This window comes from Ambystoma mexicanum, chromosome 10, assembly GCF_040938575.1.
Source record: "Ambystoma mexicanum isolate Mex_15411 chromosome 10, UKY_AmexF1_1, whole genome shotgun sequence".
Lineage (NCBI taxonomy): Eukaryota > Metazoa > Chordata > Amphibia > Caudata > Ambystomatidae > Ambystoma > Ambystoma mexicanum.
In genome coordinates this window covers 873,759,406-873,831,494 of record NC_090932.1, presented here as the reverse complement: position 1 = coordinate 873,831,494, position 72,089 = coordinate 873,759,406, and positions in this window count along the sequence as shown.

Genomic DNA, 72,089 nt, shown 5'->3' with positions numbered 1-72,089 from the left:
ATAAAGATTTGATGAACAGGAGCTACCTATGAGCAGCTCCAAGGTAGCTGGTAATACCTAGTATACAGGAACTGTGGCTGGATAACTAGCAGCTAGTACATGGCATGCCACAAATGTTCATTTGACATCCAAACGAAAGTCCATTATGTATGCCTTGCTGTAATTTTATTATGGTGTGATTGTTTTGTGGAAAGTTTATTTTAAGCACGATATACACAGTGTTTTAATATTAATATGCTGCATGTCTTATATGTGCCACAATGCTCCTTTATACACATTCCCAAAAGAGGTTATTTTCACATACTTATATTTGCATGGCACCAGTTTGACTAGGGAGTCAAATGTAGCTCCTGGTATTGCTTGGTATCAAACTAACTGGGCTATTTCAATATACAAGCATGAGATAAATAGCTCCCCGCATTTTCACTTCCTGCATTCCTTTGAGGAGGACAAAAGATAACAAAATGATCTGTCTTGCACATGGTGCCAACATATATGGGCCAAAGCTTTGCACTTTCCACAATGCACAATAGTTAATCTACTGCTAACACTGTATGGCGGGCATTCGCTGCACCACTCTTTTTACATTACATGTAAACCAGGCACATATACAACATCAACATTTGCCAAGATTAACTCTGTGCAAGCCTCAAGCCACACATTTCTCGGTTGTCCTCACACTGCTTTGTTCCTGGTGCCACACCAACTGCAGCTTCATTGGCAGAGCCTGACACAAATACCAAGCAAGCACCATTATTACCAATGATGGCAGCAAATAATCATTTGAATGAGGTAATGGAGACGTACACACACTGCCTGATAGCAATGCATTCTTGGACTAATAATGGCACACACAAACAAATAATTAACACACCACAGAGCGCACATGCAGACACAAAAACAGCCCCATGGCACCAATCTGCTTATCCTGCCCCAGCATGGGTGAATGTGTGGATGAGTGACTGTTTATCCATGAACAGAACAGTGGTCGAATTAAATGGGGCTGTATGGATGGAAGACAAAATCATGCATGTATATGAACAGGACAGTATGTGATAGGGGATGATAGGATTCAGGTTTAATTCCAATACCTTTGGTATTGGCATGGGGAAAAGATACATTATTTTAAACATACCAAAGATGTGAGGGTCAACACGCGTGTCCTGTTGGCTGGTCTTCTGTTTAACCTATAGGAAACACAAATAAAGAAAAGTTTTTCACTGTGCAGCTGCATGGTACATTCAAAAGTATTAATTTAAGTGAGGAAGTGTTAGAAGGACATTTTACTTATCTGATGGGATCTTGGATTTGCAACACTGCCCTCTCTTTAATGGTCAATACATGCATGGGATTTGGAACCTGTGAGGTACAAATGAATGCATCAGTTTGGATTCCATGATACACTTAACATACTTCCATATTCTCACAAAGATCAACGGACAATGGCACTGCTACCCGGTTCTGGCCTGGCTGTGGGGTTCATTATGGCAGAGCACAGCGGCTAGTGTCCACAGTTACTGTTTGGGGGCCATAGGGATTACTGAAGAAGAGCTAATAGGATGATTGAAATATCAGTGTACCAGAGCATCTATGGTGGCCACAGACCTCAATTGCCATGTGCTGAAGGTTCAAATTCAGCGCTGCAAGGGAGGTGCACGCATCAACTGTGTAAGTAATGGGATGACGCAACCAGTGACGTAGGTGGCGACAACCAGGGGTTGAGGCATCCTTGATCACAGCACCATATAGCGTACATGCAGCTGCAGTGTGAGAAGTCCAATGGGGTGCTTAATAGGAGAAGGGGGGACAGAGTACAAGGGCAAAGGGCTATCGGGAACTAGGGGAATGGGGTAGTGGTAGACAGAAGGGATGCTTTAACAATATGTGAACAAGACAGAAACCATATTTAGTGTAAGCCCAAGGTAAGTAAAGCTTTATAGCAGACAGCTCAGAGCTGCAGGCCCCATGTAGCTGGTGACATGAATGTCTTGCTCTTTCAGCAGAAAACAGTGTGCTGAATTGTTGCAAAGCTGGCGGTTCCCAAGAGAACGCAGCCACAATGGAATGAGACAAGCAGATACTTCTCAAGGCCAGGGAGCCAGGTACCTGGGTGAACGCTAGGAATTGGCAGGTAAGAAGGAATTAAATGCAAATAAATAAAATTAGACCCCGTTGTGCAGCTTTTTTCAAACTACTGTTGACAGCTGGGTGTGAGAAGAGGGTTGAGGGATAGGGAGCGCGCAATGCGGAATCAATCAACAGAGATGCTTTGGTGTCCCTAAGATGGAGCAGTGCTCAGTGTTCTTGCTGAGGTCCGCGAGGCATACGACTGGTTGGATGCAATGTGAATGTCTTGCCAAGGATATTTTTTGTAGTGCCAACCAATGGCAGAAGAGTAAAGGTTTCAACTGGTCAGCACAATCACGTAATTGCGGGCCGGTGTGGGGGGGTTTGTGATGTCACAAGCGGTGGTAATGTAAATGGGGTCCGAAAATGTCTTATCCAATCAGGACAATACAGCATATGCTCGGATATAGGGGACTGTTGTGCCTGCACCAAACCACTCTTGGGATATGCCTACAAAATGTGACTCACTCGTATTATGTTGATTCTATGGTATAAAAGGTTTGCCCACAGTGGGCATTGTTGACTGCGCCTTTCATTCAGTTCAGTTCCACAGGACTGTCTGAAATGTGTTTCCCAGCTGTATTTTGGGCCTAATTATTTCTGTCACTTCTTGCCAGGTCTATGCTCCTTTTGGAGTACTTTTTGTTCCGGTCATTCATTTCGACAGAGGACCCATTAGACAGCAATGAGCCATGTGTGCTGTACTTTAGCTCCCCCCACTGTATTCAGTGGTCTCTGCTGCCACACTGCTCTAGAAAACCTCTAAAAATCTCCTGCTTTTTTATGTCACCAAACATTGAGGCTCACTCTCGAGCTGGAATAACAGCAAAACAGACTGAGAAATCTGGGGGTATTCTCCCATGTAGACCATGATAATCTCTCTAATCAGGTGGCATGGGGTGGGCAATTGCTCTTGGATCCCAACCGTGGGGGTGGACAAGTGAGAGAGGAGCACCTGGGTAGCGGAGCCCAGTGTTGTTCTCGTGGGAGGATCCCAGGTGAGATGCGATATTCCAACGGGATGCCAGGCGAGGAAGTCCCATGAAGCCTTTGTGGGATATTCAGGTCCCAGGGTCCCTAATCCAAGAAGGAGGTGAAGTATCGTTTAGAACAAAAACAGACTAGGGGGAGGGCCAGATAAGACAAACACATCGTTTTAACCACAACACCTATTTGTCTTCCCCTGGGTTAGGCCAGAGAGAAAGGAAATCACCCCAGGTATATACAGACGGGGCATGGGGACTCCCCTCATTCCTCTATCAATCACCTTATAATGATTTAGCCCCTAAATATCAATTTCCATCTTGCCGTCTCCCCCTCACTATTTCCAACATGTACCAGGAAGAGGCAACCGAGAGCAATGAAGATAACCCATAGGAACAACAAGGAGATGCAAAGAGAGGCCTACTTTATACCACCATTAGACTGTCCCAATAATAGAGTCAGGCATGGTCAGGCACTTTACTTCAACTCTGCAAGACTCCAATTGACTCTCCCGTACACTATAAAAAGGTGTGGTCCTGCCAAAAGCAGTGAGTGAGCTGGGAATGCTGGTTGGAACATGGAAGCCTGGAAGAGCAGAAGGAGAATGTAACAGAGACACTGACCCGGTGTGTCAGGGGGGTTGCAGAATGGCTAGGGAGCTGGACTGAGTCCCAGGGGTGCTTGAGGGGAAGGCTGTCTACAGATCTCGGGTGGCTAGAGCGGGAGGTAAAAGGAATGAAAGATGCAAACATCATTAATTGGAAAGGCGAAAGAAAGCAATGAAAACAGAAGAAACATTGTTAATAGGAAGGCTGAAAGGAAGTAAGAAAAGCCAGAAACATTGATAAGAGGAAAGCAGAAGCAGTAAAGAGGGCGCTTGAGAACCACAAGCCAGAAAAGGGGGGCAAGCAACCCACAAGCAGGAAAAGGGTGCGAGCAACACGAAACAGAAAAAGGAGTATGAACGACCCAAATGAAAGAAATTAGGTGCATGTGTGCACAGGTAAAGCATAAAGATTGAAGAACGGTGCAAGGATGTACAAGCAAAAGTTAAAGAGCACAGTGGAAGAGGCACCGGAGGAGAAAGGTGCCAGAAGAGAGATTCAAGGTATAAAGAGAGGGGCCTTAAGACAGAGCGGTCAAGCAGGGGAGGAGCAGAAAGCCCAGTGTTTTCGAAAGTCTCAGACACTGCCCCATGAAAAAAAGAAAAGTGTTGAAAGGTACATTCTGACAAAGTGAACATTTGTTTGAGACCAGAGGGGCCTAGGCTTGGGTAAGGACACCCTGAGAGGCCCACAAAGGCGTTCTCAACTTTGAACAAGGTGAACCTTGGGTTGAGAATAGAGGGGCATAAGCTTGGGGGAAGGGAACCCCGAGAGGCCCACAAAGACCTGAAGTCTTAAGAATAGGCCTAAACTTGGGAAAGGGAACCCCGAGAGGCCTAAAAAGGAACTGGAAGGATTGAAGCTTGGGGAAGGGTATCCCAAGACACCCAGAGATATTTGGAACGTTGTTGAGTTGCTGCAAGAGCCCTATTTGGAAGGTTCCGAGGGCAGCCCTTTTAAGTTGAACTAATTCTTGAAACTGGCAGAACTACACCTGAGGGCAAGATTACCTGAAACCAGTCTTGGTTTACATTTTCTTTTGAGCCACCATTTTTCCTTTAAGATGCCAATCACATTTTATGAAAGAGTGACGGCAAGCATAGGTTATGAGACTGACGTTTTGGTTTTAGACTCACAGACATAGACAGCCCTTACCAGTTGAGGGAACAAAGCCCTTAGAGATGGGGCCAGTTAGGCATTATACCAACCCCACAACATTCTTTAATAAAGGTTTTCAAACTGTTGCTTTTGAGTAGGTGTCTTTCTTTGATACCATGCATGTCTCACAAGACATACCTATAGTAATCAGCACTGTGCAGGCAGAAAATGACACCATTCAGTTTCATTCGTGTTTGGCTCTGCTGTGCAATTACCATTTTGCGACTCACATTTATGCATCACTCATCCACCTTGCAGTTTCCCCACTTTTCCTGTGCCTCACCCTCTTCCCCCAATATCCTGTAGAATTCACATTTTTCTATGAGATCCCACCCCACTTGTTTCTTTAAACTGCATCCTTCCCTCTAACCTTCTCTGAAGCTCTGTTCTCAGTCTCCTAGCGTACACTCTTGCTCTTCCCTACATTAGAGTCCCTCTCTCATCTACTTTTCCCCCAATTTGTCCAAGTTCTGCCACCTATGCTACGTGAATAAAGGGGGAGTGTGGGGATAAGGTGTCATATCCGCACCCATTGCCAGTCAAGACTCAATGGAAGCAAACAAATCCACATGTATGCACCAAGTAATGGATTTGTTTCAAGCCAATGTTGACTTAAAACTGGAAAATCTGGTCAACAGTATGACCCTCCTTGCCACAGCCTAAATTCAGAGGTCGAAGTGGGCGGGAGCGGTGCTCCTATACTTTTTTTTCCAGTTTCACTGTTCCTATACTTTTATTTTAAAAAGAAACCGTTCCGGAACGGTTTAGTTTTAAAATAAAAAAAAAAGTGTTGGAAGAAGTTGAAGCTTGCACTTCAGTGCACTGCACTGAACGTTCCCTTAAATAACAGGCGAGTTTGTTTGGGCGTTTGGACTGTGTGTGGGAGGGGCGCAGCGATGGGGTTTGTGGAGTGTGGAACATAGCTCCACTACTTATTTTCATATACTTCGACCACTGCCTAAATTCCTATTACACAGTTTGGTCTACACCCTTCGGCTCCTGCAATAGCAAGTGTGCCAATGCTCCATTACCAAAGGCCATCTCAGAGAAAAACAGGATGTTATGGGAAGAGGGCAGGGTTTCATATCTAACAAGGGTGTGGGAAATGATTCTTATGTTGGCTGCTCCGAAGGAGCAGTTTGTCTCAAGAGGTAATTGTCTCACATAATAAGAAAAGTAATCAGGAGGTAAGATAGATTGCACAGCCAGATGAATTCAAAATTCACTTAAAAAACCTACAAATATGAAAAGTGTTCTGTGACTCAGAGTAACTAAACCCTAAACAGGGACATTCCAACCCAAATGAGGATGTTCTCTAGTCATCACTGTGCACTTTAAAGTGTAATTATATATCTGTCTAGAATTGCACTGTAGTAAATTCAATATCCATTGCACTACTTACATAAACTCTCAATGACAATCAGAATGTTGTGACTAATATTCATGTAACCCCTGGTCAAATTAGGACCTGTCTATTATGTGCTTACACTCTTATAACACCTGCATGGGGTAATAAACAATGCTTATTGTGTATGTTGCGGTAATGTGTATTGGTGCTTTCATGCTACACTTCAAAAGGGTGCACTTTGAGTCTCCAGGAAAGACAAAGGGCAGGGCTGCGCTGTTAATAGGGAGTGGACTGTCCCTCTATGTAAAGAGCAAGGAGAGCACTGAAAAAAAGCGTTAATGTGTTTGAAAAAATAAAAAATAAAAACAAACAAAATAAGACTAAGAGAGAAGCTGACGGATATGGTTTCCTGGGGTACCATGGCATAGAGAGGCCTCACAGGGCATGACAGCGGTGTCAGCGAAGCGTGAAGAGATGAGCCCAGTAAATTGAACAAATGGGCCACATCAGTGGTGCGGGTGAAGGTTTTAAAACGGCCCAGTAGAAGAAGGGTGCCAGAAAGAGGCAGGGACAATGGTGCACAAGTCCGAGGTGGCTGGGGTGAAGAAGGTCTTCACCCGCCCAGGTGAGCCAGAGACCGAGCAGGAGCTGGAAGGAGCAATAACAGGTCAGTTCACCTCAGCACTGCCACAGAACAAAGCCATGGGAGAGTAGGACTTGGTGATTGCCCTGTAGGCTGTCACTCCTCAGAAGTCCAGTCCATGGTAGCAACCTGGGGAAGAGAGGTGGCAATCAGTGGAAGAGCAAGATATGGAACAGGCTTCCAGCATTAGAACTACAGAAGGGTGGGTTTGCCCACCAAGGCACTGTCAATGGGCAGGTGGGAACCACCCTCTGACATAAAGCCAAGACACCACTGTTGAGGCTGGTGTGCACCCATCAGGATTGAGTCAAGGAGTGGGTAGTGCCTGTCGACTGGAGGAGGCAATTCGTCAGTCAGATTTGATGTGAGGAGCTAAGATCAGCCCCGTCAGTGGGTGGCTTTCTAGCACTAGCACAGATACGGGTTTAGGAAACAACAATGAGCACAAACTGTATTGGCTGTCTTCAGCTGCCCTTAGTTAGGTTTACTTATGCACATGTTATGCAAAAGTGATCAGCTTTTTGCAAGTTACGGTGGGGGGGCAAAAAGGTAAAGTGAGGTGGCCATGATATGGGAGGTGAACTTCTTTAGGCCCCACTGGTTGATTAGGTCCCCAGAGATGCAACTCGTAGGTCAAGGATCTGGGTCAATCCAAAGAGCGAGTGATAGACATGGAATGGGTACGCCATCTAGGGAATCGCCCATGTATCTTCCTTGAGGAAGGGGTAGGCAAATCAGAACTGGCAGGTCTGATTAGTGCGAGAGAGCCCTAAGGTACATGCACAATATAGGCCCACATGCACATTTCTAACCATTCAGTTTCTGTAAGTCCTCAAATCTCATTTAAACTGCTTTAGCTCTTGTTTTAGTAAATTATATGACACCTATGATATTTCAGCTGGGTGCACATTTTTTCTGCGACACAGTATGCTCTGGCTGCTGCCACTCCCATCACACCTGACAACACTACTCACCATAAGCACCTGCAACTGGCAAAACCGTAGAGACCAACACTTACCACTACATCCCCTACCATCATTTCTTACTGCCATCAACGCTACCAACATAGAGTTGGCTTCTCTTAACTAACCACCTATCTAGAAAGCAAAAATAGCGCAGCCAAAGATCCTGTAATAATAGGCTAGATAAGCAAGTACATTCACTTTATTTTTTGCCTTTCAAATCATGACTCTGGCCCTATCCACTTCTGCTTGGCACTGAGCCCCCTCCACTCGCCGCTATGGAATCCCAGAGTAGGTTTTCTTTTCCATTTCCAGCACTGATTTGAAGTGTAATGGCACACAGCATTGGCAATGCCAAAAGTGTTGCCTTGTGTGTAGTCATGGGAAATGCATATTGCCAGACACTGCCGTAGTGGGATTAACTGGCTATTAATGGTGTGAAAACCTGAGCATATAACAGCAGTGCATTGCAAACGTCCAATACTTCTACACAAGGCAAAACATTTGGCTTTGCCAATGCTAGTTACAGAACTTCAGCGAAGGACATGTATAAGCTTAAAAACGGAGTTACGGAAGGCAGGCCTTGTTAAGAAATGTTTATTACATAGTAAGGCATATACTGCCCCAAGTAAGTCATTACCTCGCTGAAAATGGCTTTTAAAAAAATAAATAAATGCTGGCAGGCCCTTCCCGTGCCGGGTTTTATGGCAAAGCTTGATGAAGATAGCTCAAAGGGAACTCAGACAGATGTGTTTTGTGGGCGGGGAGGGTCAGGAAGTGGGTTGCATTTTGATGTCGGAGTTGCAGCGTAAACAAACATTGCGTGGTGCTGGGCAGCCAGTCGCACTGTGCCAAAATGGATGATGCTTGGAGAAAAACCCACTAATCGTCCTTTTTCCTGAAGGTTGAATTGTTCAAAGTGCCACATCATTGGATCACACAGACATATGCCTGCTATTAGGGAGTATTGCAGCTGGGGTGTAAGTCCATTGTAAAAAGTGTCGATGTTTCCACCCCAAAAAAGTCAATAGAGTAGTAGAAAGACGGAAGTGAAAGCAAACAGAAGTCAGCTCGTTTTTAAATTACACACTGCATAATGTTGTAAGGAGTTAGTGTTCGGCCTCCCTTGACTCAGGAATCTTTCTTTCCCTTCCCTCTTTCACATGTGTACAAAAATGTAACACAAGTTGAAGAAATGCACTGTGAAAGAGAGAGTGCATTACAATGCTTAACTAGATGAGACCACCTCACACCCACCGGTTTGGAGCTCTATCACAGGACTCCATGCACTTGGTTTCATTTAACAAAGTAATGCATCCTGAGGGCAGTAGTTCTAGTTTACTGCATTTTCTCATACTATATTCCAACACTTGGTACCAATGATTCTGGTAAAACGTAAAGAGGTCCAGTATACCACCTTTAATTCTGCCGTGGCCTCACTGCAAACTCTTCAACTTCCTTGTGTGCCTCTGATGGAGTGGTGGACCTAAGAAAAGCCATTAATGTCTTTGTCCAGACCGTAACTTAGCAGATTGTTGTTCCCTGCACGCAATGTCCGCAGCTCTTCATTCAAATGCGAGAGCGCACTCGATCACTGCTGTGTATCCGCCACCCCAAACAAAACGCTCCCGAGTTGGATTTGGCGCAATTACAAACAAACGTTGCCAGGAAATACAAATCCGGCTCAAGGCGTTCTGGGAACTGGAAACCAGGAGGCATTATGGGAGTTGCAGTCAGTGGGTGACAAATGCTGGTAGATGATTCAGCCATGTTAAAGTGTGAGAGCATTGAGCAATACCTGAGACTGTTTATTTAGCAGGCACTCTGAAAAGCTAGATGTGCTTTAAACACAGTTGGAGAAATTACTTCTGTGAAACTTGTAGCTATGAACCTACAAGCTCACCTCTCCAAGCTGTCTGTAAAACAAGCATTGGCAAAGCCACTGAAGCCCTGTTTGAAACAGGCATTGGTAAAGTCACTGACATCCTGTTTAAAACAAGCACTGGCAAAGCCACTGACACCATTTAAAACAAGCACTGGCAAAGCCACTGACACCCTGTTTAAAACAAAAATTTACAAAGCCACTGAAGTCCTGTTTAAAACAAGCATTGGCAAAGCCAATGACATCCTGTTTAAAGTAAGCATTGGTAAAGCCAATGACGTCCTGTTTAAAACAAGCACTGGCAAAGTCACTGACACCCTGTTTAAAACAAAAATAACTAATGTATGGGTGTGGACCCTGGAGTATGTGCTAATGCCACTGAGAAATTGGTGTCTGGCGGCTGTGTTGCCTCAATAAGATGGGTGCACCCAACAGCACCTACAAAAAGTAGAGTTGTAATGACGTTTGACTGGCATGTCGCGCTCCGCCAGTGATTATAAATCCTAGAAAATTGCAAGCAAAAATTGTCTCAATCAACAATTGAAGAACAAATAAAGTCCAAATAAGTGTTGAGTAACTTTAATGAACAATCATGTCAGCCGACATGTGTTTTGACAAGCATCGTTTTCAAGGCTGGCATTATCACCCAAAAATCGACAATGATAGCATATTTGAAGTTTGTGAAAGGTGTAGCAAACAGGCCATATAGCATCAACATATTTGATTGAGACAATAATTCCAAGATTTGCATGTAGAATGATACCAACAATAAAAATACAATATATGTATTAGGATGTGTACATACCCAAGAGGTTGTTACAGTCATGTAGCGGAGCATTAAGGGTTGTTAGAAGAGCAAAACGACAAAAGCACATGCCCTAACAAGTTACTCATTCTTTGTAAAAAATTAAATAAAATGTACACATATTGCATGATGACAGCGCAGTGTGATGCACCAAACGAAGTGGCCCACGCTAACCCTTTAAGATGAGTGCTGTGTATTTTCAAGTGACGTGAAAAAAAGGAGTTTAAAGCCTAATTAGTTTTAGTCAATAAAATATAAAATATAATATATGTGTTTATTTGAAGATGCAATGTTATGTCACTAAGGTGGTGTCACCTTATAAAAGCCCAAAGCCCTCTGATAAGTGTGGTTAGGAGGTATTGTCATTGATGTTGGAAAAGTAATAGCTCACCAATCGTCCTAAGCTGAAAATTCGGTGTGTAAAGCTCACTCGCGTACCCTGAAATACAAGTACCCCGCTCCTGCCAGCATAATCGTGTGGACAGCTCACTCGCGTACCCCGGAATATTCGTACCCCGCTCCCGCCAGCAAAATCACATGGACAGCTCACTCGCGTACCCCAGAATACACGCACCCCGCTCGCGCCAGCGAAATCTCATGGACAGCTCACTCGCGTGCCCCCAGATTCGTTCACCACTGTGGTGTGGAGCCACATTCACCCCCTGCAGGCAGCCCACACCACAGGCCCCTCCACTACACTCCTGGCCAATCCCCGCAGGCAGCCCATCCATCCTGACCATGCCCTACAGGCAGTCCACACCACAGGGGACCACCATACACTCCTGGCTATGCCCCACAAGCAGCTCATCTACCCTGATCATGACCCACAGGCAGCCCATCACCTCTGACCATGCCCTGCAGGCAGCCCACACCATGGGGGACCACCATACTCCCCTGCGCATGCCCAGCAGGCAGCCCATCCACACTGACCGTGACCTGCAGGCAGCCCATCACAACTGACCATGCCCTGTAGGCAGCCCACACCACGGAGGCCCACCATACACCCCTGGGCATGCCCCGCAGGCAGGCCATCACCCCTGACGATGACCAGCAGGCATCCCACACCACAGGGGGGACATTTTCCATGCAATTTGCCTGGGGCAGGCAAAGTATGCATATTCAAGGCGGTACAGGAGTTGATTTTCATGCATTTTGGCTCGCGCAAGTGGGGTACGCATATTGAAGGGGGTCTGCTGGGAGATTTTCATGCCTTTTGGCTGCCGTGTGTGTGGGGTACGCATATTCAAGGGGGTGCGCAAGAACATTTTCACTTGTTTTGTCTGCCGCGAGCACGGTACGCATAGTTTTTCACGTGATTACAGTGTAGGGGACCTGTAAACTGGTCCAGGGTTAGCGCAGCCCTTTGCGCCGTATTGGGGATTTCTATGGCTTTTCCTTGCGCAAAGGGCATGCTTGGGGGCGTAACTGGCGCTACGGGATGTTCGCTGCACCACGGCTGCAAATGGCTTGGGAAATCCATGAATACGCGGTGCGCCAGTATGCTGTTTAGCGCACTCAGCTTGCGCATGCTGGCGCACGCTCCCTCTCTGCGCTGCCCACGTGCGCTACTTTTGCGCTGAATTCTATGAATTACCCCCAAAGTGTTTTGTCTCTGCATGCGCCACCTCACCCGACGTTTTGTAAATAAACAAAAGTAAAGTGAAAATCAATATTAATCGTTGCTGTGTACAGTGCAGTTTGCACATGAACCATATGAGCCTTGAAGCCTTTCATTAGTGACACCAAAATTGGCATTGCACAGATTCATTTACAAGTAAGAATGAACAATTGGACAATTATATAATGAACGTAGTTACTGTTATTGGATTACATTATGATAGTTTAAATAACATATAAGCAAATAATCCACGTTATTGCAGAAAATGTATTAGAGTGTGCATGGAGAATGGCAAAAACTCAAAAATCAGCTGAAAGTGATATCTTAAGATGTATGACTGAAGTTATTGCCATGTGCACCACGATTAAAATTTGATGACTAAAAATTCATGCTATGAAAATAAACACAGAAGTCCTGTTTAAAAAAAGCATTGGCAAAGCCACCAATGTCCCGCTTAAAACAAGCACTGGCAAAGCCTCTGAAGTCCTGTTTAAAACAATCATTGGAAAAGCCACTGCTGCCTGTTTATAACAAGCATCAGCAAAGCCACTGAAACGATTGACGTCCTGTTTAAAACAAGTATTGGCAAAGCCACTGAAGCCCTGTTTAAAACAAGCATTTGCAAAAAGGTGACTGATGCTCTGTTTAAAACAAGCATTGGCAATGCCACTGAAGCCACGGAAATCCTGTTTACGCTCCCCACCCACCTGCTGAATGGTTGTGATACCTGTAGGCCCACCTGTTGTACTTCGCCCCCCCGCTGTATGCCTGTGATGTCTGTTTGCCTGCCTGTTGTACTACGCCCCCCCCCTGCTGTATGCTTGTGATGTCTGTTTGCCTGCCTGTTGTACTATGCTCCCCCCGCTGTATATGATGTGATATGATATGGCATTTATAACACACCTATACACAAGTGTTTCAAGGCGCAACGAGGCAAGGGAGGAAAGCAGAGGGAAGACAGAGATAACGATCTTACTAGGCCAGGTGACATTGAGATAGCTCAAGTGCAGGGGAGGTGGGGAAGGGGAAAAGTGCGAGGGGGAAGGGGGAGGGGAAGTGCAGTACATAGGATAAGCAGTAAATAAATAGAAACAATAAATAGGAACAATAAATAAGAAGTGCGGCCAGCTGGTGGCAGGTGAAGGGTAAGTGCAGCCATCAGGTGTCAAGTGCTAATAGGGGGATGGAGGGATACAGAACCAGCCCCAGAGTGCAAGGGTTGAAAGGGGGGCAGAGCAGGTGCGCAACTGGTGGGGAGGGGACTTGCGCCCGGGAACAGAGGGTAGCCAGGTGACCAGTGCAGTTTCAGTTGCAGCCAGGAGTTCAGCAGGGGAGAGGAGGAGAGAAAGCAGAGGCAAAGAGGAAGGTCTTGAGGTCCTTCTGTAACCAGAGATATTTCTCCTCTATTTTCAGAAAGGCAGGGAGGCTGTTCCAGAGGGAGGACCCAGCCGAAGAAAGAGAACTACCACCAACTCGTTGCTTGGAGAAGCGACTGACCCTGAGGGAGTTGGAAGCGGATGAGCGAAAAGCTTGAGAAGGAAGATATTTAGGAAGAGAGAGTTGAAGGTATTGAGGCCCCAGTCCCCAGAAGGCCTTGTGGACAATGCAGAGGATTTCGAACTTAATCTTTGTAGCCACTGGGAGCCAGTGCAGAGATTTCAGTCCTGGAGAGATATGATCCCTGGGCTTGAGGCTTGTGATGTCTGTTTGCCTGCCTGTGGTACTATGCTCCCCCCTGCTGTATGGTTGTGATGTCTGTTTGCCTGCCTTTTGTACTACGCCCCCCCCCCGCTGTATGCTTGTGATGCCTGCTTGTGATGATTTTTTTCCTGCCTCTTGTACTTCGCCCCCCTGCTTGCCTCTTCTTCTCTTTCACCAAACTCTGTCTTCTCTTCCTTTCCCTATCTTTTTCCCTCTCCCCTCTCCCCCTCCCCTTACTATATTCTTTGTACTTACTCTATCCAAAATGTCATCAGACCTAGTATGACAGTAGCTTGTTTGTTTTCCTCCCCCTTCCTCCTTGTTTGCTCTTCATCCTCCAGCACTACCTGTAATGTCATCAGGCCTTGTACGATAGTTGCTTGTTTTGTTCCTCTCCTCCAACCTCCTCCCCCCGCCTGTTCCTCTTGTCAATTATTTGGCTTAACCAGAAATATCGTCAGGCCTAGTATGATAGTCGCTTGTCTGTTCTCATTTCCTACCCCCTGCCTTCTCTTTGTCATAGCTCTTGCACTATCTGAAATATCATCAGGCCTAATACGGAAGTAATTTCACATTCTTCATGTCTCAAGGCCTTGTAAGAATGAAATTGGGCCTCATTACAAGTCGGCAGTAGCCATGCCGGTAAAACCAGCAGGTTGCCGCCGGACTCGTGGCCATTTACCGGCTCCAGACTTGCCGGAATCACTGGGGCATTACAGCCCTGGTGGTCTGGAAATTCTGGAGCTGTCATTCCGTAACTCCCCATTCCCGTGGAGTCCAGTAGGACTCCACGGGAATGGGGCAGTGGAAACACTGGCACCGGGCAGTGATGGTGGCAGTGTTTCCACATCAATGTGCGGCCGATGGCGTTACGCCTGCCAGGTCAGACCTGGCGGGTGTAACACCACACGGCCAGATAACTCAGAGTTCGCCAGTCCAGAAAACGGTGCTGGTACGGTTTTATCAGCACTGTTAAATCTGGACCGGCTAACTCATAATGAGGCCCAGTGTTTTCCATTGCTCCCTTCCTTGCCTTGAAGCACTTTGAAACACATTGTATATAGGCGCTATACAAATAAACTATCGATCAATGAATCAATCAATAGGGGTTCCCTCCTGAAAGGAGGATTTAGAATACTGAATCTTACCTAAGGGTATCTCACCTCTAATCCCCGAGGACCCACTCCAGGGTGTCCTCTCTAACTTATCCAACCCCAGGGGCAGGATCCAAAAGCGATGGCCATTCCCTGGCCACCTACAGTGAGGATTCCAGAGGAGTAAATGTGAGAAGGTCCTCACGTTTCTCACACTTGGTTGTCAATGTTTTACAAAAATGTAAAGTACATGCAATAACTTGCATTTACAATGTTTGCTTGTTTGTAAACCTAACCAAAATTATGGTTTGAAAGGTTTACACATGTTTTTGAACCATTAAAACAAAAGATATGCAACATTGTTGTAAACTGCTGTACATCTTTTGTTAATGGATTCCTAAATATTTGTAAATCTTTCAAACCATAGGTTGGGTATGGTTTACAAACATGCAAACCACTGTAAACACAGGCTTTTGCATGTAGTTTACATTGTTGTAAAATGTTTGAAACATAGTGCACACTCATTCACATGTTGTGTAAACTCCAAATAGACATTATGTTTGCAATAGCTGTGTAAACTGTTGCAAAGTTGAGGTTACGCAGTGGTTTACCAATCTGAGAACATTGGTAAACTATCGTTTTCATGCATTGTGTGGCATGAAAAGCTGTTTGAATATTTTGCAATCTACTCACATAGGAGGGCAAGAAGCCTGTATGTGTAGACAGACATTGTGCAAGGATTCGGTCTACATCATGATACTGAGGTCAGATTCAGGTATTTCCACGAGGATTTGGGTGAGTTCTTAAGCAGAAAATGTTTTCAGGAGCCTAGTTAAATAAGCCGAAAAAGTGGCGAAAGAGATTTTGAGGGGTGTGACAGGATTTCTTTTTTATATGGGGTCTGTGTCTGTTGTTTGTGATTTGATTTTTTTTTCTTTTTAGCTGGGAACCATTTATTTGTGTGTTCTTACTTTGTGCGCCAGGCCCTCAGGAAGTTAATTTGGAAGCCGTACCTTGTATTTCTTAGGGAACTATTTTCTTTTGTGCTATAATTTGAATTTGAAAATGTTATTATTTACGTTGGGGAAACAATATTTTTTTCAAACGTTTGAAGGCAGTTTATTTCACAAGCCAGTTTTCTGTTAGGGTAACCAAGTATGTTTTGTTTGTTTAGGAGAAACGTTTTTTTAATTCGAAAAATGGCTGGGATGCATGAGGAGTAGAGTGACTTAGTTTTTTCAATGGATACGGATCTTTTTTCCTTCTACTTGAAATCAGAAGAGGAGGAGACAGTTTATGAGGATTCTCTGGATGAGGTGCACAGACAATCTGCCTCCTGCAGCAGATGTTGCTGCTGCAGAGGTTGTTCTTTGGTTAAGTGGTGATAAGGATGTTTATCGGGAAGATGGTGGGTATGGTGGTGACACTGACACAGAGGCGGGGAAAGAACCAGAGTTGGTGGCACAGCCAGTAATGCAAGGGTCAGGAGGAGAGGTAGTACAGCTGGGGTTGTTAGGAAGAGAGCCTGTACTGAAGGGGTTCAGAGGAAAGTTAGTATTGCAGGCATCAGAAGGATGCATGAAGCCCATCTAAAAGTGCATGGAAGGCAGGAAGGCAGCTCCACCTTAGCCACCATCCTCTTGTGCAAGGGACTACGCTAAGGTACCTGATGGGCTTTGAGCATCTGAGCCTGAATCCGTTGAGTGGACCTTGTGCCTAGGATCAAAGACTGCTAGAAAGAGGAAGATTTCCGCTATCCATTTACTGGGTATATTGACCCTCCTGAACCACCAGCGCCACTGGCATTGGGATGTGTTCAATAAGTTCCAATGGCCCCAGCCCCACACCAGTGATGTTGAGACTGCAGCAGAGATCTCCCAGGACAGCACAGCGGAACTGCAACAGTGTTGCCGGAAGCAGAGACTTAATCCAGCATTGAGGGTCTTGCTCACCCAATAAGACATGTTGAACTTTGTTCAGTTTAGCTGGTTATAATCTTTTGCGTGTTGAAGAATACATATTTACGTGAGGGTAAAAATGTGAAAGGAAGCCACCCTACTTCAGAATTAAGGATGGAATTCCTTTGGCTTGGATTGGAATCATATGCCACTCACTGAGGCTTTAGTCTCTTTATCCTCTATTTGATAGGCAGTGCACATTCCCTTTTTTAGGATGAGACCCTGTAAATACTTATCAGTTATCTTTCCTAACACAAAAAAAGAATAATTCTACCCTGTGTAACAGTATAGTGTGCCTTGCTGAGATTTGATAATGAGGTTGTGCATTGCGTCACACCATGTGAAGGTACTCAGCTCAGACTTTAGAGTGTTTCATCAAGCAACTCCCCTCTGTTTGGGCTCATATCTCCTGAGACATGACAGCGTAGACCGTGACCCCACCCCTGTTAAACAATATATTTATAGGGTTATACATTGAGTGAGTGCTCTCACCCACGTGAGAAAGGAGAGAAATAAAACTTCAGGCTGCACCCCCACATCTGAGAGACAGGAGAGATGTAAAAATTCAGGCTGAGCCCCAACCCTTGTGAGACAGCAGAAATTCAGACACTGCCCTAATCCTGTTGAGACAGGAGAGACATAAACATCCAGGCTATGTCCCCTCTCCTACAAGATAGGAGTGCCCACAAACCTGCGATACAGGAGTGACAAAAAGATCTAGTGTGTGCCTTCACCCCTGTAAAACAGGAGAGATGTAAACATTAAGTATGTGAGTGACTCTCTTCAATTATTGAAACTTCTCCATTAAATTGGAGCCTGTGTTATGCTCTGAAAGTAAACACACAAAATGCCCCATACTTGTATTGTTCCACATTGGGCATGTATGTCATCAAAAGTGTTGTTCATCATCGCCTCACTCCCCACCATCCATCGTCACCACAATACAATATAATCTCCCGAGCCTAAACTGGTATTATCAATGGAAACAAGAGTAGCACCAATCCACCCACCCCCTTTATCACTAACGGTCATCCTCTGACTTAAATGTGATCTGCTGCAGACTTTGAGGATCCTGTTGCTGTGCTTGCGAAACATTTTCTTGACATAATCGACAGTAATATGGTCCACATTAATGTTAATGAACAACAGTTCTACATGAGCTACAGAAGGGCTTCTGCTGTGGTTTGAGACAATAGTGCCAGTAGCACAAGCAATGCACTCCCTGTACACTAGTTGGGGGCAGCTTCAGATGTCAATTGTTAAATGAAAAGGTTGTGCTGGCCACACAGACTTCTTGGAGAACCAACACTGCAATGCGTTATTGTCCTTACCAATCTGAGTGTGTTGCTGAAATATTCATCCACCATCTGTGTACCTGTAGGCCTACTACCACTACCTGTTGCCCTCCCCGTCCCAGAAACTTTGAAGGTTGCTCACCCTACATCCAGTTCCCTTGCACCAGACACAGTTTTAGTAAAGAGGTTGCTACCAGATGAAGACATACTTCTTACTGACTGTTGAAGATGCTCAGTTGCTTTAGCCTGTCCTTTGAGCCTCTGTTCTGTAAGTAGGTGATCTTGCATTTGTGTCTTAGTTGCAGTCTTGCACATTTTGACAATTTTGGCAGCATTTGGTCTACTACCACAATCTCAAATGCAGACACTTTAACTATACATCTGGAGTCAATAAATGATTTAAAAAGATACTCAATCTCAATACTCAATACTCAATCTCAGCGGTATTTGATCTGGTTGATCATAAAAGACTATGTCATCATCTGTCCTCCACGGCCAACTTCTCCCTGAAGGCCTGTGAGCGGATATCATCTTTCCTCAAAGAAAGAGTGATGAAGGTGTTCTCTGTTACCTCTAGTGCCAACCCCAGTCCAATCAAATGTGGGTTTCCACAAGGATCCTGCATAGCCCCGACTCTTTACAACCTCTTTACCAGGCCCTTGTTCCAAATCCTCAACGCCATGGGCATCTCATTTACCAATAATGCAGATGACACCCAGGTGCTCATCCCACTGACGAGTGACTATCCTACTGATAAGAACACCCTCAACCTCATCTACTCCACAATTCAATCTTGGATGGCTGAAAACTGGCTTTGTCTCAACAGTGAGAAAACTGAACTCCTGCTAATTGGATCCACAGCCACATTGGGTAAATTGGACAAGCAGTAACATTCATTCACAATAGATAAAATACCCATCACTGTGTCTCAAGTAATCAAAACATTGGGCGTGTATCTTGAACCTAGCCTGACCATGGAGAGGCAAGTTAATGCCATCATGTCCTCAGCAGCCTATCTTTCCAAACTGATCAATGCAGTTAGGCCATTCTTATCACAAGAGAACTGCATCACCATTGCAAGGTCCATCATTGAGTCCAGGCTTGACCATTGCAATGCCCTCTTTGTTGGAACGTCCCCAAAGAATCTGACTAAATTCCAACTAGCTCAGAATAATGCCCTAAGGGCCGCAACTGGTATCTCACCTACGGATCAAATTTCTGGGGTCAGAAGGCAGGTGCACTGGCTACCTGTCAAAGAAAGGATTGTATTTAAAATGCTGGCTCTCACACATAAATGTCTCCATGGATTAGCACCCCTCTACCTAGCTCAAAGGATCATCAAACAAACATCTTCTAGACCGTGCAGGACTGTGTATGCCAATCGCATCACTGTCCCTCCTACACAGAGAGTGCGGGCCGGTGGTTCCAGCTTCCCAACCATGGCAGCGACATACTGGAATACCCTCCCAGCCCAAAACAGACTGATCAAATCTCATGCAGCCGTCTGTAAGGCTTTAAAAACTAGGCACTTTGTATGATTGGCCTCCCCCTTCAACCTTGCACTGTGTATTCTGCCTTCTATTGTTCTCATACTAGGTATTCTATCTTGCAGTGCAACCTGTGAACATGTCCACTAACTCACTGTAACTAAGCAAATTGTATCAACTCAGGGCCACTCTCCTGTAACCCTGAAGCAAGCCTGCATACATTTTCTTACAGCGCCTCGATGCTCGTGGGCTGTAGTACGCTATACAAATCCAAAAAATAAATAAATAAATATAAATGTTTTCTTTCATGTGTTTTATACCTCGGTCACTCTGAATGAATTCCAGCTGTTCTCTCTCCAGATGTACAATGGCTGACTCACCCATGCTGTCATTTTCTGTTGGTCTTCTTGACAGTTTCATGTAGAGTGTTCGTCGCAAGTCGCAGCCTAACATTTCATCTAATCCTCTGTGCTTAGGCCTAAATTGTGGACATCTCAAGCCATGACCTAGCATTTCCCCTCAGCTTCGATACTTGAGCCCTGTGGAGTGTTCAGGCAAGTTGCTGCCTAGCATCTCCACTTATCCGACACTTAGGCCCGTGGAGAGTTTGTCACAAGTTGCAGCCTAGCGTCTTATCTCTTCCTCGGCGCTCAATCCTCTTAGCTCAACACAGAGGTTCCCGACGATGCCACTCTCCATTGCAGCGCAGGCCCAGCCACCTGATCCACACTTTGCAGGTCCTCTTGCTTTCCTGGATCTCCACTGCATGATGGGGCTCGATGCTGCCTATCTGAAATTATGACTCTTTTGAGCCTCTTTCTCTGCTGACTCTGGCCATCATCTCCACTACTTTTCTTCTGCTGCCTTATTCCACTGACTTTTGCTGAAGCCGTCCTCTGAAACGGCCTTCTCCTACCTTAGACTGTCTTGGTGTCATCTATCCCACCGGAACTGCATGCTCCTGCCAAGACTTTCTTGTTGGACACCTATTCGCTACGTTTGGCTGCTAGGCAACCTGGTGAGTCATGTCATGCCTGTGCAGTCTCTCCTTCTATCCTTCTACTCCCCTCACCACCATCACTTTGGCACTCAGCATCTCTCCCATCTACTCTAACAGCTATTCTAGCACCTCTATTCTCCCTCTCTAATGAGGTCTGTATGAAAGAAATTCAAAAAAGATCTCCTGTCCTCTAATCCTGGCTTACCTATCGCAGACACCTATGCCAGTGCCTCTTTTCTGCCCCATCATCAGACTATGGACTCCTCATCTGATCTCCACTCTCTTCCCTTTTTCTTCCTCACCCATTAATGGTGGCACTAGATGGGAAGTACTCTTGGCTCACTTCCCATCCTCTACATCCATCATTAATATCTATCACAATGGCACTATCATGGCTCAGGATCCTCAACCCAATATCCTCCTCTTTGACGAGCACCTGCCATCTCTCATCAATTTCCTTCCCACTCCTGATGTCACTCCTTCCTCTCTCTCTGCACCTACCTCTCCTCCTCCGACAGATGTACCACCCCCTCAACCCCACCTCGGAAAACCTTCAAAGGTGGTGACCAGCTTCTCTTAGCCACAGTTAATACTCACTCTGCTATCAAACATTCTTCTGACATCTGCCTCCTTCTTCAAGACTTTGATCTTGAAGTCCTCGATCTCACTGGGACGTGGTTCAATTCCAGCTTAGTCACTGCTTTTGACTCCATCCTCCCTGATGGCTACAAGATCATCTCCATGCCTCATCCCAAACAATCTGGTGGTCTAGTAGCCCTGATATTTCCAGAGTGGGTCCCTTCCTCCGTCATACCCACCCAGCCCTACTCCTCCCTTGATAGCCCGGTCTGCAAGCTTGGCGTTTCTCTTACTTCTTCTCTTATCCTTGACACCACCTACAGGCCCCCTGGCCCTATCTCTCCTTTATTAACTGAATGGGCTAATTTCTCATCCTCTCTCCTGACTTTGTCCTCTAAACATCTCCTACTGGGTGACTTTAACATCCACCTCGACTCCACAGTCACTGCCTCCACTCTTTTCCATGAGTCTACACCTCTTTCTCCCTCACTATTCTCCCTTCTGGCCCTACCAACTCTGCTGGACACACTCTCGATGCCTTCATCCATGCAGATCTTCTGCTCTCCAACCTTCTTTCTGCCCGCTTTCTTAGTCTGACAACTCCCTCCTCTCCTCTCACCTGGGACCTCTCGGCCCCCTGACCAAGCCTTCTGAAGCACTGCCAACCTCCTTGATGAAACAAGAGTCAGTTTCTGCATTTGCCTCTACCTTCATCCCTCCACCTCCCCCCCACTGACTCACCTACTGACTCTGTTCTCCACAATCTTCATCTCGCTATCACTAACACGCTCGACATTCTTGCCCTGTCCTGATGAACCGCCTAAAACCTGTCAGCAAGTCTAACAGTTGATACGAATCCGATTTAGCTAAGCTGAAATGCAAGTGCAGAGGCAATATTGTCTCTCTATCTGCTCCAAGAAGTGGGCTCACATTCAGGCCTGCATCTCTGGAGCCTCTACCAAAACAGCTGAACTGTTAAAAATCTGCAAGGAACTAGCCAATCCATCTGCAGTCTTTACCTCTACTCTTCCTTCCCAATCACTGTGCACTGCACTGGCCACCCACTTCACTGCTAAAATGTAGGATATCTTGATTTCTCTCTCTTCCTCCCTTCCCACACTATTCCCCCTACACACTGTCTCACTTGGCCTCGCCCCCATCCACTTTCTCCTCCCTCTCTCCTATCACATCGGACGAGGTCACTAGAGTAGTCCGCTCTATGAAGGTATCATCCTAACAGGTCTCTCACTGTTCTTCCAGAACTATCAAGAACAATATCTGTTCCATCACTCCAGCTCTCGCTGATATCTACAACTTCTCTCTTGCATCTAGTTCTTTCGCTTCCTCTCTCAAGCACTCCCTTGTACACCCCCTCCTAAAAAAGCCTTCTGCCTACCCCTCTTATCCACCAAACTATCTTCCTATCTCTACCACCCCCTTCCTTGGAAACTCCTCTAGAAGTTAGGCTTCCCGCAAGTGACCCAACACACTAAGCTCATTGATTGCTTGCATGACCATCAATCTGGATTCCAAGCATCCAGAGGCACAGAAACTGCTCTCCTGTGAAGAACTGCTTGCTAATCTTGATTCTAACTTTCCTGCTGTTCTTATTCTCCTTGATCTCTCTTCTGCCTTCGGCACGGTCAACCGCTGCATACTTATGAAGTGGTTCCATGATATTCTTAGTATCTCAGGTCGGGCACTAGATTGGTTGGGCTGCTTCCTCACTGATAGCCCCTCCCAGGTGATCTTGGGTTTCTTCTTCTCCTACCCAACCTCTATCTCCACTTGCGGTGTTGCCCAGGGTTCTATGCTCTCGCCTTCTCACACTTCTAGAGTTGTGCAGATGGCACACAACACTTCTTCAAACTCCCTACTTCCTCTCTTCCCACTTTCTTTGTCATCCTTGACTTCCTGTCCGCTATTCACTCCTGGTGCACTTCTAATGACCTCTGTCTCAATGCCAGCAAGACTGAGATCCTTCCCATCGGGACTCCTCTCCCCTGTTCCTCCCTTCATTCTGGCCTCCCTCTATGGGCTCTCCCCCCTCTACTTCCTCTAAAGCTAGAAACCTTGGAGACATCTTTGATTCCTCTCTCTCCTTCATTCCTCACATCTTGGACCCATTTTCAACTTAACCTCCTCAGAGGCATTCTTCCTTTCCTCACCTTCCCCCAGACGTTCATTGTCTCCAGAGCTCTGTTCCTCTCCAGGCTGGACCACTACAACAGCCACTTCCTTCATCTACCTTCTTCTTCTGGGTGCTCCCTCCAAGTAATCCAAAACAGGGCTACACGACTTATCCTTGGACTCAAACCCAGTGACTGTATCTCTCCAGCCCTTTAATCCATCCACTAGCTCCCTATTTCTGCAAGGATCGAATTTAAATCCCTCTGCATCATTCATAAGGCTGTGTGGTGCCTGGAGCTATGATATCTGCAACTTGCTCTCACTAAATACTGTCCTCCTAGATCCCTCCGATCCTCTGGCTCCAACTCTGTTCTGGTCAAACACTTCTCTAAGCAGAGAGCTGGTGGCAGATCTCTTACCTCGGCTGGCTCCCTCCTTTGGGCCAGCCTCCCTCTCTCGCTCCTTCTTGAGCCGGATCTCCTCAAGCTCAGCAGGCATCTCAAGACGTTCCTCCGCTCCTCCTCCTTCCCTTTTTCCCTCCTGTGCTCATTCCCCACAGTCACTGAGATTGGCAGCCAGGACCCGTACGAGTCCAAGTGGGTCCTGGCTTTTTGCCAAATCACCAACAGCATCTGCTCCCCCTTGCACTTGCCTTTGGTCCCACACTGGTCTGTGGTGTTGTCTCAGCTCTGCACTTACTGGTTTGGCAGCAGACCTCCCTCTCACATGGGTGTCACTGCCTCCGCACTTACCTGTTGCCACCACAATTTGGCACTCTGGCACTTCCCACCCTGGGTTACCTTCCAGCACTTACCATCGCCCCCTGTCCCTACTCTTTCTCTGCACTTGAATTCTCCGAATGTCACATGGCCTAGTAGGACCGCTGTTGTCTTTTGTTCTTTCATTGTCATTTCATTCATTGTCTTGTTATGTTCCCTTGCACTCTTCCCTTTTGCATTGCAGCACTTGGAAACACTATTCTAGCTGTAAAAGCACCTTATAAATGCCCAATAAAATAAAAAAAGAACAAGACATCAATGGAAGTACCCCACTTAATGACACCAATCTTTGGCTCACACCTTGTGTGGCTTCCTAAGCAGGCCATAGCAAATAGCAGACATTGAGCATCAGCTGACAGTGAGTTGGGGTGGAGAAGGCTCCATCCAGTGCTTGACTGTGACTATAGCTGTAGTCCCCCACAGCACTGCTTTCCTCACACATCCGGTCAAGTATTTACAATGGTAGATTCCAACAGGCTTGAGCAGACATTTGTATTTGGTGTTGAATGAGATTGCACCTGCAACACAATCAAAGCATGTTTATTCCAGTAGGACTAGCTGAAATGAAAGCAGGTATTATGTGTCACAGCAGTGGTTCTCAAAGGGAGCATATGTGACACTGAAAAGCAGGGTGTCGAACAACTGGGAAAAGTGGTATCAGTGAAAGTGCAGGGAGGGGATATGTGTTAAAAAGTAGGATGATTTTGCATGAGAAAAGCTGATCAATGGCTTTATATAAAACGTTTCTAAACTGCAAACGAGTTTCTTGATTCACAATTACCTCGAATGGCAGACTTAAAAGTGCCTATTGGCTCTCATTTGACAGATGAGGTGGGTGGACAAAAGTTCAGGATCAGGTATGGGGAGCTGTAATAACAAAGGTGTTTGAGACAGTGAGTACCACCAAAGGCTGATGTGAGGTTGCTTGAGAATGAGTCTGGGCATTCTGCAATGGACAGGTCAGGCAAGGGGGGAGAGCAGAGAGAGACCGGCAAACATTTTCTATGTATTAAACGATGGGCCAGGGGAATTAATTGCATGTAGAGTTTGCAGTGACTTTGTGGAAAACAAGATGAGTGATGCGGCAGAGATACTCATTTTTTAATTGTTTTAATCTGAAACTGTTGATGACTTCAGAGAGCTTGTAGGGCAAACACATAAACACACAACTGGGAATTATAGAAAAATCGTCCCGCTTATTCTGTGAGGAATTTATGAGGAGCCATGTCAGCATGCTTGATGGAAGAGATACTTGTACAGAACTTTCCAGTACTTTACAAAGTCAGATTTAAAGTCCAATGCTAGCCGGAGAGATTGCCTTATGGATAGGCCTTAAGAATGGTCCTTTCCTGGGGTTTCCTTCTTTGTGTCCCAACATACTATTTCCTGCCTCACCACCACTGCCCCTTCCACACTCCCACTCCACACACCACTGCACAAGCTGACCCTCCCTATTTGTTACACTACCACTAACTATTATAGTGTTTTCTCGATTTTCTACCTTTTCTTGGGTGCGTCTTACATTTTGGGGTTATTATTAAATGTCATTAAAATTAGTCTTCACGTGTTTCATTTATTGTGTAAAGATACCGGATTGCTATTGTTTGGTTTTTTAACCTATTTGCTGCTTCTTGCTTAATTATTAGTCACCTTGCATGGCCACCATTTGTAACTAAACATGTCAGACTGACATCAATATTTAGGTTCCAAACCATATTGCATTACTGCCGACAGCAGGTGGAGATCTCGTCACGTCAGTCTACTCGACTCTTTAGTAGAATTCGGAATGACTTATACACTGTTGTCGGCTTCAATATACTACATTTCCCAAGCACCCGTTGACTACAATTTCGCGTCATCAAGTGTTCCGACGTGATGACGTAGTATTTTTAACTCCAACTCGCGGTGCGCAGCGTTCTGTTGTCAGGGGAAACTGCTGTTGCCCCGGACACCACAACGCTGCGGACCTTCGAGATGACCACGTTAGCTGGTGAGAACAGGTAAGCGTGCACATAATGCTTGCATGAGGACATGTATTTTTAGAACTACCCGTTAGCCTACTAATTTATACACGTGTCCTTCGTTCAGAGGGGACCAGCCACATGCAACATACCGCCTCGTGATGTCTTTATAGGATTAGACATAGAGCATTCATCACCGGCGGCCGGATGAGATAAGACAGTACAGTTATTGATGCTTGTGGTCTCCCACAATATACTGTTAAATAGCATGCACGCAATCTCTTTGGGATTAGGGTACATAATTCAAGTTCATATAAAGCATAGCACTGTTGATTTTTTGCAGACTTTCTGGAAGTGTACCAATACCATGTAGTTCTAAACATGAATCGCCCGTAGACATCACAGATTGTGAGTTGAAGATATTGAACTAAAGAGAAAAGCATACATTAAATTGACAGGTATGTGTTATTTCAGTGGCATGTATAATTGCAAAAGTATACAAATGGATGTGGATAAAATACGAATTGCTTTGTTTGGTTTAAGTTGATTGTATCTGGGGTGTAGTTAACCCCAAGTTGTTAATGTTTTTTAGAAACTCGCCCTGACGAAGGACACAGTCCGAAATGCATCGGCAAGGGCTTCTGCCATTTTGATGACAATAAAGAGAAACTTGAAAATAACGATGGATAAATGATTGAAATATAACCAAACAACACGTGTCAATCTATGGTAGATTGACTACTAACAAAGTGCCACTAAACAAAGTTTGAAAGCTTAACTGCAAAACAATTGAAGTAGTATTTACTACACCAACAGGCATCTCCGAAGCTCAGTGGAAGTTCCACTGAGCTGTTCTTTCCTGACAGCAGGTGGAGAGGTCATTGGTCTGAACTATCCTTTTATGTTAAAGTGGCAAGTGAGTAGGTCATTGGAAAGCATTGCTTTTTTTTCTAGTGGAGGTCATTTAAAGGTGTTTTTCAGTAGCTGTAGAATCGTCCCGGATGAGTTCAGCAAGAGTTCCGGAAATGCCTGACTTCGGCTGCTTGGAGGACAAATGGCCTTATTTGATAACTTAGATATTGGAGATGTCGGTAGATTGTGTGAAAGGACTAGGTTGTCCAATTTTCTTGGCAGTTGCTTATTTTGAGATCTCCACCAGGTCACATAAGGTGGGGCAACAAGTGAGCCTTAGTGATGCACATTATTGTTTGAAAAACTGGATCCAAGAGAGCTATCTGAGAAAAGGCTGTGAGGTCATTAGAACGTTGTTTGGAATGAGGTGTGACTGGAAGATCCATAGAGATCAGTTGGATGTTTTGAGAAATATCCCTCCTCCTTCTTTAAAGGGTGGCACTCTGCAAAGTGTGTGATTCTATTGGAACTAGAGAAGAAGATAGATGAATGTCTGGTGAGGCAGGAAGTGGTTTATTGTCATGGGCACTATTCATCTTCTGCCCCTTAACAGCTTAGTGTTGATAGTAAGTGAAAATGGCCTTGGTCTGAACTCCACTGTTACTGTCAATGTTGAGCACTGCATTGTCTTCGTTGTCGAGGAAGCATGCAACTGACTCCCCTGAGAGAGTTTTATCATGTATAATATTGCTTATGCCGACAACCATAATTTTTCAGGGGAAGGTTAAGGTTGTTTGTTGGCTGGCTTGGGGAAGGTATGATGAGCAGAAAGTGCATAAGAAATAGTGTTGTGTGTAGGAAGAGGAACATCACAGGAAAGGTTTCTGCTCAACTTCTGCAACCTTGTAAACTATTTGTTCACACTCTACACTTGTTTCATAAGCTCGTCAGGGTGTGTGTTGATCTGCACTCTCATTTACTCTCTGAGCATTTATATTCATGGTATGATTTAAGTTGAAGGGTAAACATTATGAATCATGGGAAGTTATGTAAATATTGTACATTAATAGGGAGATTAGACAGTACATGGCTGTCCAGTACTGATTAATGCTAGATACATGCAGACGGTTAATGTGTTTTAGTCTCTAAGATCAACGTTGGGGAGTAGATAGATCACAAACATAGGTACTTAAGTTCAGTTTTATATCTACACTGCGTTCCACCTCAAAACGACACAAGGATAAATACATGTAGGACTTAGCTTTGGCAGATGCAGATCCTAGAGAGATTTTGTGTGCCAAAGCACTACTGGGACCTGTAGTTTGCATTGCCCCTCTAGCCACCCATGTCCCTTCTAAATGTTGGCCCATAAAGGCACAAGGAGGTGGCCCTGTTGGTTGTTGCCAAATGTTCACTTTGCATAATACGCTCATGATACCTAAGCATCATTATCAAAGTAAGCTTCAAGCTTTGATGTCCAGTGATGTTTGGAGTAAGATACCTTGGCTGAAGTTTATTCATGGCTGTGTGATTCAGTTAAATGCTCCAGGTCTTCTTCGTCCAGTCAGGGAGGGAGGACTGCTTATAAAAGGAATTGTTCTATTCTAAGTAAGGAGAGACGTGAATCAATGGGATTCCCATTGGACTAAACCAGAAACACGACATTGTGACTAAATAGGACTCTCTGCAACCCAACCTGACTCATAGTAATAACCCAGAGATGGCTGGATTTGAACAAGAGCCTGATTTGATCTTTTGTTGCTGCAAGCCAATAGAGCAAATTGGCAGGTTTATGTGCAATACCCAGAATGCCCTTCTTTTAAGTTAGCAGCAGAAAATCTTTTGCATTTTGTTTTGCTCTGTCCATATTATATGGAATTGAGAAAGCAGACGATCACTCAGATAATGAAACAAGAGAAATGTATTTAATGTCGTCCGGCACTAACCTTTTTATTACAGCAGAGCCACCTCTCGTTGCTTGGGCATTTCTTTCTTTCTTGAGGAGGACCTGGAGTGTTCGGAAACGCTTTATGGACAGTGCCACCTGAACTAATTGTATGCACGGGAACATTTTAGTGTGGGAGTAATCGATAGTCTATATGATCCAGTAATATATTATTTATTGCATGAACTGTATTTTAATGTTGGCACATTGCTGTTATTTGTATTTTATTGTGTACAATGTTAAATGGATTTTATCCGAATAAACTTATTCTGATGATGATGATATGTATGTCCTTTCTTGGTTTTCTGGGGAGGTTCTGAGGTTTTTCTTACTGTGTGCCAACAGTTACGTAGAAATGGACAATGGCATGGTCCAATTACGAAATAGGTGACTGTGTCCTAGGTGTGGCCATAATTGATTTCTGTAGCATAGACCTGGGTGGAGAATACAGTCAATGTGGAAGAGTGCATACTAAACAGGGATTGTTGGCTCATGTGTGGGAAGTGGCACTGATGAGTTATTGTGTTTAATTATTGTGTTGCTATCTTGATAGATTACATTGTAAACACCCTTAGGGTGATACATGAATAACTATATAAAAACTATGGAAAGAGGCTGTTGTTTGATGCAGTGGAGTTTGGGTGTGTGATATGTTATGTTGCGTTATGCTATATTATGTTATGTAACAAGGCGTTTTATTGCTCCAAAGGACCACGGTAGTGCTTGCAGAGGGATTGATTTGTCCAATTGTTGGGCTATTGTGAAGCACCCGGGGTATCCATTCCTCAGTCTACATATGAACATAGATAGGGAGAAGGTAAAAGGGTGTAAAGGCAGGGTGGAATGCCACAGATATAGGGAGGGGGTGATGTAGAAAGGGAAAATAATGTTCTGTGATAGCTTATGTGCTTGTGGAGCCATCAAGTTGAACCCTAGATCGGCATTGTAGGGAGAATGCAGGGATGTCATTTAGGGGTCGACAGGGGCCGGAATTGCAACCCGTGAGGTCTCCGTTGCTACCCCTTGTGGTCTCTCTTGCTACCCCTAAAAAAAAGAAAATAAACGATTTTTTATTTTTAATTTTTAACTTTTTTTTATAAATTGAAGCTCCTGCGCTGTGACCAATGTCATGTGACTCTTTTTTTTTCAGGCTTCTTTACAAAAACAGGGGGATCCACAAGTATAAAACTTTAAGCAGTGACCCTAAATAAGAAAGAACAGGAATAACAAATAATTTGTATTTCTGGAATTCTTTACAATAATTGCTAGACTCATTAAAGGTTTATTTCAGACACACTTTAAGGGGTGAGTCAATGATTTAGTCTGTTCCTAAACACCTCAAATTCACAAAGCAGACAAAATCCTCCAAAAAGCATTTATAGTAGAATAAGCATCCATTTTGGACTATGTATTGTGCTTTTCACAAGTTACAGTTATAGCATGTTATTTTCTGCCAATACATGTGGTGATCCATTCTTATATGAAATGTTTATCACGTTACAGTGATATTGTAACCATATTTTACATATTGTACTTAGAAACAATGCTATGTGATGCCACTTCCTGTTTTGTCAAGGGGTAAACGGTTGTGTTCCATCGCTTTCCGTGACGTCACTTCGGCGTGGGGTCAAATGACATCACTTCCTGTGATGTTGTCAGGGGTCAAGGGTCATGTGATGTCACGTCTGCTACCCCTGGCATTTTGGTGAAATTAGGTCCCTGGGAGAATGGGGTATTCTACGTGTGTTTGGCATCAAACAGATTGTCTACATGAGGCAATATGTAGTTAATAGTACATGTTGTTTTTGCTGCATGACAGACTCTGGGTCTGCTCCAGCTGTTTAGTTAAATCATGTCATGGGTTACCTTTTACATTTTTCAAGGGGGCAAACTCCAGAATAGTAATTAGGCACTGCCAACTCAGGAAGTCCAATATGGCCAGGTGTGACATAAAATATGTGAAAGGTGAATGTAGATGGAAAACAAAAGGGAAGTTTGTTCTGATATGGACCTGTGGATACATTCTACTTTATTTTAGACTATTATTCTGAAGGGGTTTAGTGTGATACGCTGATAAAATATTGTGCAGTCACTGCAAAGATCAGGGTTCCTTTACTGGGGGCTGCATGTGTCACATGACTGTACCACCTAAGGCTTTGGCACACCTGTTGCTTATGTAGCAGCCAAATGCACACTCTTTTGCCTACCACTTGCCCCTTCTCTTCCTTTCATGCCTTCATGTTCACCTTTTTCCTTTACCTTTGCTGTAGCTTTCACTCACCGCCTGGTGGGGGGGCATGGCATTTAACGGCCCGTTAATCTGAGCTTTAATAGGCTCAAGTGACGCGAGAGCCTCAGCTCGGGATGCTGGATGTTAAACACCATGTCCGACCACCAGCCAGGGCGTAAAAGCTATTTGCACCCCAGGATTTCCCTGGGGGGAAGAAGTTTTCATTATTTTTCTTCTGATGGGAAATGAGCTCATCACAAGCACATCTCTCGTCTGAGAAAAAAAATCTTAACAAAAATGGCTTCCGTATTCCGAAACGATGCCTAGTCCCTTTTCTACTTCTATGGCAGCAGCCTTTTTTTAACTTTTGTTTATCTGCAGCGGTGCAGGTGGCGAATGCACAATCGCGCCTGGGAAAGGCAGATTGAAATTAGTCAATCTCCCTTTCCCAGGTGCGAATTTCTTTTCTATACCAACCATGGATTTATATGGTCAGTATGAAAATCCATCAGAGTGGGGTCAAGCAATTAGGTTATCATTCTTTTTTCAAATGTATGACTTTACGCCCGTGAGAATTCATTAAAACATGTCAAAACACAAATGGCTTTTTTCCAAAGTAAACTCCCAGACATAGGTAGTTGACCAGCATTTAGCTAGATGAGGATTTTGGCAGAAGCTAGGCAGATACTTTCTATTTTAAATTTAAGGCAGGATTATATTAAAGCCTATGGAACCCCACATTGATTTCCACCACAGTGCATGTGGGAGAGTAGACACTCAAGGCTCAGCTGAATCATCAGTGGCTATCCATCAGGTGGATGAATTTATGGTTATTATTTTTCTTGACCATCTTTGGGAAAATGTGAGCGCTACGAGTGGCCATCCCAGACATTAAAGTTACGAAGAGTATCTGAGTATGTCGATGTGCATAGCAAGTTCTGTGCCAAATGCAGGGCATCTCTCTGGGAAGAATCAAGGCATTTCTTGAGGAGGATGGCATGCAATGGCGAGCCTCAGCAAAGATGGTGGGTCCATACAAATATATGTGTGTATGTATTTTAAGGATTTGTTCTTTACAGGTAGATTTGCAAAAAATCTCTGGTACCCAGCCCCTGATTCCTGTGTCTATGTCCTTAAGGAAGATGTTGTATCAGTCTGTCAGGTGGTCATGGTGTAGAGACGTTAAAGAGACAGAGAGGTAAGATTCAGTTATTGGGAGTATATAAAGGACACTGGGCATCATAAGCTCGGCTGTGCTGGAAACATTTCATGGCAATTCCATTACCACCAGTTTTTTGACAGTTACTGAATTATCGCCATTTTTCCTGCAGAATTATAAATTTGGAGGTAAAGCCTCTGTGCCTTAATGCTCACAGTCTCATCCTGCGCAATATGCTCCTGTGAATATATCTGCTCTACTTCATTTGCATAGTACCTATGTTAATAAGGTTGCACATGTAAATATTACTGATTAAGTACTGGCAGTAAAATACATATGTAAATATCTTATGTCTGTAAATATGCGTAATATGATGTATGCCATTGTTTTCTTTGGTTGCCTGTGGTAACCCTGTGCATCACCTGCTTCCAGCGCCAAGATACCTTCGGGTTTGGCGCGCAATGCTAAATAAATAAATAAATAAAGTGAACGATTTACCTCAAACAACAAGCTGGAAGTAAATCTGTCACTTTACATCCCAAAATCAGTGGATTTAGCACATGGTAAACCCCTGGCAGCGAATCTGCCAACAATCCCCCTGGAATCCTATATACGCCAATAAATTGGAAATTGCCACTGCTTGTTACCCCGTGGTAAACCTATGGACCAAGTGGTGGCAACAGTAATTGAGTTTGGTGGTAATCTGGTGGATTTACTGCCAAATACCGACAAACTTGTAATGAGACCCATTGTCGCTGCAATGCAGTGGATGTTGTCTACATGATTGACTGCCATTGTGGCACTGGTGAGTGTGTCCCTGTGACTGGTTGGGGGAAGGTACATCATAGGGCAGGCTAAGGGTAAGGGATAGAATATGGTGTCGATGAAGAGACAGAAAAAAGGAGGTGAAAGTGGGCTGGAAACTGTTGTTGTGTTTAGGGGTGGGTAGAAGAGTTGTTTGTGCCTGTGGAGTTAATAGTAAGACAAGTCTCAGAAGTCATTTATGGATCAATGTTGCCTGACCTTGGAATTTTGGTGGATTAAGTGCTGCAACACTTTTATAAACGGCAGATGCAACATGATAATTATGCAGCCAGCATGGCCATAATAGCCAACTTGATTGTGCTACACTATTGAGTTAAAGAGAAGTAGAGCTGAATACAACATTCAAGTGTGCCTAGATGATCATTGGGAGTACAGAATGGACGAGGTGCATAGAAGGGCTGCTGAAAGACCAGTTGTGTTAGGTCTAATATTGTGGAGAAGTATGAAACACAGCAGAGGTCACTATAGAACGTAGGCATTCAGAAGAGAGTCACCCTACCAAAGAGGGCTCTGGTGACTAACTTGCTGCCATGAACAATGGATGGACACTGTCATTGACTATCTGGAACAACCTTGGCTACCTGTGAACAATAGAAGGTATTGTTGCAGGAGGAGTTGGATATTTGTTGGTAAACATTCGGAGTTGGGAGTAGGAAGGAGGATGAGAGGGAAAGGGGTAAGCAATGCAGGAAGGGGCGAAATGAGGATGTCCTGAACTGAGATTTGAAGTTATGGATAGTGTGAGTGCTTGCCCTACATCAGGTGTCTGCTACTATAGGATCTTTTAAAGTTTTGCAGTATGACTCCCATGATCCCTCACCATTTACTATGCTAGCTATGGCTGATGGAAGTTGTAGTCTACAACATCTGGAGAGCCAATGGTTGTAGATCCCAGTCCTAGGGAGACCACATGAAATCTTTAGCCTGTCTGAAGAAATTTGAGTATACTGCCAAGTTATTGTTACAATACACCAATGTCATGGGGTGCTTATTGCGTCTATTAATAAGGGAATATTTAAAGAAATTCATTTTCAAGGTTAGCACTCACAAGCAACAAGTCTAATTTTTCTCTGTTTTTGAAGCATCTCACTGCAATGGCCCCTATCGAATCACCCCTCTACCAGTTTAATTCAGTGTCAGAATGCACCAAAGTATCGACCGAAAAGGATACAATATTCAAAAGGATACAGGAGGTAGGGTCTTCCGGATCCCTGTTCACCCGACTTGATAGTCGTGAAGTCAACAAAGACCTTCCAAATGATACAACCCTCTGGCTGATAAAACAGGCAGAGCGATGGATCACTGGAAAGGGCGTGGGTAAGGTATAGTAATCCAGCCTAGGACAAATTAAAGTATCATGAATAACTGCTCCAACCTGAGTATGATGAGTTAGATAATGGCAGGAATGATCACACTGACCTGTATCTCTGGGTAGAACAATCCAGAAGTCTCTTGATGGATTTGAAATGAAGAACAAAACGACAGGGAAGGGAAAATTAGTAAGGGAGACTTATCCCGGACGGAACGAGGCTCACGCTAGATACGGGTTGAATTCACCACAGGATAGCGTCCAAAGTTCAGTTCAAAGTCACTTCCAATAATCCTTGAAAGGCTTCCTTCCCACTTAGGGATCAATCCTTCTGTTAGTTCCACAGATGCAGGAGTTAGAAGAAAATAGTGTTTGAAGACAACGTGAGCGTGTGGATTTACACGCGGGCAGGAATCGCGCAGCCTGGGCCAGCCGCGTGTGAAGACAACGTGCGCGTGTGGATTTACACGCGGGCAGGGTTCGCGCAGCCTTGGCCAGCCGCACTTGAAGACGAAGAGCGCGTGTGGATTTTACACGCGGGCAGGATTCACGCAGCCTTGGCCAGCCGCGTATGAAGACAAAGAGCGCGTGTGGATTTACACGCGGGCAGGAATCGCGCAGCCTGGGCCAGCCGCGTGTGAAGACAACGTGCGCGTGTGGATTTACACGCGGGCAGGGTTCGCGCAGCCTTGGCCAGCCGCACTTGAAGACGAAGAGCGCGTGTGGATTTTACACGCGGGCAGGATTCACGCAGCCTGGGCCAGCCGCACTTGAAGACGAAGAGCGCGTGTGGATGTTACACGCGGCCAGGATTTACGCAGCCTTGGCCAGCCGCGTATGAAGACAAAGAGCGCGTGTGGATTTTTACACGTGGGCAGGATTCACGCAGCCTGGGCCGGCCGCACTTGAAGACGAAGAGCGCGTGTGGATTTTACACGCGGGCAGGATTCACACAGCCTTGGCCAGCCGCGTATGAAGACAAAGAGCGCGTGTGGATTTTACACGCGGGCAGGATTCACGCAGCCTTGGCCAGCCGCGTATGAAGACAAAGAGCGCGTGTGGATTATCACGCGAAGGGATAGCTCCAGGAATCAGCGTGTGGCGGAACACACGCTATCGAAGGCCCAAAAGTAGCTGTAGGAATATACCAGGATGTAGATCAGAGGTTCAGCTACACGACGCCAATAGAGACGATCAGAAGCAGCGAGTGAAGTTTCTACGCTGCTTAAATACGTGATACCGTAGTTCACGTGACGAAGCAAAAGTCACGTGAAGTTAGCGACGTGAAAAGTGTAAACGTCGTTTTCCCGGTAACGTATCGAATAGCCTCCATTTGGAGTAGAACGGTCTAGCTGTTCTACGAGCGTAGCGTCCAGCATGCATGACAGTGCCATCCCCCAAAGGGACAACCTCTCCCCTTCTTGTGTGGAAGCGCTTCAATAAAGCAGGAGCATGAATGTTGGAAAGAGGTTCCCAGGACCTATCTTCGGGTCCATAGCCCTTCCAGTCCACCAGATAATACGGTCTACCAGAACGGAGTTTCATATCCAGTATGTCTTGTACCTCGTATTCATCAGACCCCCGCACAGAAATAGCAACAGGCCGTACCGGCAGTCTAGTAGTGTCAGAGAAAGGCTTGATGAGCGAGACGTGGAATACAGGATGCACCCGCCATCGTTGTGGCAAAGCCAGACGTACAGCAGCAGGATTAAGAACATGGAGCACAACATACGGACCGATGAATCTAGGCAACAATTTCTTTTTGCCCGGAATTCTTAAGTTCTTAGTGGATAGCCAGACTTTCATCCCAGCCTTATAGACAGGTGCGGACACCCTATGAGCGTCGGCATAGAACTTGTCACGTCGTTTGGCCTGCTCCAATTGCTGCTTCACCTTTCTTTGTAATCTCTTCAGATCACGAAGCGTACGGCCTGCGGCAGGCGTGTCCAGGGATAGACCGGAATCTAGAGGTATTGATCGGGGGTGTTGTCCATAGAGAGCATAGAACGGCGAAGTGCCTATGGCACTATGATAAGAGTTGTTATAGGCGAATTCAGCCGCCGGCAGTACCGTGAGCCAATCCGATTGGTATTGCAAACACAGACACCGCAGATATTGTTCCATAGTACAATTGACCCTTTCAGTCTGTCCGTCGGTTTGAGGATGATAAGCGCTGGACATTCTATCATCAATTAGTAATGCAGATGTTAAGGCTCTCCAGAAGCGTGACGCAAACTGCGAGCCCCTGTCAGTAATGATTACTGATGGTAGACCAAAGAAACGGAATATATGTTGGATGAATAGATCAGCCAGAACAGTAGCAGTTGGTAAACCAATACAAGGAATAAATAGGGCCAATTTAGTGAAATAATCCACTACGACCCATAGGGTATCGTATCCTTGATTTGGGGGGAGTTCCACCACAAAGTCCATAGATATCATGTCCCATGGTTTGGTAGGGACAGGCAGGGATTGGAGTAAGCCCACTGGTTTACCAGGAGTATTTTTACATTGGATACATACGGAACAAGAAGATACGTAGTTTATAACGTCTTTTGCCATGGATGGCCACCAGCACCACCTTTTGAGCAGGTCCAGTGTTTTCTTCTGTCCAGGATGGGCTGCAATCAAGGAATCATGATTCCATTTGAGGGCTTTATCCCGCATTGAAGGAGTTGATAGATAAAGCACCCCCTGTGTGAATGGTAAACCGTTATGCACGTCTAGATTCATATCCTGGACTACTTGTGGATTATTTTTTACCCACTCTTGTATTTCGGTTTTTAAGGATGGTTGAACCGAACAACCACAAATCACATGATCTGCCAACAGCTGGATCTGTACTTGTTTTTCTTCCTGCGCCTCTTTACTCATACGGGACAAAGCGTCCGACTTAACATGTTCTCGGGCAGGACGATAGGTGACCTGGAAATCGTATTGGGCAAAAAAGACATGCCATCTGGCCTGACGGGCCGTAAGGCATTTCATGGATTTGAATGCTTGGAGATTTCTATGGTCAGAGTACACCAACACCTGTTGTTTGGCCCCAAGAAGATGATGACGCCATTCTCGGAAGGCATCTTTGATAGCCAGTAGTTCCCGCTCAGTAACGGTGTAGTTCCGTTCATATGAGGTGAGTTTACGAGAGAAGAAAGCCACTGGGTGTTCCTCCTTGGTTTCTGTGCAGACTTGTGAGAGCACTGCGCCAATAGCGACACTGGATGCATCCGCTTCAACGACAAACTGGCGATCAGGATCCGGATGTTGAAGCACGGGTGCAGTGGTAAATGCTTCCTTCAGTTTTTCGAATGCTGCTTGGGCATGTTGGTTCCAACAGAAAGGTACTTTGGAACTAGTTAAAGCCGTCAAAGGAGCTACTGTTTTGGAAAAGGAATGGATGAATCTGCGATAGAAATTCGCAAAGCCCAAGAAAGACTGTAGCGACTTGACGTTATGTGGAATTGGCCAATTCAAGACTGCCTTTACCTTGGAACGACTCATTCGAGCACCTAGATTGGTAATGTCGTAACCAAGGAACTCCACTTCCTGCGAATGAAAGACACATTTTTCGGCTTTCACATAAAGGTGGTTCTCCCTAAGTCTTTGTAGGACTGTAGAAACATGTCTGACGTGTTCCGATAGAGATGAGGAGTAAATCAAAATGTCGTCCAGATAGACAACCACAAATCGGTCCATGATGTCTCTGAATATATCATTCATGAAGAATTGAAATGTGGCGGGAGCATTGCACAGACCAAAAGGCATCACCAAATATTCGTAAAGACCATACCGTGTCTTAAAAGCGGTCTTCCATTCGTCGCCTTCACGAATGCGAACCAAATTGTATGCACCTCGCAAGTCCAGTTTGGTGAAGTAGCTGGAAGTGCCTAACTGATCCAACAGCACGTTTATTAGCGGTAAGGGGTATTGGTTTTTGATGGTGATATCATTAAGTGCCCTGTAATCAATGCAGGGTCTGAGGTCTCCCTCTTTCTTAGGAACAAAGAATAGAGGAGATGCAGCAGGAGATTGCGAGGTTCGTATAAAGCCCATGGCTAGCGCCTTGTCAATGTATTCCTTTAACACGACATCTTCTTTAGGTGTTAAAGAATAAACACGGCCTGTAGGAATTTTGGCACCCGGAATCAGTTCAATAGGACAGTCGTACTGTCGATGAGGAGGTAATTGTTCTGCCTGGCCTTTATCAAAGACATCAGCATAATCAGCGTATTCGCATGGTATGATATTGTCGCATTGATGTACAACGCTGATAGCAGAATCCTCCACCACAGAGGCCAATAAGTGTTGTTTATTTGACACCTCCTGACTGGTAAAGCAATGTTCGTTGCAATGAGTCGAAGGATATTGGAGCGATCCCGAAACCCAGTCAACAGTAGGATTGTGAAGGGTTAACCATGCAAGACCAAGTATGATCTCGTACTGCGGAGCAGCAATAACATCGAAGACGATTTCTTCTGAATGGTTATTTGATAGCGTCATCCGAACAGGTACCGTCTCCTGGGTTACCATACCAGAAGTTAACACAGATCCGTCCACGGTATTCACCGTTTCGGGTTTTTTTTTGTTTACTAGGGGTAAGGAGCGGTTCTTAGCATAGGTGATGTCTATATAATTGCTGGTGGCGCCAGAATCAACTTTGGCCTTGGAAACCACTTCTCGCTCATCACAATGTAACGTCACCTGAACTATTACAGGTGCATGTTTAGGAATGGTACTGGAGTCCGATGAAACACTCGACATAGGGACTCCTGCTAATGTCGAGTTTTGGCGTTTCCCGCACGCTTGACGGGTTTTTTAGGGCATGTTGCCAATAAATGCTCGGAAGAACCACAATACATACATAAGTGGTTTTTTCTTCGGTTCTCCCGTTCTGTATTGGACAATCGGCCTCTCACGGCGCCTATTTGCATGGGTTCAGGGTCGTTAGAGATGACTGCTGGTGTCTCTGACCGCCCCGAGACTGGCATGAAGGGCTTTTTCTCTCCCTTTCGAGCATTCCTTCGGGCGTCGATTTGTAGAACCAAATCAAGCAGCTCTGGGAAACCCGTAGGAACCACAGGAACAGTAGATAAGGCGTCTTTCAGTTCTTCAGAAAGACCCTTGTAAAAAACAGCCGTTTTCTTGCTGTCAGGCCATTGGGTTTCCGCCGTCAGTTGATTGAACCGGGCGACGTAAGACATAAGGGGTTGGCTGCCTTGTTGTAGGTTAAGCAACTCCAAATCTGTGGCTTGAGTAGAGTAACGCATGTCAAAGACTTTACTCATAGCAGTCAAGAGATCGTCACAATCGTACAACAAAGGGCTATTAGTTTCCAACAAAGGGTTAGCCCAAGCAGCAGCCGTGCCCCCTAAATGGGAAAGCACGAAGGCTGCTTTTGTGGTTAGGTCAGGAAAAGATGTAGGACGGCAAAGGAAATGGAGTCGGCACTGGTTTACAAAGGTTCTGTAGGTTTTGGGATCACCCGTGAACCTTTCTGGAGGGGCCAAGGGAAACTGAGTGGGCATAACCACGTTAATAGTCTCCTGTGGGGGTGCCGTAGTCCCAGATCCGGATGCGGTAGCCATCGGCGCTTGTGTTCCCTGAGGACTACCATGTAGGGCGTCTTGCATAACGTCCATACGGTGCCGTAACATGTCCTGTGCAGTAACCATTTCGTTTCTCAAATCGTGGATCAACTGTGTCAAAACAGTTAAAGGATCCGTACCCTCCATGGCTTCTGATTCTGTCAGAATGCACCAAAGTATCGACCGAAAAGGATACAATATTCAAAAGGATACAGGAGGTAGGGTCTTCCGGATCCCTGTTCACCCGACTTGATAGTCGTGAAGTCAACAAAGACCTTCCAAATGATACAACCCTCTGGCTGATAAAACAGGCAGAGCGATGGATCACTGGAAAGGGCGTGGGTAAGGTATAGTAATCCAGCCTAGGACAAATTAAAGTATCATGAATAACTGCTCCAACCTGAGTATGATGAGTTAGATAATGGCAGGAATGATCACACTGACCTGTATCTCTGGGTAGAACAATCCAGAAGTCTCTTGATGGATTTGAAATGAAGAACAAAACGACAGGGAAGGGAAAATTAGTAAGGGAGACTTATCCCGGACGGAACGAGGCTCACGCTAGATACGGGTTGAATTCACCACAGGATAGCGTCCAAAGTTCAGTTCAAAGTCACTTCCAATAATCCTTGAAAGGCTTCCTTCCCACTTAGGGATCAATCCTTCTGTTAGTTCCACAGATGCAGGAGTTAGAAGAAAATAGTGTTTGAAGACAACGTGAGCGTGTGGATTTACACGCGGGCAGGAATCGCGCAGCCTGGGCCAGCCGCGTGTGAAGACAACGTGCGCGTGTGGATTTACACGCGGGCAGGGTTCGCGCAGCCTTGGCCAGCCGCACTTGAAGACGAAGAGCGCGTGTGGATTTTACACGCGGGCAGGATTCACGCAGCCTTGGCCAGCCGCGTATGAAGACAAAGAGCGCGTGTGGATTTACACGCGGGCAGGAATCGCGCAGCCTGGGCCAGCCGCGTGTGAAGACAACGTGCGCGTGTGGATTTACACGCGGGCAGGGTTCGCGCAGCCTTGGCCAGCCGCACTTGAAGACGAAGAGCGCGTGTGGATTTTACACGCGGGCAGGATTCACGCAGCCTGGGCCAGCCGCACTTGAAGACGAAGAGCGCGTGTGGATGTTACACGCGGCCAGGATTTACGCAGCCTTGGCCAGCCGCGTATGAAGACAAAGAGCGCGTGTGGATTTTTACACGTGGGCAGGATTCACGCAGCCTGGGCCGGCCGCACTTGAAGACGAAGAGCGCGTGTGGATTTTACACGCGGGCAGGATTCACACAGCCTTGGCCAGCCGCGTATGAAGACAAAGAGCGCGTGTGGATTTTACACGCGGGCAGGATTCACGCAGCCTTGGCCAGCCGCGTATGAAGACAAAGAGCGCGTGTGGATTATCACGCGAAGGGATAGCTCCAGGAATCAGCGTGTGGCGGAACACACGCTATCGAAGGCCCAAAAGTAGCTGTAGGAATATACCAGGATGTAGATCAGAGGTTCAGCTACACGACGCCAATAGAGACGATCAGAAGCAGCGAGTGAAGTTTCTACGCTGCTTAAATACGTGATACCGTAGTTCACGTGACGAAGCAAAAGTCACGTGAAGTTAGCGACGTGAAAAGTGTAAACGTCGTTTTCCCGGTAACGTATCGAATAGCCTCCATTTGGAGTAGAACGGTCTAGCTGTTCTACGAGCGTAGCGTCCAGCATGCATGACATTCAGAGATTAAACTTAATTGATTGTTATTGTCTGAAAGTGTTTTAAATCATGGGATTACAAATGAATTGCTTTCAAGGGTTTATAATGTGTTATGTGGCAACAGTAACAAAACAAGTGGTATTTTATATACCTGTTATTTTTTAAATATTGAATTTGGGTTTACCATAAATGTGTTGTGTTCATACATAAATATCAAATAAAAAAAACAAATATGTTCATACAATTTGGAATTTACAAAATTTACAAAATAATATATACATAACATATATATATATATATATATATATATATATATATATATATATATATATATATATATGTCTATATATATATATATATATATATATATATATATATATATATATATATATATATATATATATATATATGTCTTTGTCACAAAGACACGGAGGAAGAAAACCGCACTCCAAGCGAGGTCGGCAGGTCCCATAAAAAAATAACACAAACTCAAAACCAAAATCAAGACGAGTTTTAATAGGTGGCATCAAAAAATATATGAAAGGCAAAAAGCACACAACAAGGCATAGCAGGACGCCAGAGCAGTGTCCTGAACGACGCGTTTCGCGCTCCTCCGAGCGCTTGGTCACGTGATATATATATATCAATTAATTGCAATGTTTTTAAACATCATTCGACATAGGGCCGCTGGACCTCATTACACGGTTTGTGCCAAATAATCCGGGAACCGCGCGCAATTAACATATGTGCAGTAACGGCAAGGGACTGCGTGATTCTGAGGAATGCGAACCCTTCGGTTATTCCCCCTTGTGGAGTCCTCTAGAACTCCTCAGGGAAATGCCACTGCATTTGGGATGAACGTACGAGTTAGTATGGCACCTGGTACCGCCATTGTGTGGAGCACATTCCCCACACACCAAAGCAGGCAGTGGCACACACAGTGCATGAGTTTCAGATCTGGAACTCGCGCTGTGGCCGAGTGAGAAATCGTCCTGGGACTCATTTAGAGTTTGGCAGATGCTAAAATCCGCTGGTGTAAGACGCCTACTTCAAGTTTGCATTACGCCGGCTTTAAACCGGAATTCCGGCAGCGGAAAATCCACCGGTCCTCGTTCCCACGCCTGGAGACCAGGGGTGTTGCTAGGTCTGGGAACGATCCAGGACTATGCTAATTTTACCCGGGGCTATAGCCCCCTCTTACTCCCCCCCTAGCAACGCCTCTGCTGGAGATCAGCAGATTTTCCCCCAACTTTCCTCCGGTGCTATTCTGGTGTAATGCAAACTTTAAATAGGCCCCTATCTGCTGGTGGAAACCCGGTGGATTGTAGCATTCGCCCAACTCTAAAGGAGGCCCGTGTATCCTGAAATACCAGATGATGTGCTACTACTGTCCAACCCGTACTGAGGCCCCGTGTATATTAAATATTAAAGTTTTCCATCTCAGGTTTTGGGAATGTTCGCTGATTATTTTCCAGAGCAGATTCAATGCAGTCTAAACATCCATGTGATCCAAACTCTGATTAGGTGGTTTTTTAGGAATACGAGGTGCTTATATGTGTTTCCGTTACCACCATACCTAGCGCCTTGGTATTCTGCATACTTTCTGTTTTTAAAATGCCAGCTATGATTTGGGATTTTATTGGAAGAACTAGAGGTAAACTGCCCACATTTACCCCAGGTAGTACTTCCTATGCACCCAATGCCATAATAACCCCATGTAAGGCCAACGTCAAATGAGGTCTAGTGGTAAGTGTAAGGAGCATATACCGCATGTTTCACTGTTGCCCTAAGTGACTGTATAATACACTCGTAGATGGCTTGAACTAACAGGATATAACAATTCATAAATGAGCACCACACACCATGGGTATTAATAAGCAGCGCTCAGATGCCTGAGGTTTCGTGGCGCTTTATAAATGCATTATCATTACCTTTTTACCAATGGCAAAAGCTGTATTTCATTTTGGCACGTATCTAGCACCCGAGTCGTTTGCCACACAGCTGGAAATGGTGTGTCTCGTGATTCAGTGAGTTCCAGAACAAAACGTTGCATGACAGAACCCCCACATGCATTCTGCGTGACTAAAGCCAGCACCGCACGTTCTAGAAGGAACGAGCTGTGTGTGCCAGGCATTGGGATGGTGCGGTTTATTAATGAGCATTTATCCTCAGCCCCCGCGTGCTGATTATTTCTCGGTTTTGCGGGCTAATGTCCCTGAAAAACAACAGGGACCTATATGCACTAGAGCTGCGGCCCGAACAGGTTATCGCACTCTGAACAAAAGCGGGAATACAGATCGCTCAATGGCTTTGACTACGCAGCTTTATACATAGCACCAACACAAATATCCCAGAAGGTGTAAGTGCTTCAAAACTGGAAAACACAAGGGGGTAGGTGTGCGATTCAATACATATATAGACTTGCGACTGCAGAAAAAAGCAAAACATCAGTGAATTCGCGAAGTATGGACAAACCCTCAGCCTCGTTTTTAGTTTTGGCTGTTAGGTGTCGTTAAAAGCGCCACCTACAAGCCCGAAATATTGCATTGGAGTACAGCTAGGAGAGTTGTCATATGAGGAGGCAAAATAGGGGGGGGGGTAGAGGGGAGGTCTGGGAAACTCTCTACCAGCACGAACACAGCCCATTGACTTGTTCTTGGGTGGATGACCCCTGGGAGAGTCTCAACCAAGTCTTTAGCTCACTGTTCTTTTCACAGAGAAGAAATATCCCCACACATCAGTCTTTGTCCTGCCCAGGGGCAGTCCAGCACCAAAATGCTTGGCAATTCTCCTCTGAACAAGAGTACCACAGCAACCCTATACATGTGTTTCAGCCTAGTTGGGCATCATCAGTGAGGTGAAGCTGTGTCTCTCTAAGAGCAGTGAGCAAGGGGTCCACGTCTGGAGTCGCCTGGTAACTTAGGCTGAGACCCAAAGTTAATTGGTATGCAAAACAAGGAGGGGGCTCTGGGAAACTCTCTACCTGCACAAACACAGCCCATTGACTTATTCTTGGGTGGTCCTATGAGGAGGGCACAACACGTCTAGGTCTTGTTTGGTTATTTATCCCCATTGACTTCCCATTGTCATGTAATCTCTATGGTGATTTCCACCCAATTCTGGCCCCTCTCTGCCCAAAACACTTGCTCACGGGATCTCTTTGGGCTATCGTATCAAGCCATAACATCATTCTTTGCACACAAAGTGCCTGACTTTTATTTAAAGGTAGTCTTCAGAGAAATCATGGCTTAATTGGAGCAATAAACACGCTACTGGTGTAATAAAATTGTCTTAAAAACGTCTGCCTTCAGCCACTTGAATTATAAGCCATGTGCATCCTTCACTGAAGTCTTGTTAAAACAAGCATTGGCAAAGCCAACAGTTGTGGTTTGTTCATTAGCATTAGACAGGCATTCGCCATGTACTGCTATTAAATGTCCAGGTACTCAAACCATTTTGCAACTGCTGCCATTGATGAGTAGTTGGTACCATTACCACATTGCCTGTCAAATGCCTTTCCCACGCCAACATTAAAGCCAACACTGTTGTCATTGCCAATACTTGTTTTAAATTTAGTAGCAAGTAGCATTGATGACTAACAATATTTTCTGGCAATCGCAAACAGTGCCGGTTGAGAAGAGAACACAGTCAAAGGCCTTCTGTGGACAGAAAGTGAGTACACATTAATCGGAACACACACCACAGGGACGATAATGGAATGAAACTGGAGGGCGAAAAGGCCTTTCACTTTTTATATCTGAATTTGGCGCCCAGACAATGGAGCCCACCCTTTGAATCTGACAAAGAAATGTTAACCGCTTTTCTGAAGTGGTCATAGAGGGTTTCTGTTCTCCCGCTGACAGCCATTTTGTGTTCTGCTGTGCAAAGGCCACTAAACATGTCCTTGATGATGCGCAGCAGCACACACATGCATTGCTCAATTTAAGATTCTGCCTCAGAATCAAGGTGCAAGCTTTGGCCACGGTCAATGCACATATTAAATATCAAAGCCACAAGGTGAGCATTATGTTAATCTATAATCCATCAAGAAAGAAGTTAAACATGTTGCTACCTGTGAAGAATAAAATATACTTTTCCAATCATTTCTCTTATTGCTTATACTATATTAATTGTTGGATTTAATAAGTTCACCTGGTGCACATAATTACACCATTTAAAACTGCATGTGCCCTAAGAAACGTCTGTACCATTTTGCTGCATGAATGCTTTTTTTGCTGAAATGCTGAGGCAAGTTTTATCATCTCCAGGTAAGGGGGGCACTTTCATATGAGTTTTTTGCCGAAAATGTTCAGCCGAAAAAACTCATCGAAAAATATGGCAGGTGGATAAGGGGATATATGGGAGCAGCGGTTATGGGGTATGGGGAATAGGGACTAGATAATAGAGAAAGAGGTTGGGGCGAACGCCCCCAAATAAAACATTAATAAAGAACCGTTCATACATTGAAAGGACATAAGAGATTCCAGGGCAATGAACTGAAAATCCTTGTTGAGAACGTCTGCGGTCTATGCAATAAATCATTTGGCAATTGTGCCCAAAGGGTGTCATAGAACGCCAAAAGGGCCACATGGCAAGCATTCAGGAACATACTGGTGGACCCCCCATTGGAGTTCCCAGTAGAGTCACTTTTCTCAGATTGCAGTTAGACAGCAGTGCTGCGAATGCCAGACTCGTAGATCCTGCTGCTACCGGCATGAAAGTGAGGACTGATGTTATGACCCGGTCTGGGTCACAGTGATATAAACAGGATACAGTTGCAGGTATGCTTAATGGTTGCTTTATTCAGATTCTTCAGTTACAGGTACAAATCAGGTCTCATCAAGTACATAAGGAGATACGAGGAAATCATGAGGGAAACCCACTGGCTCCCACCACCCAGGCTTCCTTAGATCAACTGCCTGGGTTAGAACCCATTCATACACAAACACTCCAAGCTAGCTCATGCATTCCACAAATGACATCACCACATACATACAGCATTCAGAAGGTGAAACCATAGAAAGGAAGGCTGATCCTAACACCTCCTTCCCTTATAAACCATAGAAAGGAAGGCTAATCCTAACACCTCCTTCCCTTACAAACCATGGAAGGAAAGATTAATCCTAACATGAAACCATAGAAAGAAAGGCTGATCCTAACACCTCCTTCCCTTATAAACCACAGAAAGGAAGGCTAATCCTAACACCTCCTTCCCTTACAAACCATGGAAGGAAAGATTAATCCTAACAACTGAACATCAGGTAATGGGGAGGCAGAATGAGATGCCAGGATGCCCCTGCCTGTCCCACAATGATCCGCAAGTCCAAGTTCAAGGGAGAGCAAACACGGTGCCCTGGTCTGAAATGAGTCACCCTTGGCTATAAATACAGGGGTGGAGCCATTACCGAAACATGACCCCTTATCCCCATATATAATATTAACCACAGTTGGGCTTGTTACGAGCAATCTACTTTTTGAAAAGTAACATTGTTTGATAAAACTGTGAGCACATGTTTCTTCAAATATACACATATTTTTAGTTTTGCTGTGATGGCAACAGTGAAACATGGACTACCCTGCTTGATACTGTCACTCTGGCCCCACCTCATGCTGATGTAGAGGAGCAGAGGTATACATCCGCAGGAGATCCCGCCCCCACTACCTCCTTTGGATTAGAGACATGAGACCGTGCCTTGCCTGACACCAGCTATTGTGCCAATACCGCAGAGAGAATTTGTAAGGAGATACCCACTGAGACAACCCTATCAAATGTATCCTTGAATTGATGACAACCTCAAGGAGGAACTCCCTGAAGGAATATGAGAAAGAGCAAAGAAAATGAACTAATGATGTTCTAAGAAAGTGTGCATGATGTCCTGAGATACTGATTGAAGACAATGTACGGATCCTAGAGGACACATGACATAGTAAAGAATAGAGAGAACTATCAACGTGGAAAAAAGAAGATTACATGTTCACAAAGTGCTGCAAAAACAGGAGTTCATAAATGTACAGATGCTGAAACACACGATACATCAAGTCATTGTATAAGATAGCTATGGGTAGTGAATAGAATGCAGGTGAAGCCGCCATTGTACAGAAACTGGACATTGGTATCATGAAATAAATAAGCAAGAAACCATGAAGGGGGAATGGAAATCTGTGTCGCAGTAAATTAGCAGGCTGGTGGAGCTGCGTTGCGAGGCTGTCTGGCCTGAAGTCGAGCTCTTAGATAGCGAGGTGAGCTATCTACCCTGAAGAAGAATGAGTGTGCGGAGGATGAATCTTCTCACGTTAAGGCATAAGAACGAACACAAAGGATGCCAAATTGGAATTCATTTAGAGCATTTAAAAACTGCAAAATGGACCATATCGTGGTCTCTTATCATGTGAGCCAAGGATGGAAAGAGAGCTTGAACTTAGAGTTCCAGACACAATAGTGAGTGCCCTCACTCCCCTGCATTACCAAGACAAGAATACTCTGCAAGGCCAAGTACAAAGACAGTTTCATGGCAGACGGCATGGGTGATCAGAGATGCTGGGCTAATTGGTTAGTGAGGGAGCTTAACGTCCTATGTCCCTGCACCTGGGTCTGGGCGTACATACTGCTAAATTAACCAAATGGTCCAGACATGACACTAGTGGGCCAACCAATTGTATTAGTCCGTATAATGAAAGACTGTATAGTTTAGAAGATCAATGAAGCACGGTGTGACGAGTGTTTCTGAAATGACATGTTTGAAGAGGTAGGCATGAGATGTCCGCCTGATAAAGGACAGCCAATAACAATTCTAGCTCCCACACGATTGTATATCTAGATGTTTCCCTTAACCAATCCCGACCCATGATAGGTTTTTCACTATTGCCACATATTGTGACGTCACTCTGACGATTAATTGACTATATGAAGTATATTTTTTGTGGAAATCAATGAGAGACTGAGCGTACGTCCATTGATGTTTGTTGTAAACACCTTGTTCTAGATATTTTTTTTATAAACCAGTAACTTGCCATCTTCTTCAGTTTGTCCAGTTTGTCTGGTGTAATCTGGCGTAATCCCATCCATTAAATATGCACGTTCCAAAGGGCCATAAACTCACTGACCTTGCTAACGTCTTTCTTAACTAGCCAATACAACTGGTGTGCTGGTTCAATAATAAGCAATGACACACCAACCGCCCCTGTTCCCCATACTGACTTCACTTCCTCTTCTTTGGAACACACCTCCGTCCAACATCTCACACCCATCCCTCCCATTATCCTAGCCATCTAACACTCATCCATCACACTCAATCTCTTCTTTCCTGACCATGCCTTAGGCTTTTATTTCTCCTAGATGATGTCCCTGCAGTCATTGAAGGGTGACCTCAAATTCACTAACATCGCCACGATGCAAAGCCCTTCGACCACAGCTGGACTCTACACTCCTACCACTCCTTGGGTAATCTATACAATCTCCTTACCCACAACCATGGCAGTTCACTAGATCTCATCTTTCAATCGTATTCACTTCACTCCTCTGCTCTCCATTGACTCTTTGTCCTTGAAACATGCATGTATCAAATTCATAATTTCCATTCCCTCTACACTCTCTCTTCCTCCTCCATAATACATCAGTAAAATACATTTCCAGACAAACTCCACGATCAGCTGTCTTGATAAAATAAGGATCTACTGAAAGCGCTTTCTTCTCCAGATGCTCACTCTATTTAAATTGCCCTTGCAGAGTTCAACACAGCTCAGACTGCCACCTTCAAGATACACAACTCACTCTTTCATTGCCTCTAGTCATCAACCATGGTTCTCCCCAGCCATTCAATACCAGAAGAAAAAATGTGCCCTCTCTTGCACTGTTGGTCTAAAGCTCACATGCAAGAACTGTCTCTTTGTCCTCACTGATGGCCCAGACCACTCGCTGCATGAACCAATGGAAGAGGATGCCCATGCCAACAACACTGCACCAAGCAGACATGCAGGTGCCCAGTGGTTGAGAGTGAGCATTTCTGCAAGTGGAAGCAGGGAAGCATGGGACGGTTGTGCGCATTTGATACCTCAATCTTGTTAGTGCCACAGAGACACGTGTGCTGTCAGGGCATTCTGTTCAGGAGGATTCCTGTCAGATGTTCAGGGTAGAACCTTTCAACATATTGGAAGAAGTCCAAAAAGGAGCCAGGAAATCAAAGACAAATACATTGCACTGTGTTTAAACTGAGACTTCAAATTGTGGAGGTACTTTTACATGCTAATGCTGTTTCTAATTTACTTAAATGTCTGCTGGAGTTCCCCCTCCTGTCTGTGATGCTACGATTTTGACTTTTCAATCAATAATACATTTATTCGGATAAAATCCATCAAACATAAAATAATAAAACACAACATTAATACCAATAAAGCTCAATATGAATCAAAAAACATGTCTAAGACATCATAAACAAACATATACAATAAAGACTTAAAAAACCTCTTCATAAGTAAAAATCCATTCAGATTTGAGTCAAAATAATGCTTGCTTGTCAGGCCCTCCAAAGATGAAAACACCAGGCTACAGCACATGGCTCTGCCTGAAGCAAAAACGTTAAAGCTGGTGAAATTCCCCTGTTTCAAGATTAATGACAATAATGGGGCTCATTACGGGTATGGTGGTAAGTGATAACATTGGAGGTAACTGGGTTACCTCCAATTTGTCCACTATGCCAAATTATGAGTTTTGACTTTGAGTGGTAGATTTACATCCGGCAAAACCCTGGAGGTAAATCTTGCCACTCAATGGCCAAAAATCTGCAAAATTGGTGGAATTACCATCATGGTAATTCCACAAAAAAAGCCCCATTGGGTATTTACACCGCTACCAACACTTGTTATCAGGCGGAAATTCCGCCTGACCAAGTGGCGGTAACGATAAATCTGTTTGGTGGTATTTCAAAGGAATTTCCTCTGAAAACCCTCCAAACTCGTAATGAATTATGTCTGTTTGACTTTTACAAATCTAACTGCTAATTTTTCTTTCCTTGTTTTTCTCAGACTAGGAAACAAGGCAGGAGGATTCTACCTGTCTTCTCGCTTAGCTATTGACTTCCAATATTTCATCTCAGACCTCATGTACTCAGGAAGTTTTAGGCAGTGGCGCATTTTGACTTCCATAAAAATGGACATGCCTCCAAAATGGAATGACTCACATTTAATGAATTCCTACTTTATAAACCTGTAGGCCCCTTGTGTGAACACAAATTCAGCATTTTCTATCTGCACTCCTGCCCGTAATATTTGCAACCAATCTGGATGAGTGTGGGATACCTGAGCACCGAGGATGTGTAGGGTGGCACAGGGTCCCTGGAGTGGTCCTGGAGGAAGGAGGCAAAGGAGATGCCACACTCTGTGGTGGAAGATCCTGATACATGGAGAAGGTTGTCACATGCCAGGGTACAGGCTTGGTAAGCCTCATGCTTACAAATCACTGAGAGTACCACGGTAAGTTAACCAAACTCTATCTAAGGCCAGTCCACCTGGCTAATGCACTTTTGGGTATATTATGCTTCTTCACAGCTCTAAAAGTGGAGGCTTATGAAGTCATTCTTGAGCGAAGGTTAGCTTGGTAGAGTTCTCTGCAGGGTTTCTAGAGGGCTTCCAGGGTGAGAGCCGTGCATCTTTTGGGAATTTATTTCTGCATTCTTTATGCTTGTAGATCGATTGGGCAATATTCTTGACATTACCTGGATCAGGTTTCACTCAGTGATCTATTGGTACTCTAGGCCTGTGCACACGAAGGCTTGTGAAACAAGGACAGATTGCATTTAATTGAATGTGTTGCTTCATAAAGACTAGGTGGTGTGGTCTGACCTCTTAACGTTCAGACAGAATCTTGATTATTGTATTACCTCTTCTGCAATAATGTGGAATAGTGCAGGAACGTGTTGTTCCAGCTGTGAGGTGGATGGCCTATCCCTAGAACCCAGTGATGTCTTAATTGTCAACAGTATGCTTAAGAAGGAGTGTTGTGATGCCTTTCACTCACAGAATTAAGTATCACCAAAGCACTATATCATGACTGGCATACATTATAATCCAGTGTCCACCTAAAAGATAAAGATACACATTGCCAAGAAAAAGTTCCAACTGAAAGCTAAAATAAAACATTTATTTAAGTCTTATGTCAAAAAATATCTGTGGCACATCAATCATCATATAGACCGGTTTCAGCTATGGGTATCCGCAGAAATATTTGAATGCAACATCACCTAATGAGAAATTATCACATATCTTTGTTTGAATTGTTTAGGGATTTTTTTTTCATTTGTATTAATATATAGGTGGATGGTGGGGTAAGGGCATAGGTGAAGGTAGGGGGAAGTGGAGGCAGCGGTGGGGTCTCCCCGCGCATTAATTAAAAGAGATTGACCCCAAAAATGTGGTAATTTCTCATTAGATATTTTGTTTCGATCATTTCATGGACAACCTCAGCTATGCACCATTAAACAGCTTTCGTTAGAAAATCACTTCAAATGGTAACCCATACACATGATGAATTCATCAGTAGTAACCAACGCTGACATTCATTCACTTCACTGAGTAGGTAGAAAACCCTACCATGGTGAATTGAATTCAATGGATCCACTACTGATCCCACATCTAACACAATGTATTGTGATAAAACACATGTGACCACAAACGTCCCACACGGCTTTATTATACCTGTAAGGCTGGCTTTAAACACATTTTCAATGAGAGCTGTAGGGGAGGTTATGAGCTAAACAATTTGGGCAGAATGATCTGTGTGTAGTGTAGTACCTGGGTTACCAGGATTTAGTATTGGGGACAACAAGGGGGTTGACATTGGTTACTAACAATTAGTATAGGGGTGAATTAGGTGGGTTAGATTTGTTAGCCCACAGGCTCTGAGTGTACTAATATTGCAGCAGGTGCAAGAACACTTTCACTGTTCATCGCCAGTTTCAGAAAGTAATGCTTAATTGGAAGCTGAACAGCAGTGCTTCGCAAGGCAGAGCCTGCAGTGTAACAGAGCGATGGGCCTTGAGAATAAACGTTCATGGAGCAGGAAGAGAAAGGAAGATGCAACATTATTAGTATACAGAATATTGTACAAAGGTCATTGAAGCCGGGGCTGTATAATTCCACAAGCAGAATCAGAGGGGGCAGAAATGGGTGCTAGAAGGTTCTGGCACGTGCTATGACAGGTGATGGGTGGCACCACGGAAGATGCTGGGAATGATTTGATTGTCAATAAGTCATACTTGATAATCCGACATGATAATTCATTGTGAAGATGGCTCCCATCCACGGTGAACCTTACTATGCTTGCTAAACCTAACTGAAACATATTTTATTCTAAAATGAAAAGCTTGAAATGGGGCTCCCTATTGGATACATGTCCTTGATTCACAGCAAATACAATACTGAAGGTTGGGGAGACAAAGAGTACTGCATTTTTCTCCCCTCTGAAAAGATGCACAGCTGTGTTTTCTCACGTTAGTAGCCAGTTTATAAGTGGTCTCTTTTCACTTGTTTCCTTTTTGTAATTGTTGTGAGATAATGAAAACTCTGAAGTCTGATGTTTATTTGATCTACTTCAAAAATAATTATGACTATTTCTCGTATGGAAGCAAAGAACGGAAATCTCCTGTTATACCATTGTTTATCTCACTTTTTAATTTTATGCTGCACATTTATCATGCTCGGTTGAAAGGTTGCTCTTTCGCAAGTAGGAAATATAAATGTAACACATGAGCATTTGTTTGAATGTGTATCTATATTTTCTTCACATGAACGCTGTTTCATTTGACGATTTCTAAGGATATAGCGATACAAAAAGTGAACAAGTACAATTTCCTGTTTCTCTAGCTGGTATATTGTAATGCCATGAAGAGAAAATAAGCTGTAATCTGATTGTAGTGTCACAAAGCCTGAAAGTGTACTGCTGAGGGGTCCCAGGAAGTAAACAAAGAACTTGACAAAACTTCCCTACACTTGTTGTGCATTTGCGGTCCCTACAGCAGTCACTGTAGTGAAATGGTCAGCTCACGCAAACAATACAGGTCCAATTGCATATTGTAACAGCGCAGCAGATTTGGTAGCAAAAGAAACAGCTTCTTTAGAAAATTTCAATGTCAAAGTGTCCTCTGAATTCTCCTTGCAAAAAGGTCCCTTACAATCCACTTGCCCTAACCCAGAAAATTGAATTACAAGCATGAGCTCCCTGGCAGGAAAAGGAGTTATGAATGAAGAGGGGATGTTCCGTTTACCCTACAGACCTCATATGGAGGCAAACCATTTCAGGGAAATCAGTTATGCCCCAAGAACTGCTCACCCTAGCAGTAGAACAGTTGCACATTGCCTCATACACATCTCTCACACAGATTTGCAGTAGGAGTGGTTCATTCCAAACCTCCAAGAGCACATTATGGAATTCATATCAAATTGTATTACTTGCCAAAGGTACACTACTGGTTTCACTCTTAGGACAATGAATACAACATTGCCCCGCCCCTCAGGACAATTTCGACACCTACACAATGACTATGTGGACATGGTTGAAAGGGTTCCATGTAATAATGTCGCCACAAAAATCTCGCCATGCAAAAATATCGCCGAAAAATGGCAGTTTTTTGTGGCGACATTATTGCATGGAACATGCGGGGAACACCCCCGCAACCTCCAAACTTTTTTTCTTGTTTTTTTTTTTTTTTTTTGCACCTGTCTCCATATATATGGTCACCCATATAATATCGCCACAACCTTTTCCCGGCGATATTATTTACGGCGACCATATATATGGAGATAATATTACCGGATACCGTTGAAAGGTGCAGTACATTTGGTTATCTAATTGTTGGGTTTTGCTATTCTCCCGATGGCTTGAAGCAAACCCCTCTGTCTATCCTGATGCTAAATCAGAAGCCATAATTGTAGTCCGAGAAGTGTTTTCCTGATGGGGAATATGTGATGTCATCAGATCAGATAACCGGACACACTTCTTCTTGCGATGTTCAAGGAAACATGTTCCTTATTAGGAATAAAACACAAATTGTGCTCCTTTTATCACTCACAGGCCAACGGAATAGTGAAGCACTCAGTGGGTTCTTGAAACAAAGGCTTGCAAAACTGAGTGACACACTGCACAAGAATTGGCTGCACTGTTTGCCACTTGCTCTTTTCGTGCTGCAAAATCAGCCAGGGTCAGATGATCATCTCACCCTGCATGAAATAATCATGGGCAGTAGGCTGCACAATCCCCTCACAACTGCATGCAATGCCCCTGATGCATATACTTGTGCTGAACGTATTGGGGAAGAATTGCAGGGGTTCTGTAGGGGCTTGACAAAATCTGTCAGATTTAAATCTCGCCAGGTTGGGACCCATCGCAATAGCCATTATACAATGGTAGACGATTCATCACCACCACCACAACAGTCATCACAGTGTCAGCAGCTACAGCTCTTTCCAGGGGATCATGTGTTGGCTCAGAACTTTATTCACAAGTGAAAAGACCCTAAATTCATTGGAGCTTACACAATGATTTACACGACTCCCACAGCCGTCAAAATATCGGGACAGAAGACATGAATCCACCTGAGCAATGTCTCGAATAACAAGAGTTCCTTCACCCCATCCAACACCAGGAGGAAGAAGAGGAAGGAATGACAAGGGGAGTATCAGCCATTTGGGTGACTAGACATTTCACAACAACATCAGGGAAACAAAGATGAACTTAGAATGTGCATGCCTTATTTTGTTTTTCTCTTTTGTATCATGCTGTATTTTACGTGTTTTACTCCTCCAAATGGTGGGTCTTATAATGTTACTAACAGTGAAAATAAATCAGCAAATATGAATGTTTCTATGACAAGAATCACGATGGATATTTCTAACCCAATTGTTATCTTTATATATAAATCTTAATGTGTGTATGATTGTCCGGCTATATAAATCCACCCCGCTTAAGCCAGTGCTACCAAATTTTGCATGGATTCCTCATTTGTCTGTGGAAAGATTGTTGTCTGTGTTTGGATGCAAACAATTTACTCCATAGACACCCTCATTTACTGATGCTCACCCTTATTCACTACAGTAGGTACTAGAAGGAGGCAGAATACAGATACGTGTCAAATCTGGGAAATGGCAAAGTTATAGTTTACTTAAGTTTACTTCTCATGAAGAGCGCACCAACAATCAATTTTTCTTTGATATTTTATGCTGGAGCCATTGAGTCACTGAAGCATGCCTCCCAAAAAACAATCATCATTTGGATGCAAAGTGAAAATCAATATCAAGAGCTTCTGAAACACAACAACAAACAGCAGCACGGCTTGCAGACTAGGAGAGAAGAGCAACTTTCTCCAGGGCAAATGTGATGCCAGGCCAAACTGAATCAAAACTTGCTGACATGAGAACAAGAGCAACACCGTCCAGGGCACATGAAACACCAGAGAAAACTGAAGTAAGACTTGCTGACAAGAGGACAAGAGCAACATCCTTCAGGGCACATGACATACTAGAGCAAACTGAAGCAGGACTTGCGGATAAGAGGACAAAAGCAACATCTTTCAGGGCACATGAGACGTTAGAGCAAACCAGAGCAAGACTTGCTAAAATGAGGACAAGAGCCACTTCCTCCAGGGCAAATGAGACACCAGACCAAAATGAAGCATGCCTTGCTAACATGAGGACAAGAGCCACAACCAAAAGGGCAAATTATATGCAGAGGGATTTAAAAAGAGCAGAATGTTCTTAGGATGTAAATCACAATTACCATCTGCATCCAAATGTTGCAATTGGAAGTCAAACTAACTCCTCTCTGCCCTCCTCCTGATCCTTTAGGAAGATTTATGTTGGGGACCACACCTACATCAAAACATTTCCTGGAAAACATCAGAAAGAACAATTGATGCTTTCAAATGACATCTTTTGGCACAACTCAGGAAATTCGAGAACCTGGCTTTATGCCAAATTTCAAAGTGCAGGGACAAGTCTATCATCTAGCTGGATCTTTACTCCCACCTCCAAATGAAAAGCCAAAATCTCTCTAAATCTTCTTCATGGGTGGGACGACAAAGGAGGCAAAACAGAGGTGTTACATTGCTGATGTTCCCCATAACATTGTTGGGACTTGCAACAATTTCTCCATGAAAACACTGCCTATGTTCAGCTATTCAAAACAGCACTGGAACAAATGCCCACAGATGATTACAAAGTTTTGATCAGAGTGGACAAAACCCCAAGGGGAGAACATAAAATAAGGTACAATGCTCCTACCATTGACAAAGTTGCCATTATTATGGTGGGTGATGGATTTGAAGGCTGTGACATTGTCCTTCAGAATCGAAACAACAACCTTCAAAGAGTCACAGAAACACATTGATCATATGATGCCCTCCAGTATCCCATCATATTTTGGAAAGGCGAAGATGCCTATCACTTTGGCATACCACAGACAGATCCAATTACAGGCAACCCTCTTGCAGGGAAAAAAAGGTCTCTGCTATGGACTTCTAAGCTCACAGAATCATGACACGAGTTGGAGTGGTGAAAAATATTCTCAAATGTCGCTAGATTTTCTATCAGTTCATTGTTGACATGTTTGCCAAGATCAAAAGTGAAAACTTGGTTTACATATGCATCAATCAAAAAAAGCTGTGCGTCGATGACTACATTCACATCAAAGATGCCATTGCCAATTATGTCAAACCCAATGACTTGGGCAAAATAGTTATTTTGCTAGCAACCTTCATGGGCAGCCCAAAACACATGTATGAGTACGCCCAAGATGCAATGACATATGTCAGGAACTACGAATGCCCTGACCTTTTCATCATCTTCAATTGCAATCCTCTTTGGCCAGAAAACCTAACAAATCTTTGGCCTGGCCAGTCGGCAGTTGATGGTCATGATGTGGTTGCTCGACTTTTCAAAAGAACACTGGCTAAATTGATGGATGTCATCACAAAATGCAAAGCCCTCGGGGACACTCAGTGCTGGATGTAATCCATTGAATGGCAATAGAGGCCTTCCCCATGCCCACAACCTAATTTGTCTGATAGAAAAATCAGACCAACATAAATTGACCAAGTCATCTCTGCAGAACTACCAAAGAACATGTTTCATGACCCATATGGAACTCTGAACAAAAATACTGCCTGTCTGGTTGATGGAAAGTGTCCCGAAAAGAACCCACATGACCTGATCCAGGAAAAACAGACTGGAGATGATAGATACCCTTTGTACAGATGACAAAAACCTGAAGATGGTGGTTTCACTGCAAAGATCAAAATGCTGGTTGGAACGTCCTATCAGGAGATTGAGATTGACAACAAATGGGTGGTTCCTTATACACCTCTGTTGCCAAAAAGGTTTCAATCTCACATCAATGTTGAATCTTGCCAATCGGTCAAATCAATCAAGTACATCTGCAAGTATGTTAACAAGGGCAGTGACCGAGCAGTTTTTGAGCTTCAAAAAAGTGGAGCAAATCTGGGTGAGGTTTGCACATTTCAAATGGGGAGGTACATAAGCAGCAATGGGGCAGTGTGGAGGATTGTAAGCTTTCCCATTCATGAACACTTTTCTACCATTGTTCATCTTAGTGTCCACCTAGAGAATGGACAAAGAATTGACTTCAACCAAGACAACTTGTGCCAACAAATTGAGAACCGACCAAAGACAACCGTAACTGCTTTCTTTGAACTTTGCCAGATTATATTTTTACAACTACCATTCTGTACAGCGACATTCTTTGGTAATACACACAGAATCCATCTCAAAAAGCATTTCAACGTCGCAAGCAAAAAGCAGATGTTGAAGGCTACCCTGGAGTGAAATCTACAGAGGCTCTCCGTCGTGTCTACACAGTACATCCATCAAATGCAGGATGCTTCTTTTTGAGAATGCTACTTCATGTTGTCGGAGGACCCACATCATTTAAAGATTTGAAATCAACCAATGGTCAGGTGTGTGAAACCTTTAGAGAGGCTTTCCAGAGAAGGGGACTGCTCGTTAATGACCAACATTGGGACAAGGCTATGGAGGAAGCAAGTGCCACACACTCACCAGATCGTGTGAGACATCTCATTTGCATTCTGCTGACCATATGTTCCATTTCAAATCCACTCTCTCTGTGGGAAAAATACCAAGAGAATCTCAGTGAGTACATCCTTTTGCAACTCAGAAGACAAAACCCACCACTGCAAATCGATTTCTCTGAAGTCATCTTTATGAAGGCACTCATTGTTAAGGAAGACATTTGCCACTCAACGTCCAGAAAAGGTCTTTGCTAACTTGGACTACCAACTCCACTGGGAAGTGTCAACAATCTCCTTTCCACAGAAATTCTGTGTGGGACAAATTACAACACTGACACATTGGAAGAATTTGTTGCCACAAACGAACCACACTTGGTACCAGACCAAAGAACAGGCTATTTCGACGTCCTAAATGCCATACAAGCCAAGAAAGGTGCCATTTTCTTTCTTTCTGCCCCTGGAGGAACGGGAAAGACCTTTATATTAAACTTGCTATTGACGACGATTCGCCAGCAAAAAGGAATTTCTCTGGCCGTAGCTTCCTCTGGTATCGATGCCACACTGCTGGTAGGTGGTCGAACAGCACATTCAACCTTCAAATTACCTCTAAATTTAGCTCACAGAGAAGAGCCAGTTTGTGACATAACCAAAGGATCAGAACAAGCAAATGTGCTTCAAAAGTACTGTGTCATTGTTTGGGATGAGTTCACCATGTCACACAAGCAGGCCTTTGAAGCTCTGGACAGGACACTGAAAGACTTACAAGAAAACTAGTTATTGATGCGAGGAGCAGTTGTTGTTTTTGCAAGTGACTTTCGCCAGACTCTGCCTGTTATTCCGAGGTTAACACCCGGTGATGAACTCAATGCCTGCTTGAAAGCATCCTGTCTCTAGATATTTGCCAGGAAAATGTCCCTAACCAGTAACATGCGACTTCACATGTTGGGAGATGTTACAAGTGGCCAATTTTCTCAACAGTTGCCTCATTTGGGCGAGGGCAAAACTCTGTTAGACCCTGAAACAGGACTCATCACTTTCCCAAACAACTTTTTCAACGCCCTAAAGTCCATTGAAGAACTGAAATCAAATGTTTTCCCAAACATCCAGCTGAACTTTCAAAATCACAAATGGCTGTGTGAGTGAGCCAATCCTTCCTCCCAAAAATGTCAGTGTTAATGACATCAATGCTCAAATAGAAAACTTGCTACCTGGAGATGCCAAATGCTACAAGTCAATTGACACAGTCACCAAAGCAGCTCAAGCAGTCTTTTACCCAGCAGAGTTTTTTAATTCATTAGAGCCACCAGGTATCCCATCCCACAACCTGCTCTTGAAGATTGGGGGACCCATCATGCTCCTCAGAAACTTGGACCCACCAAAGCTGTGCAATGGCACTTGGCTCGGCATCAAAAACCTCTTTCCTCACATCATTGAAGCCACCCTTCTGACAGAGTCTTCAAAGACATACTCACGCCAAAAATTCCTCTAATCCCAACTGATGTACAATTTGACTTCAAAAGTCTGCAATTCCCAGTTCGACGTGCCTTTGCAATGTCAATCAACAAAGCCCCAGGACAGTCATTGAAGGTTGCTGGAATCAACTTGTGGGACCCATGCTTTGCTCATGGACAACCTTATGTTGCTTGCTCCAGAGTTGGAACACCAAATAATCGGTTCATCTTTTCTCCAGATGGAAAAACCAAAACCATTGTCTACCAAAAAGCACTTTTGTAACAAATTTCAATTCAAGTTTCTGTGATGTTTTTCAGAATTTTAAATGTTTTTATGTGTGAAATGAGAAAATACAATGTTTACAATAATCTATCATGCTATTTTTGGCAGTTATTTTCTTTTTATTTGGAAGGCAGGGGGTGAAACCTTACTGTTCTTCCATTACTTGATCATTTTTTGGAAAAGACACAGGAAACGCCGAGTACCCCAGCTAGTCCCAGATAAATAAAGAAATGTGCATCAACACTTAGAGGAAAACATGTGGTTTCGCCACATGCAGGTAGTGGGGAGAGAAAAATCGAGAGACCCCTGTTTTGTTTATTCATATGCAACAGCCACACCCAGGTTATTCGTACTTCAAGAGATGCCACCAGAGATAGCAAGTTGTTTAGTCCATCTAGTTTTACGTAGGGTGCGAGGAACAATGTAGGGAAATAAGGTCCAAGTGCAGTGGCTGGAAGTTAATCCAACAGTTTATGACGGCAATTAGGTATAACTGACAGCAACATATCAAAGAAGAGCACTGGAACAAATGACTGACATTCATGAGAAGCAAGTTAGGAAAAATGTGTTGATTTTCACAGCATCGACTGCATCTCGCTGTCCCAATAGTGCAGGGTAGAGCCAGTCTTCTTGTAGGGGAAACCTAGGTTGCAGATCAAATGTGCTGTTTTCTGTTAAGACAAATGGGTCAAAGGGCTGATTGGGTGCAAGGCAGGAGGAATGTTGACACTACCCAAGGGTGTGATCCAAAAAATAAATGAAACTTGTTCTACCCTGTGGACCAAGTATGTGAACAGCTTGACGTGGATAAATCAGCATGAACCTCTGATAAGAATTTTGAAACATACACGGCTTTCCTGTTGTGTCTTGACTGTCGTTTAGTCAGAAGAGACCTCTGTCCACAAGTGCCGCACAGAGAGAGTCCAAATCACTCCCTGTGCAACCCTTGAGGCCACAGGTGGGAGATGTTACTTCCGGAACCACAAACGTCTGGAGACCCCAAGCTACTGAAAAGAAAGCACTGATTAAGTACTAAGCAACACAGCAGTCACAGTGCAAAGCAATATCAACAAACCTGGAATGGGCTTACCAGAAAAGGGCAGAGATGGCGCTGCTGACCCTTTAGGAATGGGGTTCCGGGACTCACCAGGGCAGTGCTCCCTAACGCGATGTAACGAACCAATGAGACCAGTTAGTGGTATGGTAGTTGAGCCCACCTGATCCAAGGATCCAGATCCAGGTAAACAGAAAATTGTTGACAAGAAGACCAGAACAAAGTGCCAAGGGATAATCCAATTGCAATCCAAGAAACAGTCCGTGATCAGTTACCAGAGTTCATCCAAGAAGCCAGTAGCAATGGGAGATCCAAGAGTAGTCCTTATTCCAAGCCGAGGTCGTTATCCAGAAAGAACCAAATGCGATAGTATCCGAGACGCCAAACAGTGTTGAAACGAACAGCTCTGAAGCATCGAGTGTTTGGAGGAAGCTGTTTAAATACTGGCGCTACGGGACTACTTCCTTGTCACGTGACCCGCAACCGCATCACGTGAACGGGTTACTGAGTCACGTGAGCGGGAAGCACCAGTCACGTGACGCGGAAGCGAAGCGCAGCGCCGGTCTCTCAGGCGCCCAGGGATACGCCAGTGGAGCGGGCGTAAAAGCGAGTGTGTGACTTGATGGAACACTCGTGCTGGCACATGGGAAGTCGGGGGCTGTTCACGTGAGTCCCGGAACTGGACAGGGGAATGGGGCGGGGTTGAGGGACAAGGACAGGCTCGGGGAATACCAGAGTTGCCAGTGGATGTGTGCGTGAAATTTCCTTGTGTTTCAGAAACAATGGCAGCATTTTTGCAGTGAGTTCTCAGCTTTTCGGTGTCACAAGACTGACTGACTCTCTCAGCCGTTATTTTGCATTTGTAAAAAGTTGTGTTTTCTACAATTCGGTCCCTCTCATCATTGTTTGGATTTTCTTGAGGGTCTATCATTTTCGTCTATATACTTGGCATGTGTGCTTTTAACACACTTCCCGCTCTTTGTTCTTCTGGATAAACTTGCTGGTACCTTGTTGAAGGTTTGATATCAAGTTCATATTCCATTCTATCACCTTTGTCCTCCATGATATGATAAGATATGATATGATATGATAGTTTATTTATACCGTGTTTCCAAGCGCTTCAAGGCAAGGGAGGGAACAAGGGAAAATAAAATATCATTCTTACAGGCCATGAACAGTAAGTATGTGACATTAATTATCGTACTCGGCCTGATGACATTTCAGATAGTGCAAGTGTTAAGACATAGATAAGGAAGGGAGGGGGAGAGTGGGAAGGAAATGGAAACAGACAGGTGACTACCGTACTAGGCCTGAAAACATTACTGGTAGAGCTGGAGAAAAACAAAAGATCAGGTAGAGGGGTGCAGAAAGGAAGGGGAGGAACAAAACAAGTGACTATCGTACTAGGCCTGTCAACATTTCAGATATTGCTGGAGGGGGGTTGGGGAACAATTGAGGGGAGGGGTGAGGAGACGGACGAGGTTGCTATCATACTAGGTCCAGGGACAATTCTGATAGAGTAAGTGCATAGAAGAAGGTAAGAGGAGGAGGGGAGGAGATAGGAAAAGGGAGAAAGGGAGAGGAGGAGAGAACACAGAGTAAGCAGTCAAAACGAGTCGAGAAGCAAGAGGGGAGAGTGGACACAATTGCAGAAGTCAGTAGTAACACATAATGTTGCATGCCAGGATACAAGATGAAGATGGAAACAGCATGAATTAGGGCCACCATGAGTACAAGATGCAAAGGAAGTCCAGCATGAGAGTTGAGAAAGGGTGACGCAATGTGAAACAATGAAGTCCATAAAAGTCAAGTCCACCATTGGCCACAAGATGGTGATGGTCAAACCAGAATGTATCAGGACAGACTCCTGCAGAAGTAGGCTGGAGGGGGATGAAGGAGGAGCAGGGTAGAAGAATCAAGCAAAACAGGCAACACCTGTGTGCGAGAAGGTTGGGGGCACAAGGAAATATCACGGGGGGACCAGAGTGGGTGGGGATGGCCTGTGGGGACAGAGGGAGTAAAAACATGTTAGTGCATGCTTACCTGCTGTCTGAGCAGAGGTTCGGGCCCTGGATCCTCCTGCTCCGAGTAGGTCCAAACAGGAATTGCCCTTTTCTTCGTCAGCTCTTCGCTTCAAACGCCCTGGTGAGAAATGCCCTTGATCTAAGAGTTAACAGCAGGAAGGAAAAGGCAGGGTTAAAAAGGTGGGTGGTGCTTAGGCCAGGTGACCTAGATCCACTTGCACCTGCTCCCCATCTGCAAAGGAAAAGAGGCTGGAGGGCTCCTTAAGTAGGGAAAAAGAACCGCAATCAGGAAGGCACCTGGTGGGCGGGTCTTGTTAAGTGAGGAAGAAGAGCGGCAACATGGAAGTTGCCAGGTGGGTGGGGCTTAGGCCAGGTGACCTAGATCCACTTGCACCTGCTCCGCATCTGCAAAGGAAAAGAGGCTGGAGGGCTCCTTAATTAGAGAAAAAGAGTGGCAACTAGGAAGGCACCAGGTGGGCGGGGCTTGCTAAGTGGGAAAAAAGAGCGGCAACCTGGAAGGCGCCAAGTGGGCAGGGCTTAGGCCAGGTGACCTAGATCCACTTGCACCTGCTCCCCATCTGCCTGTTCCTGCTCCTCATCATCACAGTACTAACTAAATGAGGATCCTTTCCTCTGAGAGACAGAACTCCTTATGCAGCTAAAAAAAAAGAAAATTGAATTTTACTTCAGTTACTTATCCCTGGGGCATAAAGCCATATCGCTCCCAAACCACTTCCTATTTGTTTCAGTCTCTGAAGACACACCTTGTGGGGTGCTGACGCAGGCTAGTGCCGTTGTTAATAGGTGGGCTGAAATGGAGCAGAAGAGTTGTGGGGTAAGGTGAGTGCCACCGATATATATCCCCACCACATCCTGGATGGTTAGCCTTTTGTGATCCCGGTCCTGCTCCGGTGTACAGCCTAAAGATCATACGGTTGCTGATCATGGGCCATAATATGTCTTAATTGCAGTTCATCTTGGTCAGACGGTGGCGCCATTGCGGGCCACCCATCCGTTTGGGCACTGAGAATGGCAGCACACTTCCATGTTTTTTCCTCTCCCGTGGGCTGTGCACATGGAGGTGAGGCACGTTCAGTCAATACATGAATAAGTGAATACGAATATTTGTGTCCTCTATATGAGGAACCCCAGGTGCCGCAAAACCCATTCAACACGAGCTTCCAAAAGGGAGTGGGGTATAGTGTGAATCACATACCTCAGCAGCTGTTAATGCCACACTGTTGCAGGCCTTCAAAGGTCTTACAGGCATAAAGGGACACTATTAAGGATGCTGAGTGGAGGGGGGTCAGGGTTTGATCAGAATGCCTAGTCCTGGTCCTCACGGTAGACAGCTCAATCCCTCTCCAAAGGTGTATTGTTGAAACTCTCTGCGGGAGTCACTGGGCGATGACACAATCTCCTCAAAATGCTCTGCTTCAGGAGGCCCACACCTGCCTTCAGTATGTATGGTAAGTCATGTCTTATTTACCCGTGCATGGAATATGTGGTTTGTTATTAATGTTGGGCTTACATACCATGGCCTATGGCGCAATTGGCAGAAGCCTCCCTACTACAGAATGACAGGTGCAGATAAGGCTGTTTCCATTGGTTGGCGACACAGAGTAAATGGTGTTTTACTCTAATACCTGTCTTTCCCAGTAGTGGTGACATTTCTCTTTTTCCTGTGGGTGTGGATACTTCCTTCCAGAAGATTTGATTGTCTTCCATTGTGTAGGTTCCATATGGCCTGTGATTCAGTATATACGTCACAGCTCAACAAAAATGTGATGGCTGGAAGGTTTTGAATAAATCATAACCAGGGGCACAGCTCTGGGCAACCCTCCAGACCATCATGTCTCAGGCAGCCAAGCCATTACAAAAGGGGAAAACCATATGCAAATCAGGCGTGATCCCACCCCAAAAGGGACAGTCCAGCCCAAACTGCTAGGTCACATCCCTTCTGCACGAGACCACAAGCATCACCAGACATGTTTCGGCTGTGTTGGTCATCAGTGAGGAGTAACTTGGGTCTCTAGTCCCAGCAGGCTTCGGGACCCACATCTGGGCATACCCGTCCTGCTTAGGGTGACTTAAGCAAACCAAAAAGGTGATGGCTGGAAGGTTTTGAATAAATCATAACCACGGGCACAGCTCGGGCAACCCTCTAGACCATTGTTTTTCAGCCTGCCAAGCCATTACAGAAGGGGATAAACCATATGCAAATCAGGCTTGGTCCCACCACAAAAGGGGCAGCCCAGCCTGAACTGCTAGGTTGCATCCCATCTGCACCATACCACAAACATCCCCAGACATGGGCATCATCAGTGAGGAGTAGCTTGGGTCTCTAGGCCCAGCAGGCTTCGGGACCCATGTCTGGGCACACCCGTCCCACTCAATGTGACTTAAGTAAAACAAAAAGGTGATGATTGGAAGGTTTTGAATACATCATAACCATGGGCACAGCTCTGGGCAACACTCCAGACCATCGTTTTTCATCCTGCCAAGCCATTACAGAAGGGGAAAAACCATATGCAAATCATTCTTGGTCCTACCTCAAAAGGGGCAGTCCAGTCCGAACTGCTAGGCCACATCCCTTCTGCATGAGACCACACGCATCCTCAGACATGTTTCGACCTGAGGGGACCTGGGCTAGCAGTTTTGGCAGGGCTGCTCCCATTGAGAGCAGTACCTGACTGATTTGCATATGGCTTGACTGCTTTTGCAATGGAGCAGACAGGCTAAACAATTATGGCGTGGAATGTTGCACAGAGCCAATTCAGTGGTTCAGATCAATTCAGCCTTCCACCCATCACCTTTTTGGTTTTAGTTTGTAAGTCACAGCTGGCATACTTGACTGTCCCTTGGTGTTGGGTTCCAGCTACCCTTCAGACACATGGAGGTGAAGGGGTGGTGCAAGGCAAAAGGCTGTTCTCTTACATGTTTGGTGGCTTATGATTCTGCACTGCTTGCACTGGTCTCTGTCCAGGAACGAGTACCTGTTTGTTTTTCATGATTGAGAAATGGGTGAAAATTTCATATAGAGTCTGTAAAAATGCGGTATGACTGTAGGCCTACTGGCGCACATCTTCAGTGGTCCTTCATCTCATTCCTGCCCATTCCGTGGGATTCGTTCATGATCAACTACTGGATGCGGGATCTGTCATGGCTGGTTCTTCCGATATTCATGCAGCTGATAATTTGGGGAAAACTGGTGTTCTGGAATAGTGAAGCCTAATGGGACATGAATGCCCCTTAGGGTCATCCTCCTGCAGTGGATTCCAGTGCAAAGAAGGGATATGCACAGATTCTCTCACACCTGCTGATCCTTCTGCATTTTCTACATCAGATATGATTGTTTCACAGGGTGATCTTGGACATTGGACCTGTTCCCCTCTTCTGAATTGTTGCCCTCGCAAGCCCAGATTAAAAAAAATCTGATAGACTCCTCATGGGGTCATCTTTAATCTTTTGGATTTCACCTCCAGCCTGGATGTTATCTTTTAGCATTTCTTCCTTGGTTATTTTGGCTCTCCTGGCAGGTCACAGTCAGAGTTCTGACAGTATTAGTCTGCATTGCTTCTGCAACCTTCTCTTGATTGGGTACCAGCGGCCCTGTGAAGTGGGACATGGCTACTGATCAACATAGATGGTGGTCCAGCCCCAAGTGAGGGTGTCATAATTTCACGGGATAATAAGTTCAGCTATGGGTTCGCCAGTGAGGGATAGCCATACTGATGGATGCCCATCTGGGGTTGGGGGGACAAGGCTGACCATGACAGCTCTCAGGGACCTGGATAAAATGGCGCCCCATGGACCATGGTACTATGCTTGGGCATAAATGGGACACATGGAATAGGGCGGGATAGCCACTACAGTCATTTATTTGGGGCCCTGCATGTTGATGCGGTCCACTTCTTCCCTTCTTGGCATCTTGCCTGAGTCATCAGCCCCCCTGGTCTGGCATGGTGGAAAGTGATGTTGTTATTAACCTTATGGAAGGAAGCTTGGGGTTGATTCTTCTATCTCAGAACTTCTCCTATGTTCTGACACATACTATATATACTGGTAGGCAATGTGTTCCTTGGGAACTGCCTTAATGCCAGGTGCATGGAGGCATTTCACATTCTATGATATGCTGAACAGGGACCAGCCAGGGTCAGGTGCCATTTGGGCCATGAGTGGTGTGGTCATGTCGGTGTGGTCTGTGTGGTTCTCTATTCAGATCCCCCTTTTGGAAAGTGGGGGTTGCTGTTGGGTCCAGGGATTCCCATGTTAGAGGGCTTCAGCCATGATATACCTTCAACACAGGTCTGGCCATAGGTTGTGTAGGATTGTCAAAGGAAATGTTCTCCCACTTTTGGCTGGTGAGGCCTGCCTTAGCGATAGGGGAGGTCTATCTCGACTTTGTTGGCAGGAGCTCATTGAGGATTATTGTCGCCTTCTGGGCAACTGCACCTTACGTTTTCATTGGTGAGCATGACTTGGATGCTGTGTGAGGACATCCCCCACTTATGGGCATCTCTATGGTATTTACAATTGGACCACAGGTCCTCCAGGGTTTGGGGGCTATTCCTCCTCAGAGTAGTTACACCCTTACATCGCCTGTCTCCTGTGCAGCTTGCAGTGGATGTCAAGCTAGGATGCTATTGGCTGCCTGGTGGCACTGGTTCCCATGGCTTTAATGTGTCTGTTACATGCCTATTCTGGGTTGCTGTGCTGGATGGAATGCATAAAGCAGTTCCCTGGTAGTTCGCTGGCGAATGGGAGTTCGCCACTTGTTCAATCTACGGTTGTGTTTGATTTACTCCTCTTGATGTTGGTGTTACGACCAGTGTGGTATTTGTTGCTGATGGAATGCCAGTATTTGCTATTACATTGTTCTTTGGTGGGTCGTCCTCTTCTGAGTTCTGAAACATTTTTACCGTTGCGTGGTGTATTCATGGTCACGTTATGGTTTGTGTATTTTTGGTCTGATCGTGCACATTACTTTGTGGTCTCTTCTTTCCTGACTCTCAGTACTCCAGGATATCAGTGTGTAATATCGATGTGACTACCGTGGGTATAGGCTGATATCTGGTACCGCTTGGTACGTCCTTATTTAGTTAGTACTGTGATGAGGAGTGAGGACAAAAGGTAATGTTCCATTACATATGGTAATTTCATTACTCTAGTCCTCTTGTCTCATCACAGTATTAATGTCCCTCACTCTCTCCCTTCCTCCTTCCCTCCCAGATTGCTATAACTTGGCCTCTCTAACTGGTGTACATACAGGAAGTGGTTTGGAAGATCCCACATTCTGGCACGAGTATCAGGTGCATCCAATAACACTGCTGAACTTTTCAAAATCTGCAGGGAGCTAACCAACCCGTCTGCAGTCTCTTCCTCCCCTCTTCCTTCCCAGTTCCTCTGCAATGCACTGGCCACACACTTTGCCACCAAAACTCAGGACATCCTGAAAACCCTTGCTACTCACCCACCTAACCCATTCCACACTCCCTTGCTTCCCTTGGTCACTCCCCCCCTCCTTCCGCCTTCTGCTCCTTCACCCCTGTCACACCTGAAGAAGTTACCAGAGTTGTCCGCTCTATGAAGACTTCTTACAAACAGGTTCCCCCTGCTTGTCCAGAACTTTCAAGGACAACATTGCCTCTCTTGACCCCGCATTCGCTGATTTCTGCAACCACTCTTTCACCACTGGCTCTTTCCCCACCTCCCTCAAGCACTGCCTTGTGCTTCTACTATTGAAAACGCCTTCAGTAGACCCTACCTGTCCATACAACTATCTCCCTATTTCAGTTACCACTTCATGGGGAAACTGCTGAAGAAGCTGGCCTTGCCCCAACTCAACCTGCACACTGAACTTGGTGGTCTCCATGATTATCAATCTTGATTCTGAGCATCAAGAGGAACAGAAACTGCTCTTCTGAAGAACCCGTGAAGAACTGCTTGCATCCCTGGACTCCAACTCCCCAGCTGTCCTCATTCTACTTCACCTTTCTTCTGCCTTTGACACTGTCAACTATTCCATCCTCAAACAAAGGCTCCACAATACCCTTGGTATCTCAGAACGAGCACTTGAATGACTGACTTCTTTCCTAACTGACCACTCTTTCCATTTCATCCTGGGCACCTTCTCCTCTCCTACTTCCATTTCTACCTGTGGTGTCCCCCAGGAATCTATCCTCACCCAAAGGCTCGTTAACTTCTACCTTGCTCAGCTGGTACTCCTCATCTCCTCCTTCACCCCTAACTTCCAGTGTTATTCAGATGACACACAACTATTTTTCAGACTTCCTGCCGACTCACTCACAACTTCCTTCATCCATGACTGTGTGTCTGCCATCCAGACTTGGTGCTCTTCCAGTGATCTCTGCCTCAATGCCAGAAAATCTGAGATCCTTCCAATTGGGACCCCTGCTTCCTCCTTCTTCCCTTCTCTCTGGCCTCCCAACTTGGGCTCTGCCCTGACTCCTTCTTCTGAAGCCAGAAAACTTGTAGTCATCTTTGACTCCTCTTTATCCTTCCTCCCTCACATGCAGCACATTGACAAGAAGCCCCACTTCCAACTCTTCCTTTCTCAAAGGAATTCTCCCATTTCTCACTTTCCCCCAGAGGCTCAATGTTTCCCAATACCTTATTCGCTCTAGGCTTGACAATTGCAACAGCCTCCTCCTAAATCTACCTTCTTCCACTCTGCGACCCCTACAGCTAATCCAGAATAGAGCAACAAGACTTATCCTTGAACTTAATCATAGGGCCCACATCTCTCCTGCCCTAAAAAGCCTCCACTGGCTCCCGGTTGCTGCACGGATCAAATTCAAATCCCTCTGCATCATCCACAAGGCTGTCTGGGACTGGGGACCACACTATCTGCAACTCTCTCTTACCAAATACTCTTCTTCTACTTTACTTTACTTTACTTTATTTATTTATATTGCGCTCAATGGGCTCATAGGCATGATGGCGCATACAGACAAACAATGGTAGAAACAACAAATAACATGCAACATAGAGCAAAATATAGTACATACTAAAAACCAAGGTGGTCCCAATAAATCAAAGATCGAACCCATGATATACCCATACTCATAAAGGAGCTGCAGTATGGCTTATTATTATATCCCACAATGCACTTAAAGAATTAATTTACAATTGGTATCCCCTCTCGGAAAATAGTTGCACTTGCCAAGATACTATTGGAGCGTACTAGTCCCGCAACCCACAATTACACAGTCACTATTTGGTGTGGAACACCACTCACTCAAGTCAACTCGACAAATGACCTTAAGATCAGAGAGTCTAACCACACCAGGTCCTGTCCGTTGATGCAACTATGCTAGAACTTTGCTACGTAAGGCTTCTCAGGAATTGCTTACTGTTACCTTTTGGATATTCAAGAGTACGAAATTATGTTGGTCCATTATAAAAGCATGTGTGCTACTGTCCCTAATACATGACATCTGGGTTTTCTAGACTTCTACGGTCCTCCAGCACCAACTCTCTCTCTGTAAAGCGTTTTGTTAAACAGAGACAGGAGGCCACTCTCTTTCCTCAGCTAGATCCCTCCTCTGGAACAGTATCCACCTCCCTCTGCGTCTTGAGCAGGACCTTCTGAAGTTCCAAAAGCACCTCAAGACTCTCCTCTTTTCCTCCTCCTTCCCTTCGTCCTTCTTCTGCTAATCCCACAGTTGCTGTGATTGGTGTCTTGGACCCTTATGCATCCACTGGGCCTCTGACCATTCACACCCAATCTCCACAGATTCTGTCTTCCGGTGCACCTGCCTCGGCACACCGTCTGCACTGGAGATTTGCACTTTCCTCCCAACACGGCTCCTCGCTGCATAGCACTTACCCTACCTTGCATTTCAACTGTGGCTCACCCTTGAGCATGGACACCACAGCACCTACCCACTGCCCTCTTCATTCCTGCACTTGCACGTTCTGAATACTCAAAAGGCATAATAGGTTTGGCCGTCTAGTCCCCCTCTGTATTTTTTGTATTTAATTGTAATGCTATCCCACGTCCCTTCCCTGCTGCCCTGTGGGCGCTTTGAAACACAATGTATTTCCTGTATAAGCGCCTAACAAGCAAACAACAAATAAATAAATAAATGTTATGTTAATATATTTCTAGAGCGCCAAAGCCCGAGGGCATCCAGGCGCTATCACATACAAAGGGGGGTAGCAGGCCAGCTTTAAGCTAGAGTGTGTTACTTGAACAGCCTGGTCTTTAACAATTTCCTAAAGGCTAAGTGTTTCTCCTCCTTATGGAGAGTTTCCGGCAATTCATTCCAGGACCGTGCTGCCAAGATTGGGAACGCGCCACCCTTTCCTCGTGCTCTTTCTATACGGTCGACTTGTAGACCAGGGATAAGGGACCGAGCTAAAATTCCTGTATTTTTTTTTCAGGATTTCAATGAATTCACATGCACATTGTCAAGGATTTTGACATTTCTCCAGTCTTGCAGTGTGCACGCTTAATAATCAGAAATATTGCCACCTGCTAGCATCTATGAATAGGCCT